Source organism: Cupressus sempervirens, chromosome 11 (genome assembly GCF_028749045.1).
Source record: "Cupressus sempervirens isolate cs-2001-9-10 chromosome 11, ASM2874904v1, whole genome shotgun sequence".
NCBI classification, from domain to species: domain Eukaryota; kingdom Viridiplantae; phylum Streptophyta; class Pinopsida; order Cupressales; family Cupressaceae; genus Cupressus; species Cupressus sempervirens.
In genome coordinates, this window is record NC_143128.1 from 831,572,420 (window position 1) to 831,644,508 (window position 72,089).

The window sequence follows — 72,089 nt, forward strand, 5'->3', positions numbered from 1 at the left end:
TTTACACCATTTGAACTTGTGTATGGAAAAGCCACAATGTTTCCTATTGAATTTGAACACAAAACCCTATGCACCACTTTGGAATTGAACATTAATCTTCCTACAACACAAAAAGAGAGACTTCTCCACTTGAACTCACTAGATGAAATGAGAAAGATGACATTAGAAAGAATGGAGATCATTTAGAAATAGCAAAAGAAATGACATGATGTGCATATCTATAATAAAAAATTCCAAATGAGAGATTGGGCTCTTCTATATGATTCTCATTTCAAAGAGAATCCAAGGAAGTTAGAGACTTGATGGCTAGGGCCTTATGAAATTTATTATGTCTTTGACAATGGAGTAGTCTAGTTGACAACTACTGATCCTATCCACTTCAAATTGCTTTTAAAAGGTCATAGGTTGTGCCTTTATCACAAACCATAGACTAAAGAGGAGTTTCTCTAGTAGTTCCAACTACACAATTTCCCAACTGACACACTTCCTATAGTAGAAGGTGCTAACCTCTTGCCTGCAACTCTTCAATAAAAACTCCTTCAAGCATTCCCATAATAAACACTTTATGTCCACATAAAGTTCAAATTCTTCATTCACCTTCTAATTTCTTATTTTTCAACCCATCTCATTTCTTTCTTCCATCCACCCATCTTCCACATCATCATTTTATAATGTTTTCAATGAAACTATGGGTTCACTAACGTATGTTGTCACTGCTGACCTCTAACTCTTGCCACCTATTGGCACATGCAATGATCAATTAAGTAGGCATAAGCTTTTCAAAATTTTATTCATTTATAGAACATAGATTTCATTGGTTATATCTATTATTGCCTTAAATGAATATTATTATGGTGTTATGCTAATCCCATACCCCATGCCAATTATGACAAGTGAGGACACTTGTTCATGTTTTGAAAGGGGTTGGGAAAGGTTATTAATTCCCAATGATATACTTATTTATTTATTATAGTTCTTCAAATTTGTACATCCTCTCTAAAACCCAGTTGCCATAGTACACAACTGTAATGTGTTGTGCTCTTATTCTTGAATAATTCCTTACTATTAGGCTATGACATGACCCATATTCAATTTTGATGTGATAAAAATTCATTTTTGGGAAGATGTTCACATATCTATGATTTATTTTCATTAAACCCATATTATTATTACTCATGACATATTGTTCATGACGAAAATTAGTAGAAAAGAATGTGAAATGTGAAAAGGTCTATGATTTTCAAAAAAAAAAAAATCCTGAATTTATAGAAGGGAAGAAGATAATAGTACAAGTAGATCAGAGGCTGAAATCAATAAAGCATAAATGGGAGTACAATTGCAGCAATGGGAATCAGTGAAACATAGTGTTTTACTTTTAGATGTGCAGGTAGTGAGAAGATTTAATGCATGTGGCTGGTTAGGGTATTTTCTAAAACTAACAAAGTTTGATGATGAAGTATGTAGGAGTTGCGAATCCATCTCTATAAATTTTCCAAGATCACCTACAGTGCAAATAGCTTGCTGAAGAGAAACCTAAGGAGCAAGAGCTTGAAGCAAAAACCGTACAAGAAAATATTTCACAATAGGAAATTAGAATTGCTATGTGAATGGATGAATTTACAATGTGAGAGAGACCACTTATAAAGACCTCAAGGAAGCTTGTAGGACAACATTGGAAGGTAGTAGAAGATAAGGTTGACAACTAAGCACAGTTCCACAAAAAGGTGGAACATGCTAGAAGGGAACAAACTCTTGTGTTGTCAACAACTAACTACTACAACTATTAAATATATGAATTTACCTATGTAAGCTTAAGTAATAGAATTAATAATTAATAATAAATTAATTATTTACTCTAACACCCCCCATTAAGTGAAACTTAGGGGAATGCCTTAAGCTCACAAAACTAAGAGAAAATGCAAAAAATGGGTCCCGACAACAAGGCCATGTTAGGTCATGTACAATGCAAGAGATGCAACCTTTGAAAATGGAGAAAGAGGGAAAACCACGTGGGAAAAAACCTCCTCCAAAAAGAAGTAAAAACAACATGCTAAAAAAAAATGAAGTGATGAAAGGAAGGCCTCAACCAATCCCCCCAAGGACAACTTTCATAACCCCAAGTATAGATCATAGCTGAAGATAGCGTGGCAATGAAAAAGGTTTATTGAAGATGTATACAACCTATCCAATGGTAGGAATGTACTCCAATGCAATAACACCATCTTGGATCAACTAACGGATGAAATGCATATGCAACTCAATGTGTTTGGTACATTGATGCTCCACTAGGTTGTGAGAAATGTGGATGGCACTCTAATTATCGCACCACAAAATAGTGGGATGATCGAGAGGAAAGTCAAAATTAGTCATCAACTAACAAAGCCATAAAGCCTCCTAACTAGCAAGAACTACGGCCCTATACTTAGCCTCTATAGATGAAAGTACTTGAGCATGTTGCTTCTTGCACAACCATGTAATATGACCTAAGCCAAGGAAAAACTCAAAGCCAGAAGTAGACTTTCGATCATTGAAATCACTAGTCCAATCTGAGTTAGTGTAGCCAAAAATTTGTGGAGCCCCCATAGTGTAATGAATGTCATACATGAGTGTGCCTTGAATGTAGTATAGAATATGCCTGGCAGCTTTCCAATGACTCTCATGAGGGTCCTGAGAAAACCAAGAGACAATGTCAATCACAAAGGAAAGATCATGGTGAGTGTGTGTCAAGTATAATAAACTACCAACCAACTGCCAATACAAAGTAGCATCTATTGAAGGTGAAGGGCGGGAGGTAGACAAAGTGATACCCAACTAAAATGGTGTAGGAGTAGGCTTGCAATCAAGCATGTGAAAGTGATGAAGCATGTCAAGAGCATACTTTTTCTAATACACAAAAATCCCAGTAGGAGATTGATCAATCTGAAGACCAATAAAGTAGTGATCAGTCATCTTGAACTAGTCCATAAATGCATGCTTAACATCCTAGACCATAGATGATGAGCTACCTATAAGGATAAGATCATCAACATACTAAAAAAGAATAAAAATGTCATCTCCAAGATGTTGTATGTACATTATGGGATCTGAATGGCAATGAGTGAAGCTTGTAGATAGCAGAAATGAGTCCATCTTGGAATACCAAGCTTGAGGAGCTTGCTTGAGACCATACAATGAATGTTGAAGCTTAAAAACCAAGGTGGGATCCTACACAAAACTTGGAGGCTATTCCATATAAATCTCCTCAGTAATGTCACCATGCAGGAAGGCACTCTTCACATCCATCTAATAAACTGGCCATCCTTGTGAAGCTATGAGGGATAAGACAAGGTAGATAGAATTCATCTTGGTGATAGGGGAAAAAGTCTTGCAATAATCAACACCCTCAACCTTTGAAAAACCCTTCACAACAAGATGAGCCTTATGCTTATCAATAGAACCATTAGCAGCATACTTAGTATGATAAATCCACTTGCATCACACTAACTTTCTCCCCTTGGGAAGAGGACAAAGATCCCATGTGTGATTCTTCATCAAAGAAGAATATTCCTCCTCCATTGCACTGTCCCATTCAAAATGTCATGTTGCTTTTGAAAATGTTAAAGAATCAGCACTAATAGCATGACTGAGAAGATTGGAACCTATAGTATGATAATGGGTGTGATGGGAAGTGGATGAGTCACCAGCTAGAGATCCTGCAACCTCAACTATAGCTTGAGCCCATTTAGGCATTTAGGGAGGATCCTATGGTAGAGGTCAATAAGGATCACCATGATCATCATCCTCATCATCTATGGAAAAATTTGGAAAAGAAGAGGGAGTAGTGGGAGTTGAAGGAGGTGTTGGAGGTGAGGAATGAATTGTAGGAGGGCTCTCATCAAACTGGACATCCTGTTGCAATAGGACCTCTCTGGAATTAGGATCAAATAACTTGTAAGCCTTTACATCCTTGCAGTAGCCAACAAAAATCAGTGGTTGACTCTTTCATTCCATTGCTTTCCTCTGAGCATTAGGTACAAATGCATATGTTGTACTCCCAAAAACTCTGAATGATGATACATCAAGCTTGACATGGGATCAAGCCTCCTCAGGAGTCTTATGTTGAAGTGCCTTATGAGGCATTTGGAATGTAGTTGGCACAATTGACTACTTCTACCCAAAAACATGAATCCATGGACCTAGATTGAATCATGTAATTTTCCATCTCCCAAAGTGTTATGTTCTTCCTCTTGGCCACACCATTCTACTAAGGAGTGTAGGGCACTAAAAGCTAATACTGAAGACCATGCTCAAAACAAAAATCTCTGAAAACCTAGTTCACATACTCCCCCTCATTGTTTGTGCATATCTACCAAATAGAAAGCCTAGACTACTTCTCTACAAATGCCTTGAAAACTCAAAATGAGACAAAGACATTAGACTTGTACTTAAGAAAGTACACCCACGTGCATCTAGAGAAGTCATCAATAAATGTAGGCATGTATCTAGCACCTGAAAAAGAAGGAGTAAGAAATGACATGAGGTCACTATGAATCAACTCCAAAGGTGCTAAAGCATGAGTGGCTCATCCATGTGGAAAAGAATTCCTATGTTGCTTGCAAAGTGTACATCCTTGACAAACACCATCTAGATAGGAAATCTGGGGAAGCCCAAGAACAAGTGCTTGTGTGCTTATCTACTAAAGATATCTATAATTGACATGCCAAAGTCTACTTATTGAATTTACATGTGCAACTAAGCATGAACCTGTGTCATCAAAAGACTCGAATCCATCAAAATTGTAGAGACAAGATGTAGAGTCAACACTCCCAATAGCTACAATCATCTCAAGATTATGTAAGTCCCATATAACTACATCATGTTGTGAGAACTCAACTGTCTTACCAAAGCTAGAGTGGCAAATCTAATAGATAGACAAGAGGTTCGTCAAAATGTCAGGGACACAAAGCACATGCTGAAGATAGCCCCTAGCTAGATCAATAGAACCAGAACCCAAAACTAAAATTTGAGAAGAGTTCCCAATAGTAATCTGTGTGGTAGCACAAGGACCAAGTGAAGTGAGCAACTTAGGAGTGTTTGTGATATGGTGAGAGGTACCAGAATCAAGAATCCATGTAGGTCCTAAAGTCATAGCTCGAGCAAAAAGAGCATGACCTTTCCCTACATGGGGATGAAGACTAACACTAATACATTAGGGGTTAATTTGCGACATCAATTTGTGATGGCAAGAAAATGTAATGTGTTTTTGATTTTTTTTTTCAATTTTAGCCCGATGTCATTGCAATTGCGATGGAAATGTCACAATTGCGATGCCATCAGGATATAAGAGAAAAAAAACCGAAAAAACTCATTTGAAAGAAATCAACACAGGGTTCTTCGAAAAGGAAAGGCATGCGGGAGACTTCAACGACATTGAGAGGGGCATTGAGGTGCTAACTCGAGGCATTGAGAGGGGCAAAGACCTGCATTGGCTAACTTGATGCATTGAGAGGGGCAGAGACCTGCATTGACCTACTATATTCTATGGGGATCTCTGCGGTGAAAGGGCCAAGGGCAACATTCAGAGGAGGAGGATGGAAAGGTGCAAAACAAACAAACCCATTACTCTTAAAATCCTTTTTTCTCCAATCATTATTATTATATATATGAAGTAGAAAATGAGAGGAGACACAACCATACCAGATGTAAATTATCTCTTAGCTGCAAAAAATGCGATGGGCTCAAGTTATTTGCAATTTATCTTCCCATGTCCCGCAGATGGTCATGCATTCTCATTATAATTGTTAATGTTTCTCATGAATGCCCTTTCATTTCTTGAACAAGACACTTTTTTTTAAGTGTTTCCATTGCATGTCGAGAGCTCCATGCTGATTCCTCCCATACTTCCATGGCAGTGTGCTTGGATTTGTCAACAAAAAAACATGCAAAATCCATGAAAATTTGTTGTTCCTCATAGTCCAATGCATCAAAGCTTATTTTATGGCTTTGGTGTATGTCTCAAGGCAATGTCTTGGTAACTTTATTCAATTCTAACCTCCAATAATTCTAATCTCTGCCATGAAAATGACTGCCAAGAACTTGAAGTGACAGAGGTAATCCTCTGCATACATTCAGGAAGGAATTAACTAGATTCTCATTACCCTCAGTTGGACGGGATTGTCCAAAGGAATGCCAACAGAATAGCTCTCTAGCATTGTCTATATCCACCCCTTTTAGATTATAAGCAACACTAATTTCTACATTTATAAGCACCCCCACATCATGAGTTGTAACTATTACAAGGCTATAAACCAACTTCTTTACAATTTCTATTATAAGTAGAGCATCTAACTGCTATAGGTGATCAATATCATCTAGAACGATTAGGAAACTTAGCCTATTGCTCCTGTCTAGGCAATTCACTATATGAGTTTTTCCTTCCTCTGTAGATTGAAAATGGAATGGATCTGTTTGGAATAGATCTTTGATGAATTTTATTTGTAAAGAAGAAAAACTTATATTTCCATAGGCTTCCCTCACATCGAACAGAAAACATGCTCGCTCATATTGGGAGCATTTTTGGTTAAACAACTCTTTGGCCAGAGTTGTTTTGCCAACCCCACCCATTCCAAAAATATCGATGATTTGAACCTTCTCTTTGTTGCCTTCATTCATTTGGCACAACTTGTCAAAATCTTCCACAAGCTGATCAAGGCACACCCTTTCAAAATCTTTCACAAGCATGTGAAGTCCCACTATGTATTTGGTGACATGCAAAGATCTTTTTGTTTCAACTTCTCTTTGGACAGTTGACACTATATTTTGGCTGTCACTAATACTTTATGAAAAAAAATATCTTGATAAGAAAAAAATTTGGCTTGCTAAAATATAGTATTTTTTTATATGAAAAAATGTCCAATAGCCAAGCATAATGGAAACATAGAGATCTGTGGATGGAAAGTATATTCAGTCACCATGATATTATTGCATCTGCAGTGTATCTATAGTAATAATCCAGATTTATTAAAGGAACAATTCAGGGTATCATTAAATCACAACAGCGAGGAAGTATCTATATTGGGTGTGGTCTAAGATGAATCTTTACTGGAAAGTATTGCCTTTGATAGAGTCAAAGTGTCTAATCAAATATTATGATAATAGCTACAATGAAAATTAGACAATCATTTTACATTTAAACCATAACCATATTAATGCAAACAACTGCAGTTCATATGTTTCAACATATTCAACCTAGTAAATAAGGGAAATAAATAACAACAATTTCACCAAAATCTCAATGCACCAAATATTGGAGATAAATAGACATGACTTTGAGTAGCCAAAAATGGACACTGAGTTGTTATGTTGTCAGATGGAGCAATGAGGTCCCAAGTTGAACGCGGGCATGAAGGTGCTTCCATGAAAATTAGGAATCCATATGGCTTACCCCTACAAACTAAGCTTGCCACATTGTTCACATGTACAAATCCATTGATCACATGTATTTCCATTCTTATTATTTTTAAGCTTGGTCATGCTACCCTCCAGTAAACACAAACCTCCATACCTACTTTTGAGAAAATTTCTTTTACTAAGCATCTCTATTTTATTCATAAATAAATGAATGTTGTAATTTGGTATACTAGTTAATAAGAGGAAATAGTTAGTTCAATTCAATCCCCCATTAAATTTGAAACTAAAGGCATAATTATTTAAATCTAGATTGACTTTTACAAAATAAAAATAAAACTAAAATAAACAAGATTTGAACTATAATAATATACTAATTTGTGACATTCTAGAGTTACTCCCACACATGAAATGTAAGCTTTGTGATGAATGACTATACTAGAGCTAAAAAAAACATGGGTCATCCACCGCTCTCTTCCAAATCCACTAGTACCACTGCACACTCCTGATTCACTCTCTAGAAGAAATTGATATTAAAAAAACTTTTTGCAAATAATTCCAATCCATAAATTGCAAACGGATAGAATATAAATTCACATAATCATAATATAGCTTAATGGGTTAACACTACTATCTCCAACATAAGCAACAATAGCAAAATGCATGATTGCATCAAATGCATTATTTTCAAATATGTTATCAACTTGACTTTTCTATTAAAGGCTCTCATGCTAAATTGTAACAAATGGTGAGCTCAATAAACAATAATCTCTTAAATTCAAATGAATTAACATCATTTCTCAATTTAAATACAACCATTTTCTCACCCAAGTCAACATTTATGAAATGCAGTTGGTTAGAGTTCAAAAATCATTATCATAACACACGTACAACTCCTATATTTCCCAAGATAAATTGTCCTACAATTTAGTAAAGATTAAATTAACTCCTCCACCATCCTTGACTTCATTGAAAGGTAGAAGAGGATTTGTTACATAAATTTCAAATTATGCAGGGGAACATAATTTAGTTTAGGATCTTCAAATTACCAAAAAAAAATTGTTGCTTGGCTTGTTTGATGAGGGGCACTAACTATAGTATTCCTTCGTATCATCATGCTTAAAACAGACACGTACATTGTTTTCCATTTGAGGCTATATCTAAATTATGGGAGGAAAAATATTAGTATCTAAATGGGGAGATTAGAAAGCTGACCAAAATTTGTCAGTCTATTTGTAATTTATCTTAATTTTTCGACTGTGTTCAAGAATTTTTTTTTTGTTCTTGCAATTTCAGGTATGGATTTTATGATGAATGTCTAAGATAATATGGAAATGCAAATGTATGGAAGTATTTTACAGATCTCTTTGATTACTTGCCATTGACAGCCCTCATTGAAAGCCAGGTAAAGAAAAAGATATTATACACTATTTTGTTGGTACCCTGTACAACACAACAAACTTGTTCTTACTATAAGAAAATTTTCTTTTCTTTTGTTTCATTGTAGATCTTCTGCTTGCACAAAGGTCTCTCCCCATCATTGGACACACTTGATAACATATGAGCTTTGGATTGCATACAAGAAGTGCATCTATACACATAAGTATAATGTTCTATGCTGCATAGATTTGAAAAGAAGATCACAACCATAACATTCAGTTCTATGCATGATAGTGTCTTAGATCTGGTTCTATGTAGTGTTCTCTATTAGAAGAATTTTCTGTCCTAGTTACTAAATAGTTTCTATTTGAAAGTATTTTGGTTGTACTGGCTATGTAGTGCCCCACCAAGGAACCCTTGGAACTAAGGTAAAACATGCAAGGGATTTTGTTAAAGTAATTGCATCAATACACACTTAAATTAGGACAACAATGCTAACAACATGAACAAAAATGAACAAAAAATCACTATCATTTTGTGCTTGTGAACAAACAATTGTAAACACCAGCATCTACATGTGAAAATCTGTGATCTCACTTGTTAATTTTTAGAAGATCCTCCTATACATTCATCATACCCTTGATGGTGTGTTAAATTTTGTGCAATGATGATGAAATCACTGGAAAAAAGAAGCTGAAATAGTGGCCTAGAGATGATATGTAAATCTTTGGGTCATGCAATAATAAATGCGGCATGGATGAGCATCGATTTTTCTTTGACTTCATGCCAACCACATAAAGGACAATTTTCTTGGAGCCTTCAAATTGAATCTAGTAGTTGTAGGGTCAAATCAAACTATCAATGAAGCTCTAAGTTGTTTAAGAGGATAGGTGGGACTTGTGGTGAAAAATGTCACAATTCTGGGTACATTGGTGCATTTGGGAACTTTTTGCATGCTGAAATGAAGACTTGAGGGATTTTGGAGTGCATTCATACCTTTGTGGGTGAACATAATACAGACATCAACACCAATCAATATAATCAAATGAAACTCAGATGCAATCGATGAATAATGCAGATGTTGAAGTTCTAAACCATCCAAATATCCCTAATAATTGTTGGACCTAATTTATTGCCAGCCACTATAGTGTTCAGCATTTAAGGTTTGATTCTTCACAAATGGCCATTCACATCAATGCATTTAAAAAAATATATCACACCTCCAAGAGTCTACCTTCGATAAAATGTGACTGAAATGTTTCTCCAAATGTAAAGTTATCAACTTGCATAAATGTTGAACATTGGAAGTATGGGGACAATATAATAGATCGCACCTTAATTCCTTGCCCCATGTAGAAAAATCTAATAATGGACCCTTCTACCGTCTCTTGTCTCTTGTATTCTGAGTTCCATGGAAAATCAGTTTCATACATATCATTGAAGGAAAAGAGCTTCTAGAAGTCTTTTCAATGCCTACTCTAAGGACCATGCTCAACACGTTGAATAGTCTCAAACTCTAAGAAATCAACATCCCCTTTACCATTGTTAACATTTATGCCACCAACTATGAAAAGAACATTGTTGGAATCTCTTCAAGTATGCTAAAACCATCACATGCCTAAATAGTTCTAAAATTTTTTGGAAAAAAGGAAGTTGTCAAGTGAAGAATCTAAATGGTGAATCAGTGGTAGATATTATGGATTCCTCTAAACATGGTTAAATCCCTCCTATCAAAGGAAAATATTCTTGGACCAGTAAAGATCTGGCAAGCAACTCATTGCCAAAAGACTTGACAGATTTGTGCTTGCTGAAAATCTCACCTTCTTCCCAAACCTGTTCTCTAAAACAAAATACACGGATCACCATTGTTGAAGATGCAGAACAAGCTTTGGTGATGATGAAAGAACAATATTGAGGAGGCCGTAGAGCATGGATTGGAGAAAATATAATATAAGGATACAAATAAGAGATTAAGTCAGAAATAAACGATGGACCCCTAAATCAGGTTCATTACAATTGCTAAAGCAATTGCATCATTATGCACTTAAATTATGACAACAATGCTAACAACATGAACAAAAATGAACAAAAAATCACTATCACTTTGTGCTTGTGCATTACAACCAAGGACCCGTAAATTGTTCCCACATTCCATTGTTTTGCCTCACACAAATGGCCTATTCTCATACCAGTAGGGATGAAGGTGCCAATTACCAGTTGGAGGCACTGATTAATGTATGTGTTGAAATATTGGTGGAGACATTAATATTGTTGAAATATTGAATTATTATGCATACTATCCTCACAAGTCACCCACAGCCTAGAGAAACTACCCACGACATGCTCGTAGATTCAATCGTACAGCTACCCTCACAAGTCATCATAGCCTTGTGAAAGTCAGCATACTTTTGAGATGGAAATAGAGACCCACTTCTTTTTCTGTTGCCCCTCCTACCATGAGATCAAACAGAGATTTCATTGTCTTTTTAGACACTGTACATCCCTACCGACCTTCTTTAGATACATCAATCAACATTGTCTAGCACTTTACCTCTGAGAGACTACTCATCTTCATGATCACATCTTACAGTTGCTCTAAATTTTGGCACATTTAGAGTCCCTTTTACCATGCCAAGGGGAGAATCTTCATGTGTGACTATGTAAATCCTCATTTTTTCGCCATTCTAAATCCTAAAAACCAATTTGATGCATGCACTCAATGATCAATTTTTAGATCTTACCCACTACTTATGTTCAAACAATATACTAATTAAGAGAATGTTAGAGATTCATGATTAAATATTGCTATTAATGTCAAAAGTATGAGCCAGATCACAAGTGTCAGCATCAATGTCAAAATGAGGACTAGAAGAGATGCAATTCCTATATTACAACTAAGTATAATTAATGATGGAGGATTCATGTTAAGTTTTTCAAGGGGTGATCTATTGAAACATATGTACCAGCATAGTATGGCAACATATTATGCAATTCTTCATATAGATCAAATTCACCAAAGGAACTATTAACACACAGTCAAATATTGGAAAGAGAGAAACTTAAGGAAGAAGATTGTGAACTTCCATTTTGGTATGGAAAAAATGGCAGCATGAAATTACATGCTCAATGAATATGGGAGTTCAATTTGTCATTTGATTTTAATTCAATCAATTCTAAAAATTCAAGTGGACTCTTCCACAAATACACAGAAATATGAATCTCTACCTGCAAGAAATATTGACAAGACCAAAACAACTATAAGATATCCATAACGATTGCTCAAATATGTAGATGGATGTGAAGCGGTGAGCAAAAGGTAGTAGTTCCCACATCATCATTAGAAATAACTACACTTGGAGAGTATTACATAAAAGACTTTAAACACTCTAGTTTTTAGAGATTAAAATATATACATGTTGTGTGTAGCTGTACATACCTTTACGCAATGATTGGAGAAGGAATAGTGACTATCAAACATAGTGGGATAAATTTGAAGATTATTATGAGAACCCCTGAATTACTACAGCAGAAATACCCAGGCATCTGACTGAATATGCACAGGGACATAGTTGGTATTGATTAGTGCTAATGATTAGAATATTACTCTTCAGAAATATCGTATGAATCTATGCATCACTTCATATTGATAATAGAAGGTCATCGTGTATAATGAATGTATATATAAACTTTGAGGAAGAATCTGTTGGAAGGCTACAATACAATAACATGACTCCATTGGCCAACATGCCAAGAGGGTGGATCTCAATAAGATCTCACATTACCAAGAAATATCCCAATATATTAATATACCAAATCACAATATCCAAAACATCACATGGATCCCCTTTTACAAGTAAAGGCAATGTGCAACAAGCATACCATTATTAACAGAAAATGGTCTTTGACATTAGTGCTTGGACCCCTTAGACAAGACAATAAATTGATGATCATTATATGGTGAATATCCTTCAAATAAAAGCTGTGAATGTATCCAAGGATAGTGAATTTCCTTGCAAACACTCTAAATACCTTTAACAAAAAGGTGAAATTATCTCTCTTTCTGCCCCTCATCATATGAGTCATGCTCTCTAATATTTATCATAGTTTTGATCTTCTTCTTCACTGAAATTAATTGTGATCATGATGTTTTAATGTCATTAAATCTACTCATATCATTGTTGATAGCTCTTCTATAACCTCTGATTATGATGCTCCTCTAGAAAATGGTAAATGTACATCTTGTCATGTCCTATCATCTTGGAGTTTCTATAATAGTCCATCTCACTGTCTCATCGTCACTGTTATGGATTCCATTTGATGACATATCTATTTTGTTATTTTCAACATTTACCATTTTTTTTGATCTATGCTCACTGAAGATACATATAAAAGTGTGTAAAAGTCTTAGATGATACTCATCAATGGAAAGTTAAAGCAATGTAAAGTTCTTCTTTTCCTGCAACACATATAATAGCAATGTAAACTTATCTTGAAACTTCTTCTTTTCCTGCAACACATATAACATCAATTTTAAGTGCTTGCAAGGTATATACTTATGAATAAATATTACATCCTAATTTAAATGTATGAAAACAATTTTCATTCCTTTTAAGCTTCATTCATCTCGAGGTGCAATTCAAAAACTCAAGAATAGTGGCTTTTGTTCTTCAGGATACCTTTAGGGGAAGAGTATGTGAATGCCCCCTCGTGTTTGGAGTCTAGTTTAGAGGAGATGGCTATTTACACTACTAAGGTTTGTTGAATCTAATTTTGAATAATATTGCTTGCTATTGTTGAATCTAATATAATGTATATTTTAACTAGACTTGTAGCTTATATGTTTTGAAATTGTTGTTAGGCCTTGTAGTTTGTATAATTTGATTGTTGGAGAGCTTCTATAGCTAAGCAAGAAGGTTGTTGCATGAGTTATAGCCATGTGCATAGGTATGAAAATTGTATTTTTTTATTCTAATGTATATTTTAACTAGACTTTTAGCTTATATATTTTGAAATTGCTTTTAGTGGCTTAATGTTGTAAGGTCTCTTGAAATAAGACCTTCAGGCAGTTGGTCAAAGTTTTACAAATAATATTAGGAATAAAGTCAAAGAAAGTATTTTTAAAATATTAAAGTATTTAGCTAGGTCTAAGAAGATTTGTGTACTTTCAACAATTTTTCTTAGTTTGTGAAAGTTGTAGACTGAAGTTTTCATAGCCCAATTTTTGCTTCCTGCAAAGAATGATCATGTCAGATAATATAAGTGAAGAACAAAATAGGGAGACAATCGCTAGATTATGGTCTAACTTGAAAAGAAAAGGTGATGGAAAATGTTATTGTCCTTGCAATATTTGTAAGGGCTTAAATCATAGAAGATTGTTAATCAAAACAGTTAAGAGACATTGTAGGGAGAATGGTCACATTGAAGGGGGGCATGACTATCATCCATTGGTAAGTCGTTCATTATATAATTTTAACAATTTATATACATATGAAAGCACTTGATGATGAGTTGATGATCATGGTTTATTTACGTTAATTAATTTTATATAGGTTGATCTTCCCAGAGAAGTACATGATATGAACCACAACAATTCAAAGAATATGGTTTTCAAAGTGGAGGAACATGGAGGTGCAAATATCCAAGGTGAAGATAATGATCCCATGGAAGATGACGATCATGCACCAGAAAACACAATTGAAGAGGATGGTATAAATACATTGATCCATGACATATCTAGTCCAAGTGTATCTGATCATGATGATGATGATAGCCTCGATGTACCTCTACTTCAAAAGGCATATGAGCCCCTATACAAAGACTCCCAAACAACTCTTCTCTCTATTGTATTGTTGTTGTTGAACTTGAAGGTTATGAATGGTTTATCCAACATAACAATGTCACATATGTTAAGGTATTTCATATATGTCTTTATAGTTAACAAAGGGTGAATAATGTACCACTAATATTGTTTATATTAACAACTTATATTTTTTGCTGTAGATTGATAGGTGAGTTTCTATTACCATCATCAAATATTCTACCTCAGTCATATTGAGAATTAACTACTGTTATGAAAGATATTGGAATGGATTATGAAGCAATACATGATTGTCCCAATGATCATATTATATATTATAAAGAAAATGAATTTGCAACACAATGCCCTGTATGTCATACGAGTAGATATTGAATAGATCGACTAACAAAAAAGGTGCCTCAAAAGGTTCTTCGTTACATCCCCATTATTCCAAAAATGTGACAATTATTCAGGTGTAGTAGCTTGGTTCAATTTATGGATTATCATGCACACAATAGAAGTTGAGATGACATTATTTGAATCCCTGCAAATGGTTTGACATTTATGCACATAGAGGAAAAGTGGCAACACTTCAAAGAAGAACCTTGTAATCTCAGGCTTTCATTGGCAGTGGACGGTGTCCATCCATTTGGAGAGATGAGATCTATTTACTCGGTGTGGCCTATTTTTGTTATCAATAATAACATTCCTCTGTGGATGTCAATAAAGAGGGGGCACATTATGTTGGCAATAATTGTTCTAGGTATCTTATCATTTGATAGTTATTAATTTACATGTACTTACAAATCTTGCAATAAAACAGTCACAATAATTATGTAATGTTACTGTTCATTCAAGTAGGTAAATATCAAGTAAAAGATATGAATGTATATATTGAGCCTCTTATTGTTGAGTTGGTGGGGTTATGGAATAGTGTCACTATGTATGACGTGTCTAGACCAATAGGACAAAGACAATTTCAATTCCATGTAATACTTGCATGGACAATACATGATGCCCCAGGGCTAACACATTTTTTTGGTATGTTATAGTGAATTCAAGTTGCGCACAATAATTTTAATTATAAAAATCAACATATTTAATAATCCAATTATATCATTATCTTGTAGGTCTTCAAACAAAGGGAAAATTTGCATGTCCAATTTGTGGTCCAAAAATGAAATCTCGTCATTCAAAAAGTTTAGGAAAGTAGGTGTTTGATGAGTGTAGACACTTCCTCCATAGGAATCATAAGTATCGAAGTACAGAAAAACATCTTTTCAATGGGAAAGAAGAGACTACATCAAAGCCACGAAGAATGACACCTCACCTATGGAAGTTGGAATATAATAGAATTAATCGTCGAGGTAATGTCATTCCACCTAATGGTTTATCTTTCTAATTTATATATTTCTATTGTGATTTTTGTTTACTAATTGTGTAATTGATGATCATGAAGGTCGTCACGACAATACTGACAACCTTCCAAAGGGACTAAAAAGATATCCCAAACAATTTAGTAGGTTGCCCTACTACGAGCACTTACAAATTGTGCATTTGTTTGATACTATGCATATTGGAAAGAATATAACAGAGACATTGTAGAAAATATTGGATGGAAGGCGTGACAAAGAAAAAATTGTTAAAATTTGTAATGACATACATGAATCCAATCATGCATTGAAGAATTTCATTCACTCAAATAGCAATAGAGATCATATTAATATAAGTGCCCTTCCATGGTTATTAATGGAGCAGCAAGGTGATGCCATAAAAGAAGTCATACTAAAAATTTGATTTCCCACAGGATTTGTTGTGAACATAAACAATCTCATATCAAAAAAAAGTAAATTTGGGCCAAGGCTCAAAATGCATGATTGGCATACTTTCGTCAAGGTAAGTTATGTTCTTCTATATTTACAATATATTCATAAACTATGTGTACTATTTGTTATGTTATGTTAGAAAACAATGAAATGATTGGTTTATAATTACTATAGTACATGCTTCCTCTATCTCTCCTAGAGCCCTTCAACAATAACATCAAACAAGTGATATACGATCTTGGAAAATATATGAGGTAAGCAGTAATATCTGTTCAATTTGTTGTATATATTTATTATATACGCGATTTGTTTTTCTTGCTATGTAACCTATTGTATATTATTTTGTAAAGTCTCATATCTATAATTTTTTGTGACTTGAATCTCTTAATGTAGGTGGTTGTCATCTAAAGAAATCCATAAAGAAGATATAAACTATTGGAAGAGAAGAATTCCTCATTTACTATGTGAAATGCAAAAGTGTCTACCTCCAACTTTTTTCAATGCACAGGAACACTACCTCATACACCTAGTTGAGGAGATTGAATTGTGTGGACCTATACACACTAGGTCAATGTAGATGGTTGAGAGGAATTTGAAATCTTTGAAGGCTTTGGTTTGACAAAGAGCACATCCTAAGGGTTCTATGGTAGAGGGATATATGGTATACCAAACTATGGTGTACATTATTGAATATCTTCCTAAGTTTGCATCAAATATCCATGTAGATCACATTTGGGATCTCCAGCCTTTTAAAAAATTAGAAGGGGAGTACTTGATGGGGAAAGGTACATTGAGGAAAGTGAGAGGTAATAAATTATAAGATGTTATTGTAATAAATTATATCTTAATATTCAAAATAAATCAGTTGTAAGTTGTCTATTTTTTTTTGTGCAGGTGCTGGAGAGTGGGATGCACTACATTTGTATATCGCAAACAATCTTGATTGGATGATGGTATGGATTGAACGATGTCAACATTTTGGTGACACATTAACATGGGAAGGTGTATCTTCATTGGTTAAAGAAGCTCATTGTAATGGAGATTCCAATGTTATGCAAAGGGAAATAGATTTAGCACATAGTTCAAGAGATTTGTAGGTACATACAAATTTATTAATCACTCGTATGTTTATCAACTCATGATACAATAATTTTGACATGTTTCACATATTATTGCAGGTTAAACACCACAAGGCTATGTTCTGTAATGGTCAAAAATTTCACGTCAAAGTGTTGGATGACACAAAGAAAACTTGTGATTTAGGAATAACTGTAGTCTTTCAAGTGACTAATATTTCATCTAGAAATGACTTACATCGTCAAGAGTCTAAAAATCGATACCATGGCATTTTGGATGAGATACTTAAATGTGACTTTAGCTCCTTCAAATTAGTACTCTTTGTTGTCAAATGGTATAGGCTATGACTTAATCCAAATGATCCTGATAGAACTATTATTGAACATGATATTGGATTTACAATGTTTAATACAAGGTCGTTTGAGCCAATTGGGGATGAGCCTTATGTTCTTCCAAGCCAATGTGAGCAGGCATTTTACTTAGAGGTTCCACATAAACTGGGTTGGTCATTTGTTGTTAGACATGAACAGAGAGGAAGGCCAATAAAGTATAATGCGATGGAAGAAGAAGATATCGAAGAAATAGAAGATGATGTAGATGGTGATCATGATCGATAGTTATTGGATGATGTTCCTGACACAAATTTTCATGAAGAAGAAGAAGAAGATGATGATGATGATGATGCTACTGATGATGATGATTAAGATGATGTTGATGTTAATGATGATGTTGATGATGATGACGATGACAACGATGACAACGATGACGACGATGATGGCAAGGATGATGATGATGGAATTTAGAGGTATGCCATCAATCCTTAATCTATTTAATATTCATTTCTTGATAGAAATATATTTGTCTTATATATATGGTTACATAGTTTATTCATTATCTATTTAAAAGCTACAAGTTTCAACTACAAATAGAATACTGCTAATCTAAATTTAATATTAATCTAAATTAATTAAATAAAACTATTTAAAAAACATATTAATGCGTGAATGTATTGAGCCTTATTTTCTTTCAAGTCAAAAGCATTTGTAAGTGTTTAGTTTAGAAAAGGGAATTGGTGCAGGAGCACCTAGGAAATATGCCAAGTTTCCTAAATCATTTTTGGCTTGTAGTGGTCTTGGCTAGACCACATGAATAATGGCTATGGGATAAAGCCCCAAGTGTGTGAGTTGTGTTTGTAAATAGGTTTTTGTTGTGTTTGAGTTTCCAAGTTGCTTCTATGTTGGCAAAATTGCTTAAATTGCTTATTAGAGCCTAGAATGGTCAAACACTGACCAAGACCCCAGGAGGATGGGAAACATGGAAAATATGTTAAAAGTTGTAATTACATGGAAATAGGTTCATTTAACCATGTTTGAGATCATGGAGCCATTAAATGCACAATAGTGCAAAAGTTGCACTTGGCAACTTTGCAACTTTGCAAAGTTGCTTGACAACATTGACAAAAAGTGCTAAAACTTTATAAGGGCTTCAAGAATCAGTTGGAAACCTATGAGATCTGTTGATTCACGTGGGTAAGAGGTATTTAAGACCAATCCAAGTTATTTTGAGGGTTGGCATATGCTTTTGTACGAATTTTGGCATTGGAATGAAGAGCAAACTGAGCATTTTGATGACAGTTTTCTGATTTCACCCTTCATCCACACCTTTAATGGATTGATAGGGTTGCTTTTTTCATGTGATTTTATAGTGTATGGAATCTAGATGCTTTGGTAAAGATTAGGATTTTTTTTGATCAGTTTCATTACTAGTTTGAAAAATCTTTTTAAAGTTGCCAGTTCGCTGGTCTGTACACAGCAATCAGCAAAGAAATCTCTATAACTTGAATTCCAATGGTGGAACCATGATGGCCTTTTGGAATCAAGTACTAGACTGTATAAAAAATGTAAATATGTATTTTTGTCTTGTTTTTCAGAGGTTTGTTGTTTTTTCCAAGAGGCCCTAGGCGAGTTTGCATACCCGGCTAGGCAATGAAATCAACAAATAAGTGTTTGAAAGGGGCATAGAATGGGGTGTTGGGTGCAATACAAATTCATGGAAGGAAAGAGTGGTGAGTGAAGGAAGTTAATTCCAGGAGTTCAGTCATTTAGAGTCCATTTGAGTGGTGGAAGGAAGAACTCTCTATATTCCTGTTCATACAAACAAGAAACCCTTGTAAATAGACATATTTTTGGAAATCCCTTGTACGGATGACCTAGGTGTTGCAGACCTAAAAAATCTTCAAGGGGAGCCAAAAGGGTATCCAAATCATAAATTTTTTTGAGTACTTCTTAAGGGTTTGAGGAGATATAAGCCAAAAATCAGTTTTGGAGGCCTAATTTTGTTATTAGTCTTGGTAGCCCTCTTAACTATGCAATCTTCAAATCGATTGGAAACCCAATACTCCAATTCAATTAGTGATCCTAAAAACTATTGAATGAGACCTAATACAAGCCTTGGAATTCAATATAGACAAGAATGCACTCTTGGAAGCCAGTTGTCAAGAACGGTGCAATGAGAGCACTAGGGAGACCCCATGGTGAAATAGAGTTTTGAGTTGATTGGTGAGGATTAGTGTAATAAGGGAATAGAGAGAAGATTTCCTTGGAGTAGGGTATAAGATAAATACCCTAAGAGGCTAGGAGAAAGCCTAAAGTGAGTTCTAGTAGTTGAGGCTAGAACCTTGTTCAAGATCCTCCCCATCAGGAATATAAGTGCTTACCCAATTTTTTGGTTAATAATTCTACCTCTATAGGTGATGTAGAGACCTTAGGTGGACTTTCAATCATTAATAACAAGGGGGACTTCCATAGTGTTCTCACAACACCAAACAAGCATCTTCATAAGATCTCTCTCCTTGATCCAAGTCAACTCCATAACCTATCGGAGTGCACACCAAATCCTTATGCCACCTTAGGTTCTGCATCTTTGGAATAATCCCATGAATGTCCCTCAATCCATCCAATGGATTCATCCAAGCAATCTAATCAACAAACTATCAAATGCTCACAATGCCTCAATAGGCACCAAAATTGACTTCACCTTAACTAGGTGTTTCCTCCACCTCCACACACATCAAACAACTTCAAATAGCATGTCCCCAAGGTGACTAAGCCCTCAACTCATCGGCTGATACAAAAACCCAATTTTAGCCCTTCACTAGGCCTACTTCCCTAGTAGGCTTACAATTTGAGCCTAATTTAAGTGTTTTATTGTGTACCTTTTAATGTTTTTAATTTTAATGTGATACTAATGATGGATTTGATTATGATTATGATGTGATTATGCTCACGATAATTGAATTACATTTGCAAGAAACTGAACCCCTTTTAGGAGCATCTCGCATAGTCTCATGGATCGACAGGTATAAGTCACTACTCCTTGGAGATAGTCTATTTAATATACTTATCAGTAGTAAGATTGATTTCTTCTAAGATCGCTCCCATTTGTAGGTACCAGCGAATAGGTATTTGTCAGAACTGTCTTCCTTGAGTGAGGGAAATATAGGAATAGAAGAGGAAAGTGAGACATGCAGTTTATCTAGAACAGGGAGTTAACTAGAGGTCAAAGGACTAGAAGGAAATTCAATAAATACATGAAATTTTTGCTTTCTCAAGGGGGGTCATGTTCTTATGATGATGAGATGGAAGGTGACATCGAGGTGCTCTTGAGGTACCAACATCTATAGAAACATTGGGTACCCAAGGAACTTCCTCCAATAAACACTGATTTTTGTGTTAACAAGAGGATATATCGCATAGCACCATCATCACTACATGGTTTGGGCCTATTTTCTATGGATGGCATAAAGGTGTCTTACAACAAAGTTTTTGAATTGATGGAGTATGTTGGACCATGTTACGATTACAAAAGTTGGATGCATATTGTTCAATATAAAAAAAGTATGTGTAGGTATGCCCTCTCAGAAAATTATATACAACAGCAAGATAATAATCAAAGTAAAAGTGTGGCTATATACATTGATGGAAGGCCAAAAGCAACAAGGAATATTTTAGGTTTTATAAATAGTACATGACCTAGGTTAACTATAAAGCAACCCAATTGCATATTTGAGGCGCGCAAGGGAAATCATGTATTCATCTGTGCGATAAAATCAATATGTGCAGGGGAAGAGCTTCTTATTGATTACAATTTGAACTGCATAGATACAAATGAGGCTACTATCATGGGGGTGGTACATACTATTAAACCAACTTCTAATCAATGACTCCAACATACCATTTAGTCAATAAATTTTTGGCTAACATTTTTATACTTGATCTTTGACACAGGGGCACAATATGGAGCAACTGCCCGGAGGGGATGCTGGCAATGTTCCTGGCTCATCTACACACGATCAGGTAAAACTCATTGTAATTGTGCAAACTAGATAGAAGCAAAATGTTATTTTTTTAATGTTGTTTTCTTCATTGTTTTGGAGTAGTTTTGATAATACTAATACTATTGTTGTTACAAAGGGCCAGTGGTCAGAGGGAGGGAATGGAACCTGCGGTCCCTGATCAGTAGCCCCCCCTAAGGAGGACCCTTTTTATATTGATTTAGTAGACACTGATGACCCGATCGGTTTGACTAAAAAGTTGCTAAAGAAAATTGGCAGAGAAATTTTACGTTTGGCAACCATAAAGCCTACTACTCAGGAAATAAGAGAAAGGGGATCTGAATTAATGCACACCTCTAAAACCTTAAAAGTAAGTATTAATGAAATTTTTAATTATAACAAGAGTTCAATAATGGTTTTTATGTTATGCTCTTTTATGGCATTAATTAAAATATGGATGTGTTGTCTTTACAGAGTTTTTTGCGTGATTTTGAGCCTTGTTCCCATGATGAGGGTGCTGCAGGTGGTTCAAGTAGATCGTATGTTCCATTCCCCACTTCTGTTTTCCACTGGATATATATAGGAATGATCATAATCATTGACAATACGTGCTCGAACAATCCTTTTTTTTAATGCTCTAACAATCTTGTCCGTGCTAGTTCAAACATTCTATACTTATGCATACTCTAACAATTTTATTCTTCAACTTCACATCAATTGAATCCTATGATGATGCCGCCTCCATCCAGGACAACCACAAATCTCTTTCTGACTACTGAGTCAGCAACATGCAGCTTATAGGCATTGACTGTTGCACCATTTGTTGTTACACAAATCCCTATTTTTCTCTCTTATCACAGCAACAAACATTTTTTTTTTTTACAACTTTTTAACATCAATTATCATTTGTTCTTTTATACTTCATGACAAAGACTTATGAAACTTATGAAACTTTTTGCAATAGGAGTTGTAGCATCATTTCCTAGATGTTCCTATGTTCCTAGTACGGGAACGGTGAAGGATGTCATATTGATCATTAGTGATGATAAAGGCATTCCATTAAAAGTAGCCAAAGTTCCAGGTACTTTAAAGTTACTATTATTCTATAGTGATATAATAATAATTTAGTTTTTGATCACTCTTCATCGACTAATGATCCCATGATTATTTTGTAGGGAATGATGTTTTTTGCAGAAAACTTGGTGATGAGTGTTTGTGAATATTCAGGCCCACCCTACGTACCTAGTGGAACATCATATCCTAACTAAAACCCCAAACCACTATTTTGATTTCATATCATTGCTATAATAGTTTTCCTTTTCATCCATTTCTTGAACTATATTAAAGGTAGCTTCACTTTATTTATGAGTCTAACATGTTTTTTTTTACTTAAAAGGTGGAATAACCAACGCAAACTATTGAAGGATGATCTTATAGAGAGCATGACCCAACTCTTTGGACCTCGTGCATTTGAGAGAAACAAGCTCCTTGAAAAGGATAGTTTATGTTTGAAGTATATTAGGGACCAGTACAAAAAAAAATTATGGGATAACCCCAGGTAGGAGTGTCCGCCCTATGTTCTTGAGGCTGAGTGACAGGCTCTAATTTTGGATGGAAAGTATAAAGCTGACAAGAAAAATAATATTACACCAGTGGAGAGTACAACAAGGTATGTGATACTATTGAGAATCTAATTATGTACTAATTAACCTCTATATTTATACTATCTAACATATTTCAAACTTTTCATAGATTTCCTGACACATCAAAGGCAACAAAGGCAAGACTAGAAAAGCACGGGACACACAAGCTCAGCTCTGGTGGTTTTTTGAAACTTCAAGCAAGAGTTGTAAGTATTAGTAAATGAAAAATTGTATCAAATTTTTTATATAATGTGATGGGAAATGCTAGGATAGACTAGCTTGTCTATGCTCCTGATCCTCAATTTGGATCTCAGTGTTCCTCCACACCAATATATGATATAGAGTAACACACTTTAGAAGCACTGGTGTAACATAAAACTCCTACGCTTAGTTTTCCACTTCCACCAAGAGATTTCTCTTATCTCCTAGTATCCTATGCTTCTATAGGATCTCCTAATAGGATTAGATCATTAACTAAATCCTATTCACTCTTTACTACAAGAGTCACACCTTGAAAACTCCACCTTGGATGATCCACACCTTAATTTTGGTTCTCTTTCTCACTTTCACTTAGATGGATCTAAGTGCCAAATCCACTAAAACATCACAAATTTCAAACTTCATTGTGGGGACTTCTTCACATTGAATTCATTCAGATTCCATCCCATTTTACTGATTTGGGAAGGTTCTTGGCTCTTAGGTTTATCATATTCAAGATTTCATCCAAACCCTTAACACATAACATGAAAAAATCTTCAAAATGACTATAGAACACGTCTCAACCACTGTATCAACACGTTTTAGGCTTCAAGTATCATTTTTCCTTCAAAAACTGAAATATCACTTCAAAAATAGAGTTTTCCAGCCACTTAATTAACTCAAACATTTTACAATATGCAACCAATGCTTGGAGATTCAAGACATCACTCCATTAGGTGTCTTCTCCACCATTCTAGGGCCTATTTGGTCAAAAATAACCTCCTACAACCAAAGGAATCCAAGGCTATCCATGTTGCATGGAATATTTGCAATAAGTGCAAAATGTTGTTATGACAACATTCTTACAACACTTGGCAACTTCGATAGATGCCTTAATCCTATATTATAGGCTTCTTATCCTCACATATTTTGAGGATCCAAGATCATTCATGATCATCATATTAATTTAATAACCATTAACAATTCTTAGGCCTAAGAACTAATCTGCTATTACAATGTTTGCTCCTTTAATTCATGGACCCCACTCATCACATAAGGCTGCATACTAGTTACTTCTCCCTTGTACCATTCAAGGCCTCATACACCCAACCTTGACACCAAGTGTTTTGGAAAACTCCAACCCTCTAACATAAATGGAAACCAAAACAAACATCAACACAACCCAAAACAAATTAGGTCTAAGGAAAACTTGTTGTTACCAGTGACAGGGTAGATTGCAGCACTTGACCTTTATTCTACACACCCAACCAAGAGTGAAATTGGATCCTCTAGGACTCCCAAAGACCAAAGAAAATTTAGAACAACTCCAACATGACCAAAATAAGGTGTAACAAGGGTTGGAAACCCTACTAACTATTTACCATTTCTTTTTGATATTTTAGCTACCCTCCATTGGTTGATGAAACCATGCAAGTAAAATTCACCATACCATGCAAAAATGTAGGGCTTAGAGTTCAAGAGATGCCTCATAGAAAAGGATAAGAGAAAATGCTTCCAACAAGGTTATAGAGCCGTGGTTGAATGGCTACGAGCTGAAATTAGTGTGGAAGGTTCTAATAATGATGCATCTGAACCACAAGAAAATAAGCTAAATGAAATTTATTTCAAATTGAATACTTTACCAATTAGTCTATTTGGTGTTAAGTTCCAATATAAAGTGAGTATATCTGTTTTAAGCAAGCAATGATAAAAATGCATAGGATGTTGGAATGCAGCCTGACAATCCTTCTACACAATCTATGGATGCCAAAGGTTCACATGATGTGCATCCCAGTGGTGGAGGTATACATTTGCTATTAAATTTTTTATATGTAATTGCAATTGGTGTTTGGATTAACATAACATTTTGTATAGCAGTTGTAGAGGATCGAGGGGTCGATGTTCATGACCATGTTGACGTTGAGTCCAGACAAAATGATGTGGTCAAATCAGGTAAAGAGTGCCACAGTTATGTTATTTAAAATAATTAAATACTTGTAACAATTATAATAAATTATTTTTAATTTATTTCTTTTATTTGTTATTACAGAGGACCCCACTTTGCAACAACATAGGAATTTGAGATCATCAAGAATAGAGAACAGAACAACTGATGAGGGGGGAATTGATGATGACATTGATGCTCCTCTTAGAGCTTACATAGAAAAAAGAAAAAGGAAAAAAAAAGAAATGATTGTCATCTACATACCTTAATTGATAATGACTGAATTTTATGTCTCAATGAATTTAATTATGTGCTAATGAATGTTCATGAACTATGTGTTAATGCAGAATATTGATGAATGTTGCATGTTAACGAATCTAATGTGTTAATGAATGTTATCATGTGATATTGATTGAATGTTACATTTTATTAATGGTTGAAAGAATGAATGAATGTTAGATGTTAACGGGGAATGTAGAGTGATGTTAGGGGGAGGGGGGTGGGGCCAAATGAGCTTCCACCTTCATGTGGTTGGCCCTATTTAGTAGAGAATATTAAACTATTCTTGAAACAAAGTGAAGCTCAATAAGATACTAAATATTTCTCTATTTTTTCCTATGTTTAGACTGTTGTCCTATGCATCTAAGGCTTCATGCTTTGAAAAGCTAGACAAAGCTTACAGCTAATTGAGTATAAAGATGCCTTGAACAAATAATATACCAATTTTCAATGGAACCAAAGAAATATCAGCCAGGCCATGGGTTCATAAATAAGAATCTTTCTTGGCACTCAAGCCTACAGAAGAAAAGGCAATACAATTTTCTACCATGCTCTTGATGTTGAAGTCACACCTCCTTCTGAGAAATACAATAAGAACTTCAAGAATCAAAAATTAGATGATGAATTAGATGTGAAGGCTCCTAATCAGCCTAAAGTCACATCTCCTAAGTTAGGAAAAGAATTAAGTAATGAGTTAAGAAGAATGAATCTTTGTTTTCATTGCAAATAAAATTGGAAACCAGACATAGGTCTCTTGGTAAGGGTAAGGCATACCTTATTGACGTGAATTCTGATGCGGGCAGTGATGAGGATAAATGGGTGGTTTTATTGGCTTCATTGTCATGGAAAACCTTTGGTCATTGAGTTTCTCCTAGATTCCAAGTGAATTTAGACATTCCTATTATTTGATGGTAAATATATGTAGACATACCAGATAATAAGTCAAGTTACTTCAATTCATATGTATCTACAAATGACCTTTTTGATGAAATGATTGCTCCTCTAAATGTCTCTTCACTTATTGAGAAGTGGTGGCAAGCCCATGATTTGTGAGAGGACTAGACAAAAGGAATTTCTGTGCCAATTTGGAGAACTTCTTGGAAGCTCTCAAGGATGAATGATATCTTAAAGATGTCTATGATGATTGCTACATTCAATGGTGCAACTGCAATAAGAACATTACTAGTTGACCTATGTGTGAAGTTGGGCGCATTTGAGTTAGAGCAGTTGGTAGTTCTGAAATGTTCTAGCTGCTTATTCCCATTCATTTGATTAAAATTAAAGCTATGCTATAGATTATCATTGAGGAGTCAACACTTTTGGGCAAACAAGAAAAATTTACTCATGCCAAATATTGGTAAGTGGTGTAAAAAGTACAAATCTAACTGCCACTCCAATGCATAGTGCTATGTACAAAAGATCGATTTTTGCATATGTAGAAGCAAAGGGTTTCCATGAGCTAGAGGTGGAGAATTTAAATCCTAAAGCTACTTGTCTCCATACAACAACCACAACATTTAAACTGAGAAAGAGGAAAAACTGAAGCCTCACTTGAAAAAGGAAGAACAAGAAAAAACCAAGTTAGGAAGTGAATGGGAGGAAGATTTTTAGAATCTAACCTTAATAGACCACCAAAAATAGTGGTAACAAGATACAAGGAGAGAAAATAGTTTTTGACACTTGGAAGGAATAGAAGTAGTTAATTTTTTGAGTCCTCCTTCTGTCACAAATGAAATGAGTACATGGATTGATGATGATTATGAGATTGTTCTTACTGCATCTCAACGTCATACATTGAGGATGACATAGTAGGGATTGAATCTAGGGGTCATCATTTAGATTATGTGAAGCTGCTTGGAGATAAGGATGTTGATCAAAATTATCCTTCACCTTTTAAAAAGTACATGACATTAACTAGCATGTCAGTGTTTGTGCATGAGAAGAGTAATATTTCTAATGTCAGTCAATCAAAAAATACATTGTGTGTCAAATCTAATCACCTCGAGGAAGATAGACAAAGAGATGTGATAGTGAAGGATAGGAACAAGTAGGTGAGAAATTTTTTTGATGAAACTATGGTAAGCGAAGAACTAGGGAAATTAAGGGATTGTGCTGAAGATGTTGAAATATCTCTATGATATCTAGGCATGCCAAGATGCTAGCTTCACAAGAAAGAGAGAAGTTGCAAAAAATTAAATAGGAGAGATTGTTTAGACTAAGTATTGTAATTCAAATATTGCTTCAAGAACTTCACTCACATTTACCTTGTCAAAAATCTCAACATATAGCATTGAAATCCTTTAAGGATGAGGTAACAAGATAGTAAGCAAGAATAGATCAATAGCTCTATATCGTAGGACCTTGGATTGATATAAGCAAAAAAATGATAAGTTGATAGATGTTCATGAAAACATAAAAATTAGAAAATCAAGGTGTAGGAACAAAACACTTCAAGGAACCAAAAGACAAAGGAAGAAATGATAAAGTGGACAACCTAGCTAAGACCTATGACCTGAAACATTGTCCAGAGAAAACAGACAAGGAAAGTTTGGAAGAAGAGAGATTTGACTTCAGAAACAAGGATAACTCTCAGCTTGTTAATAATCCCTTATTTGAGGTTAGAGCTAATGTTTGGTGTTCCCTTATATGACTCCTAAGGGTCTGTGACTAAATCCTTATATTTTAAATCACAATAAAATTCTTTCTATTATTTCTTATACTCAATTCTTTATTTTACCACAAATAAATGTTAGGTATTAATAACAATATTTTTTCAGGGTAGATATATTAATGCAATTGTGCATGTATCTTGATGTTATGTACAAGTAATATCACCCATGCTTCTGATATATTCTTTAATTCACTACTAGAGAGATGCAACTGATCTTTGGTAAAGAATATAGATGAACAATATGCAAATGTCCTTTTAAGTAGTTCTGATATCTTCAATCAAACTTTTATAACCAAAAACACTTCCAATAATGATGGAAATGACTTTGTGAAAATTCCCAATCCAATCAATATCAAAGACTAAACAAGGATTATATATATTGAAGTTGGAAGTATAGTGATAGTCAACTAAATGACCTAATGTCATAGATCTTGATGATCTAATGTTGATTACCGATCTGCAATAAGTATCATTAGAATTTCTGTAGAGAAATTTGCAAGACCAAGTAATCACTGTTACAAATTTATCATAATGTAAAAGTGATATGTACCATACTAGTCTGAAGTTATTCACTGTATTTGATATCTACCTTATTGAAATGTGATATGATTGATTTTTTTTGGTTCGTAAAGACGTTGGATATTTATTTGATCTCTGTCTGATATAATATCTTTGTAATGGTGATGACCCAATGATGGGTGATTTGTACTGTTGTAATTTCTGATGTAACTCTTATTACTTATGTGATATATATGTCACTATTTCTAATCTTAATCATTGTACTCATGGGATCTGGCTTTCTGATGTCTAGTGGATTACTACCACTTATGTCTGTATAGAATATAAAGTAATCTTTTATCCGAATAATGTCCTTGGACTGGTTATTGATGCCTTTTTAATATCATTTGAAGAATTGCAACTCTTCATTTCATCTTTTAGTATTTGGCTCCTCTGTCATTATTGCATGCTTTTGGATAACTAATCTATGATTAGCATTTGTGATCAGCATGATATAATTTTTAGAGAAAACACTTACATTTTAGTATCAAGCTTGTTTTCTGAATGAATGGAGAAAAACTAGTGACATATCCATTTCGGCTTTGTGTTTTTTACTGTTAGTATTTGATTATAAGAACATAACTATACATCCTTGTGAATTGGAGTTTTAGCAAATATTTAATATTATTTGGATTTCTTTCTTATTGTAGCAAAGGTTATGGAAGCCCTGAACATTCCAAGAGGTGTCCAGCGTGTGCTTTTTTGAACACTTAATACTGATAGGTATTTTAAGTTTTAATAATATGGATTTGTATAATTCTAATTTTAATACAATCTTATTGCAGGTTGATAGATTTTCTTAACAAGTTTTCAAAGTGTTTTCTATAAAGTCATTGTTCACTCCAGTTTGATCATCCTGACTTTTAGCTGTAGGTGCCTTGCCTTTGGTCAAGCATAAAGCTTTACTTAGGCCCATGTAATATGGTGGGTAATTTGTTGGGTTTCTCCTTACCAATGAAAACTTTGATGTGACCCTTACTATATGCTTTTTCCATGCATAACATGAATAAAAAAATAGCAATACTATATTGATGTGCAATGGGTACACTGAAGAGGTAGAAAACAAATAGAAAAAATACATTGTTCTAGGTTTTGCATGTATTTATGTAATACATGATTACTAGGCACCATTACGAATATCTTCCTTATTTGTCCAATGAGAAAGGACTCTAATTGGAAAATTTAGGAGCATATCTCATGATTTTTGTCTTCCTCTTGCTACCTCTCCCTATCTCCATCTCTGCTTTAGCTCTCTCTACTTATTTTATAACCTATTTATCCCTCTATCCCTATCACCCTCTTTCTATATCTTCTTATATCTTTCTCTCTCATTCACCATCTATATATCTCTTTATCGTCCCTTCTCCTTATTCCTCCATATCTCTTTATCTGTTCCTCTCTATCTTTCCCACTTTATCTCCCTAAACATCTCAACTTTTAGAGAAGCAAAAAGCTTCTGCTAGTCAGGATCAAGTGAAGCAAAAGGTACTATATATTGAGAGCATGTGGGAACAAGTAGAAGAAATGGAGAAGGTTGCTAGTGGTACCAGTGGTGTCCTCAAGGAAATGTAGTAGAAGCTTGAAGATATGGAACAAGAAACATCAAGACAAAGACAACATGCAACAGAAAATGAGCAGGAGCTCTGCAAAGTTAGGCATGATTTTGAAGTTCTAAGGTCTAGTATTGATAATTTAGTTGGTGCATGAGAGTCTCTCTTGTCCTCTAAGAAGCGAATCCAAGAAATGGAGAAAATTTTGGAAGGGTAAGCTTGCTCATCATCTGTTATATATGTTTTATTTGGGCACCCTATCATGCTTTTTGAAACTGACTTTTGACTGATCTAAATTTACTAGGTACAGGTTTTCATTGAATGTTCTCATTTTTAAATAAATCTTAATGTTTTCTTATTGTATTTCATTCGTCGTCATCATTTTATCAAATGTCAAATAAGCTATATCTTTGTAGGGTAGACATCATGCAATACAGATCAGAATGTGTAGTAGGAATTTAGAATTTAATGATATGTACAGGCCATCAACCATTTCTAAATATCATGTTATTGCTTTCTATTTTAATATAAAATGGTATGTTCAAAAGAAATAGAATTATAGTGAGGATCACTACTCTTGATTGATTTAAAGCAGTGTTTACAATGAATATGGTCCATATAGTTTTTTAGTCACGAAAGTTAGCCACATTTTTTAGATATCAAAATATGTAAATATAGGTCATAGAAATATTAATTTATTAAAAGAACACTAAGCATTCATTTTTACATGTGAAACAACATTTATTTTCTCTAGATTTTCATTACCCAGATTTATCAAAAGTTCCAAGTCAAAAAAATTCATGGAGGGGAAATAGACTTTGTTGATTATTTATTGATGAAATTCAGGCATGATTGAGTGAATGTTGTAAGTCTATCCATCAACACCAGAATATGAGATATTGATCTTCTACAGAATGAGATGCATGATGTAGAATTACATTTTTATACATTTTCTAAACAATTATTTACTCAGATGGAAGGTTAATTTCATTTCTCAGGTTGAACTAACATATTTTTGTTTTTATAATTTCAGTTTTATGCATGTACTTATTAAAATTTGTAATATCTACTAGTTTTATAATAAATTTTTCACATGTGAATGATATTCTAGTTTCTCTGTCTATTGATCAATCACAGGAGGGAAATTTTAAGTACACTCTTTATGGTGTTCTTGTTCATGATGGCTGGAGCACACATTCTAGTCATTATTTCTGCTTTTTTGAGTCACTTAAACCTTTCAAAATTATTTTTATGTTGGGAACTCTAGGTAATAGTCTTAGAAAAGTATATTATTCATTAATAATTGCTTCAACTTGGCTTGTAGGTGAAGTGCACACAATGTTCTTATTGCTCAAATAAATTTGATCCTTTCTTAGATTTGAGCCTAGAGATCATTCGAGTAGATTCCTTGTTGAAAGCATTATCCCATTACATGACAGTGGAGCAATTAGATGGGGGTGTGAAAAGAGATCAATGTGAACGATGCAAAGTAAAAGTGAAGGCTCTAGAACAACTCAAAATTGATAAAGCACCATATGTTCTTGCAATTCATCTCAAGTGCTTAAGTGTAGTTGGATCTAGAGGAAAAATTGACAAAAAAGTAGACTTTAGTTGTACATTGGATCTCAAACCATTTGTTAGTATTTCACATGTAAGTAGCCCTTACAATATTATTCGCTAGTGGATCACATTTTTAGTGGAATCTAATAATATAGTTTTTGTAATATCTACTAGTTTTATAATAAAATTTGCACATTTGAATGATATTCTAGTTTCTCTATCTATTGATCAATCACAGGAGGGCAATTTTAAGTACACTCTTTATGGTGTTCTTGTTCATGATGGATGGAGCACACATTCTAGTCATTATTTCTACTTTTTTGAGTCACTTAAACCTTTTAAAATTATTTTTATGCTAGGAACTCTAGGTTATAGTCTTAGAAAAGTATTTTATTCATTAACAATTGCTTCAACCTGGCTTGTAGGTGAAGTGCACACAATGTTCTTATTGCTCAAATAAATTTGATCCTTTCTTAGATTTGAGTCTAGAGATCATTCGAGCAGATTCCTTGTTGAAAGCATTATCCCATTACACGGTAGTGGAGCAGTTAGATGGGGGTGTGAAAAGAGATTAATGTGAACGATACAAAGTAAAAGTGAAGGCTCTAAAACAACTCAAAATTGATAAATCACCACATGTTCTTTCAATTCATCTCAAGCGCTTCAGTGTAGTTGGATCTGGAGGAAAAATTGACAAAAAAGTAGACTTTGGTTGTACGTTGGATCTCAAACCATTTATTAGCAGTTCACATGTAAGTAGCCCTTACAATATTATTTGCTAGTGGATCACATTTCCAATGGAATCTAATAATATAGTTTTTGTAATATCTACTAGTTTTATAATAAATTTTCCACATTTGAATGATATTCTAGTTTCTCTGTTTATTGATCAATCACAGGAGGGCAATTTTAAGTACACTCTTTATGGTGTTCTTGTTCATGATGGTTGGAGCACACATTCTGGTCATTATTTCTACTTTATTCATTCATCCACAAACATTTGACATGCTTTAGATGATAATCAGGTATACATTTGCTACAGTTGTGAAGACATGTTTAATTTTGTGGAGCAAGCTCATTATAATTTGTGTATAATAGAATACACAAAAGAACTACAATTTTATGTAGAACCTTTTCTTTATATGGTAACACTAATTATACTAAAGTTTCTTAGACTGATTGAAGTTATTCTTATGACATTTTGTACTCTAGGTCTATTCAATTAGTGAGAAAAGTGTGCTTTCCTAGAAAGCTTACATGCTATCCTATATACGAGATAAGAAAACTAGCATTCATATAGCAGGTGGGTCTGAATCTCAGTATAATGGCTCTAAACTAAAGAAGAGGGTGTCATTAAACATTGGACATCCAAAGGAAAACCACTTACAAGATTCATATGCCCCCAGGTGACTAAAAACATGCATTCTTTCCAAACGACAGCAATCTCTTTTAGTGTTGCAGGTGTAAACAAGATATCCCAATAGGTAGAAAATTTATCAAATGTCAATTTCATTTCAGAAAGTCTAGAAAAGAACACAAGTTCTGGCCAGTCATGCAGTAAATCTAGATCATTAGCAGATCATGATGCTACATTATAGATGGTGCCTCCAAGAACCAATGGTATTCAAACAAATAATGTCTTCTATTCAAGTCATACCATAAGTAATGGATGCACATCGAATGGGTCTAGTAATAATATTAAGAAGCAGGAATCTGAAATAAAGGGAACTGATTCTGTGGGTAATTTTAATATTATGGTTGTTAGACATTCTTGGAACTGTGATGTGAGCAATGATAATGAGAATTATATTGGTAGAAATTCTGAAGCTTATTCAAAAATTAATGGTAACAGATCATGAGAATGTCAAACATTCTACAAATGGCTTGACAGGTATTATTACTCGGCAAAATGATTCCAATGGTAAACTTGTAGTTGGTGAGCATCTAGATAATGGTAGTGTGGTCCACAATTCTATAGATAATGAGAGTGGGGCTGCTAAGCTCCTATCCTTGGAAGATGGTTCCTTATTTCAGGTGCTTATTTTTTGTATTAATGCTACAGCGTATATGTTTGTTTTTGAGAAAATTGCTTTTAGTCCTAATGAATCTTTATATGTTCCTTTTGGTAGGGAGGCAAAAATGGTACTTTTCTCTATAAGGGAAGTGAAATGAATGGCTCATGCATAAAATCTATGCATCCACATAGGTTGCAGAAATATAGTCAAGAAACTAAATGTATTTCTCTGAAGGTGCAACAGGCTGAATATGCTTGCGATGGGGTCACTGTGGCAGTGACGGCAGTTGGCATCACTGCCATAGTAGCCCTGCCCTAGTGCTAGCCATGGACATCGCAATTGTGACATCCACCTAACCATTGTGACAGAGCATGCATCGTAGACATAGCGTCTTTGTCACAATTCTTACATGGATGTCGCAATTGCGACGCCAATGCAAGAATTGTGACAGCTCGCAACATCAACACCAAAGCTACCCCGCCGCATGGTGCCTTCGCATCCCCATCACAATTTGTTGAGGACATCACAATTGTGATGTCCAAGGAAGTAATGGGATGACTACCACCACAGCGACCCTGTGGCCAAATGCTGATGCGACCCCGTCACAATGTGTGGGGTAGACATCACAATTGCAATATACACTGCATTCATTTCAGTGAGATTCATGCTGGAATAAAGTGGTTAAATTACGATGGACAAGCATTGAAATTGTGACATCAGAGGATAGATGTCGTAATTTGCATCTAAAAAACAATAACATCTATTACTATCGTAGTGGTGACACATTACCGTCGTAATTATGACACTTAGCTATCGCAAATCGATGCCAAATGTATTAGTGTAAGGGACTAAAATATGATGCTCCTTCATGGCTTCCTCTAAAGCCTCCAAATGTTTCCAACACCTAGAAATAAGATGTCCATCCTTGCCACAAAAATTGCAGGTCTCACTAGATTTCTTCTTGGTCTTGGAGGTAGAATTAGCAAACTTTGAAGAATCTTTACCCTTGGAATGTTTTATTGGAGGATTAGTTGGAGGCTTAGGATCATATTTTGATATGTCTTTCTTTGATTTTCCTTTCTTGTTTGATTTTCCCTTAGAATTTTGAGCAACCAATGCTTGGTTGGAAGAGCCAGAGGCATCCACCTATTAGATCTTTGCATGTTCCCTAGTCCACCGATCACAAAATGTCTCAAATGTAGGCATCCTATGTCTGTCACCAAGGGCATCCATGGTGGAGTAGAAAGTAGAAGAAAATTTTTGATATTGTCCCTTCAGCTTTGAGAGTATCAAAAATATGCACTCATCATCTGTTTTGTTCTTCCCACACCCTTGTAAAACTACATGCAAAGATTTGAACTTCATCAGAAAGTCCTCAATGGTGGGAAAGTTGGTTGGTGATAAAGAAGTCAACTTTGCATCCAATTGAAGTGCCAAAAACTCATTCACTTGACCAAACAAGGTCTAAAATTTTTGTCAATAAGCCCATGGAGTAGTCAAACCATCTAACTAAAATAGCAGACTATCTAAAATGTTGAGTAAAATCAATTCCATGGCATCATCCATTTTGTTCCTATGTTACAGAACCTCAAAAGGGTGCATCAAAATAGGTTGGTGATCATCCAAACAAGACCATAGACCTCTTGAAATGAGAAGCGTAGTCATTTGTGCCTTCCAGGTGTGGTAGTTGTGTGGGGTGAGATGGGTCACAAATGGATCCACCATTGAGAGAAAGAAAAGATAGAAGTAGAAGGGTCTTATTTGAAATAAATTACAGAAAAGGAAAATACACCCCCCCCCCCCCCTCCCACACAAATGATAATATCCCTTGAATACCACAAAAAAACAACTATGGAAAGAAAAAACTAGGAAAAGAACCCAGATTGTTGATGCAAAGAAGAAACAAAAGCCTCTAATTTGATGCCAAAAATAGGAGCTCAAATAAAAAAGGTATCTAATGAAACTAGCACCATTGTCTCTAACTTTGAGTTAGCTTTCTAGTGCTTCTTTTGGATCAGAAAAAGACCTCTGTATGCTCAAGTTATAGCCAAAAAACTAACTACTGCTCCAAAAAGACCACCTTGCTGGAAAATTACAGTCACCGTGTTAAATTTGACACCCATATGGTTGTCATTAGGCCATCGCCAAAAACAAATCTGGTGGTCAGATTGCTAATGTTAGTAGTTCAATTGATGATGTCACCTCATCAAAAAATGATGTCAGCATAGGGTCTGACAGTGATGATGGCAGTAGCTGGTAAGATGACATGTCAGTCCAAAAAAGTGATGTCAATTCTTTTATAGTGGTTGGAAAGTGATGTCGGTAGTCGTTAGCACACTATAGTGGTGACAGAGAAATAACCGCTAGCAACGGTGGTGCCTAGGAGGAGAACCTGGGGGCACCGCTATCCGAGGCAGAGTGGAGGTTGCGGGTTGGTAGAGTTGTGTCCATGGAGGAGCTAGGGTTGTCAACGGGAAACACGTCCCTTATGAGTGGAGTGCTAGCTGGGCACTAGTGGAGCATAGGCTGCCCCACAATGGCACATGAGCACTGCTATGGTGGCAGCTTTTTTTTAATTAATTTTTTAATTTTTTTTGCTCTGTGTGTTCGTATGACTGTACGACTACAACCAGGTGGGCCTAAATTTTTTTCCAAAATGTCCTATAGCCAAATATGAAAATTTTTATATGAATCCTAATTGCAAATGGCCTTCTAGATCCAATGGTAGTATTCATTTGACTCCAAAGTGCTCTAAAAAATTTCTCTACCCCTGGATTGAAGAAAAATGCACAAACAAACTAGGGTTTGTGACTCCAAATCACGGCTTCAAAAAATCCTTCAAACAAGAAGTAGTAGGGAGGCTCTGATACTATGTAGGAGTTGAGAATCCAACTTTGGAAATGTGCCAAGATCACCTATGATGCAAATAGCTTGCTGAAGAGAAACCTAAGGAGCAAGAGCTTGAAGCAAAAGCTGCACAATAAAATATTTCACAATAGGAAATTAGAATTACTATGTGAATGGATGAATTTACAATGAGAGAGAGACCACTTATAAAGGCCTCAAGGAATCTTGTAGAACAAGCTTGGAAGGTGCTAGAAGATAAGGTTGAAAACCAAGCACAATTTTACAAAAAGGTGGAACATGCTAGAAGGGAACAAACTCATGTGTTGTCAACAACTAACTACTACAACTATTAAATATATGCATTTACCTAAGTAAGCTTAAGTAATAAAATAAATAATTAATAATTATTTATTTATTTACTCTAACAAAGTAGCCACTGAATTTATACATACATTTGAGAAAGGAGAAGCAATGGTATGGGGGTTGACAGTTGTTGCCATAGAAGAATGGATAGTAGAAGTAACTGGGTCACCAACAGTGGGAGAACACTACCCTAATGCACATGACGCAAGGTCAACTAGGGCCCAATTTTTCATACCAACTGGTCCTCTATTGAATATAACCAAGTAGGGTTGCAATAGAACATCTCTTCTACCACCATACAATGAGTTGGCCATACACATTATCAAGTATTTTACCTATGAAGGAAGATTTTCATATTTGCATGCACATCATTTTAAGTTGCTTAGTTATATAAGTCATAACTTTCCAATGAATGTTCCCAATTTCTTGTACAATATGTTATGTATTAGTGCTAAGGAAACCCAAAAAGGGAAGGAAAACTCTATTACTCACCATGCCCTAATCAAATTTCTTATAGAGAGATCTCTTAGGGATGTCTCTCCCATGTCATGGGCCAAATTTGTCTAGTGTAAAACCTTTCAACCTTAGGCTACCCCTAACGAGTAGCCTAGCGGAGAAAATGTAGTCCCCATTGATGCAACTACTACACAAAGCACCCAAAATATTGAAATTGTAATTGTGTAAGAAAATGTATTTTTACCCACTCAAAAGAGCAATGTACCTACCTCTACCCAAGAAAAGAGGAAATGGAACATACAAGAAGAAACCTCAACTCTGGTAACAGAAAAATAAAACCCCTTTGTTAAAATAACAAAGAGAAAAAGGTATGTTCCTACAACAACCACTCCTACAACATCTACTCTAGTCATGCCTAAACCAAAGAAAACTTGTAAAATGGTAAAAGCTAAAGAGGTTCCTATGCATAGAAGCCTCGTATGCAAGGTTGAGTATCCCCAGTTTTTGCTAAAAACCCAAATACCCCAATTTCAAAGTCTCATATAGAATCAATAGTTGAAAATATTTTGGATGACTCTCCTATACAATTGGAACTCCAAAATGTGGAAACACATGAAAATGAGCCTATCAATGAGATACCATAAGAGAATCAGGAAATGTGTAAATCAAACCTTGTTGTTGTTCCAGAAAAAGTTCCTAGCAATGATCAACCCACCATGCTCCCAGTCCCTATATATTCTAATGTTTCTCTTATACCTTATAAATCCTCTTGGTACACCCAACATTTCCAACAAGTTTCTAAATAAAAAAAGACAAAATCTAAGGCTCAAGAATTTCCTTCATCTACAATTCAATCAATATTGTTTGATCTATACAATCATTTCATTTTTCAAAAAGCCTTGTGGAGGAAAGAAAGAGACTAAATGTAGAAGGCAATATTTGATAGAGATGAGGAAATTGAATCATTGAAAGAGCAATTTAAGAAACAAAAACAACATATGAATAAAGCTTTAAAGCTAGTTAACCAAGTAATGGCATGTAGACCACCAGCAAGGGTGTATGCCATTTGTTTGAAGGAATAGTTTCTATTATTTCAATTAATGATGACAATGAGAGATATTGATTGTGAATTTAAAAATGCTCAAGATTGTTATAATTTGTACCAAAATTTTCCTTCATGGAAAAAGAATTTGTGGTGTGAACTCTATTTGCATAATTTCATAATTCCACATGAGATAGAGTGGAACCCTCTACTTTACATAGGGGATGTTCACCTAGAGCTTGAATGTCTTGGATGCATAATGAGAAAAATTATGACAGGTAGTTGGATACCTATAGAGAACTTGAGAAATTTGAACCATTACCACTACGTGCTGAATCCCATAAGCCTTATAACCTTTTGAGAGATTGGTTCAAATTAACTTGTGGGAGACCAAAACTAGAAATTAGGGCAAAAGTGTTTGCAGAAGGGGAAAAGGTTTACAGAGAATACCAAACACTTCCAAATTTTACATAGCAAAGAGAAATTGCAGGGCTTAGAATTCAATAGAATCAATTGCTAAAATCTTTTTAAAAGATTGAACCACATAGCCCTATCAATTATGAGGTAATAGTTAATAGGGTGGCTAAATATATGCAACTAGGAAGACAAATTCAAAAAGAGCTATGGATGCCATTAACTAATTTTCAGCCTCCTACCCTTCTTTGGCCTCTATATAAAAATAATAATACTAGAGTAGAGCAAATGGTTGAAGAACACTTGGGTGAACATTGGAGATGCACCAGAGGATATTTCTATACTTTTAGAAGTGAGAAGTAGGGGAAGACTACAGTGGGAGATTTCACAGCCATGGCAAAGAAGTACAATGCTTGATGACAAGCATCAAAATTATTAGGGGGCAGGTGATGAGGCTAATTATTGCCTCTATTTTATGATAATTTTAAAATACTTTATTTTAACATTTCCAAGACATTTGTGAACTTATGTTTAGCTAAACCTATGATTAAGTTCAGATAGAACCATTAACCTATGGGTAGATAGTATGTCATATTTTGCCAATATTATATATATAATGCAATATTTCATATAACCATTAGAATGTGTGTTCTAATATTTGGATTTAATTTGATTATGCTTGTTTGCAAATATTTTTGCATCATAACTAACTTGATAGGGAAGAAGCTGGAGATGGTCGACAATATTCAAGAAGGAACATTAAAGTCTAGTCACGATGGAAGACCATAACGGTATCAGAAGACATGATCGCTACAAAGAAGGAGCCATTATTTCATGAATGTAGGGACAAAAAGTTTCTATATTTCCTCTATGTTTGCTATTGTGTTGACTTTGTTATTTAGACTTTATTGTTTGTACCATGAATTGTTATGTTTCCTTCTTTTTCTCTGGTAGATTTGTAATCAAATTTTTTTTTTGGTTTAGAATAAGTGTCAATCATCTATTTATAGGGATTGGATCGATAGTTTTGGAAGTTGGAAAAATGTTTATGAAAAGAAACTGTTGACTCTCATGGTGAATTATTTCTACAGTTTTTATGTATTGTTCTTATGTAAGGAATTTTGGAACATAATGAAATAATATTTGGTTTACATTCTGTGTTAGTAGATTAGCAAAAGCTAACCAACGGGGCCCACTTGGGAGGTGGACTAGACTAGAGTAGTGTAGATTTACTTCCAGCATTTTTTTCAAGTAGAAATTGTAAGTTTCTTCCTACAACATCATACTTATAAGTGTTCCTACATCATTTTGTGAGACCAGTTATAGTGAATGGTCTGAGTTGGAATATAGGTTAGCATTTAATTGCATTTCCAACATTTACTTCGGTGAAGAGTTAAATGTGTTAGTTTCCTACAACACTAGTGTAGGTTCCTTCCTTGCATAAGTGTAATGACTCTTTAAGAAGCCTAGTGCACATATTGTGCCAAAAATTTCAATTATATGTCCCTAGGTTGAAAAATTAAATGCACCTCATGGTAGGGTGAATAATCCTTAGATTGAATATACTATTCCTAAGTAAGGCCTTGAGCGTGATTATCACACACCTATTATGAGGCAAACCATCAAACATGATGTGATCAGAGGCTTGGAATATGATAAGGAGAAGGAAACAAAGAGATTCTATAGTCTCAAAGAAATGTTGTTAAAAAAGATCATTATTTTTCAGAGGTAATTGGAGAAATGTTTTGCAACAAAGACTTCCTATGAAAAATTTGCCTATATTGACTTAAGTGCAGTTGAAGTGGCATCTTATGCACTATGTGCACTAATTAGTATTTTAGATGTAGCAAAGGAGAACTGGAAGAAGGAAGTGGGAGGACTAAAACTTGTATATGCAGATTACTTTTCTAGAATATCAAGTTGATCAATAGCAAGCCTCCCAGTTTTTGTTAATATATTTTTGGCACCTTTTCCATTGATGTCAAAGGGGGAGTAATATGTAAAGGAAAATTGTATAGCTGTAACTTTTATATTGTATATGTAAGGGGGATTAAAATTATGTATCAATGTAAAGGAGTGATAAGGAATGTAATGATCCATCAAAACATGAATAAAATTGTTATGTTTTGAAGGCAATTTTGTGTAGTTACTTTTTTTTTGTGTTTTTGACTATGTATGACATCACTTTGGGACTTTGTGAATTTTTCCAAATTTTCCCATCAATGCCAAAAGGAGATATTGTTGGAAATATGGTCAAATAGGTGAATTGAATGTTATCATTTATGACAAAATACGTTCAGCATTTCATTTATGCATTTAGAGATAGAAAAGTGTTAGACTATTTATGGCAGCACAAAGAGAAGATGTGATGTGTATGAAATAATAATTGAGAGCTAGATTATGTGTAGCTAAGGAAAGTTATAAGACATTTTCATGATTACGTATACTAGTGCCCAGATGTGTACAGATAGTATAGTGTGAGATATGATTGAAATACTAGTACAAGTATTTGACATAGTAGAACAAGCATAAAAGAGAATCGGATTGTAAGACTTGAGGAATTATTTTGGTAACAAAATAATTACTAAGTCATGATGAGCCACCTATGTGGATATTATTCCATTAGTTATTTCATATTATGTCAAGCGTGTGAAGACATGAAGGCTAATTGAACAAAGAATTATGAATACAAGATGTATAAGTAAAGATCTTATATTATAAAGATAAGTGTGCAACATTTGATGAACTATGTGACATTTCTAAGATCTATGCAATATTTTTGATTGATGATATGTGAATTAAATATGATGTATGATCAAAGAAAGTGCAGAATAAAAAAGACAGAAAGTATTGAATGTATATCTATTCTTGTGAATAACTTAATTGTATAATTGTATGTTAGGGAAGTGGGCTCTTCTTACATACATTTTATTTGATCTACCAACTCCTAACAAGGTTGAAGAAACTCCTAATAGGTTTGAGGCTTCTAACAAGGACTTGAGACACTATATGTACTTCATAGACTCCTAACATGGTCAATATCCTCAACAAGATCCTATTGTCTACTTAATCATCTAGTGGGTATCATCCCCACCAAGATTTTCTCTTGGCTAGGGTTTTCCTAGTTAAAAAAGAATAGTGTTATGAGTTCTCTATGTGCATGGTTATATTTACTATTCAACATTATTGGTTTACTTTCATATGCAAGTTATAAAGTAATTAGCAATATTTATTTGTGGGAAAAATTTTGTAGAATATTGATTCACCCTCCCCCCGCCTCTTAGTATTATCTATTTCTAAAAAATTTCTATTAAAATGATTCATCACCCGATCCTTTAGTTAGAACCTTGCTGCTTGATGTTAGATATCCTGTTTACTAGTTATCTCTTGATCCTCCTGATCATATCTTTCTTCTCTATCCTTTCACTATTTATCTATATTATTCACAAATGGATTCTGCATTGCAGTTCCAAAACTTAGCCATCATTTTCGCCTTGAATTTCTCTCTATGCTCTTAATATTCCTCTCCTTATGCATTTCATGCTTCTCTTTGCAACTTCTTCATATACATACTCATAAATACTCTCCCTTAGGGTTTACCTCTTTAAGTAGGCATTAAGGAGATGGGCAAGGTTAAAATCAATGGTTGTGGTTGATCCTTATTGCCACCTTACTCTTCCTTTTATCTAATTGGCTACATGTAATGCATAGGGATTCATAATATGATTGGATCCTTATTTCTTAATATAAAAAATTTGTGTTCATGTTGCCCAAAAATGGTTTACATAGAATTTTGTGCCATAAAAAACATCTATGTAAAAGATTGGTAACTAATTATCAATAGACTCTGATGCTCAACTTTCACTATGCTCTATGTACTGATACTTGACTTCTTAATGGCTCAAAATTCATTCTTGCTCGACACCTAAACCACTCAGCACACTTTTTTCTTGGATCCTTCTATTTTCTTAACACCTAAGTGACTTGACATACACTAACTACTCAACGCATACTAGTGCTTAGTACTAACTGTCATATTACTCAACATGCATTCTCTAGAAGCTTATGCTCGGCATATACTATGCACTCATCTTGCACTATTCTTTTCTAGATAATGACTAAGTGTTTTGTCACTACTTTTTCAAAACCACAATGAGATTAAAACTATCATTACAATACAAAGCTTTAATAAAATATTTAATCCAAATCCATTTTTATTGAAAATTTGCATCCCTTGGATTTGAAAGAGTAATTAAGTCTTCAAGGCCCCTTCGATCTCCCTTTTGATTCTCTTGACAAGTACTTTAATAATTTTGATAAATAAACCCCTTTTTCACATTCTTGAAGAGCTCTCAATATTTGCCTCTTGATTTTAGATATCAAAATTTTTCTTAGGAGGAAAATATTAGAACTTTATTAACAATTATTCAAAACTTTACTTTAAATATGTAAATAAAATAAAATCCTTATGAAAATAATTTAATGATCATTTCAATTATTTGTATCACTTTATAGTTTTGAACCTTATATTCAAATCTAGATGAGGAAAACAACAATGATTAAATTTAAAGCATACTTTCACCTCATTGTTATCTCAGAGCAAAGAAATTCTTACCTCCCCAATTGATTTCTCATCAACATAGCAACCATTCTAGTGAAAGCATGAAACATGCTATACCGATCCCTAATGACATTAGGTTTAGAGTTTTTAGAGATTCATAGGAACAAATTTTGACAAACTTGATTCATTCATTTTGTATGCCATAAATTTATCATCTCTTATGTCACTGCTTCTAATGAGATGACCAAAATAGTGGTTTTGTTTATGCTTTGTAGATGCAACCTCCATATCAATAATGCATTAGCTCAATTGGGCTAGTAGAGTGTATGTGTTCATCCATTAATCTAAGAGTAGAATATGGTATCTTATTGGATCCCCTAGGAAATCTTGACCCCTCCTAATTATTTATGTTTACACATTTCAATATGGAGTTCTCCTCCTTATTTGGATAACTTGGGGGAATTTTTTAGAAAATTTGTAGGCATCGAGCACTAATATCATGTATATTTATGGTCAGTTCAATCATGGTTTTATATTTGCATTTTATACAAGTCTCATATCAATGTGCATGAGGTTCATACTCACAAGGCATATATTCCATGTCATGAGTTAAGTGTTTACCAACCTTTTCGTTGGTTATTTTGTTTTGTTACACATCATCCTTCTTCACAATCAAATCCACAATGACACTCGACTCAAACTATCATGGAATATAAATATAATCTCATGTATATTATTAGTCCTTAGCTTAATACATCAAACACTTTGGTCATTTTCCATGAAAATAGAAAGCCTATCTCTGATGAAATAGATTGCATCTATATAGTAGAGGGTCTCGCTTGTGCTTCAAAATTTATTCTTATGCTTCCTGCATAATTTGTTTTACTATATTAGGAGATTCATCTTGGAGCTCTCCCAAGGTAACAATAATCTATTATTCCATGTCAAATATATAAGATGTAAAAAATAATGCTCTTAAATTAATATTTTCATTTAAACATATACTTCAAATAAAATTTAGATAGATTTCATTAGATGAATCAATAAATATGCTCCTCCAAAGAAATGTTGAATATAAGAACCTGATTGAGAAGAACATATTTCTTTAATTCAATTTCTCTCAATCTCATATCCCAATCATTTATGCATATAAGAACACTAGGGAAAATAATTTAATGTATTATTAAATAAATATTTATAATTATGCATGCATCAAATTATATGTTATTGTCATGCCCAAACTAAGAGGGCAAAAACACACACAACTTTTTTTCTTTTTTTTAAAATAACTAATAATTAAACATGCTCTAATTTTGATATGATTGAGATAGAAGTTTTAGTACAAGTTCTCTACATTATGTCTTAAGATTATAACATGAGAACGATCACATCGTTAAGATTTTGAAAACTTTTGTTACAAGATTGATATCGATAATTTATGATATTACATTAATTTACAATGATATGCGATCAAAATTACTTAAATAACAATGTACTTGAGTTCAGAATTAAAATTACTTGCTTTAATGAATCAATCAAACCTACATTAAAACTTATTTAAATAGCCAATTAATCGATAATTTTAAACTATTCCATGGTTAAGGCAGTTAGAGTTTATTTAAATTAAAACTAATTAAATTAGTATTTATAAAATTAACTCCTAACTAAGTAACTAAAAATTATTAACAATTGCAACAAAAGTCCTTAAGCAAAACATAAAATATCTTTAAACTTTATTAAATCAACTAATTATACTATAATGATTTAAGGTTTCATTTTAAACTAACTATATAACTAATTGGTTATAAGTCAACTTCACACGTAATACTCACTTAAGACTTGATTTGGTTAAACAAATTTACTCTTAAACAAATTTAGACTAAAACAACATAATTAAACAACCATCTAAAAAATACTAAACTATCTAAATTTATACTAAATTATATTCTAAATTCTAACTACATTTAAACTGAAAAAACAATTAAATCATACACTACTAACTAAGCCTACCTATTTACTAGCATCTAACCACTAACCCTCCTGCCCTAAGATCTTACCTACACCCTAGCCCCTAACATCCACTTGGCTACAAGTCAAGTGGATGTGACCCCTCCCTACTCCTCTCCCTAGGCCCCACGCAATCCCAAACCTGCACATCAAGGAGAAGGTACGTAGGGGGGGACAAAGACTAAAGTTTTAAAACAAGAAATAACTTTTTAACAACAAAACCATCCCAAACTAAACCAACGTCCAATTACAATGTCATATCATTACATATCTTTCTCCACCCCACTTGCCACGCATCCCAAGGTAAGGAAAATGCAGCCCAAGTGGTGGCACGTGAACAGAGGAGAGCAAAGGAGGGTTAAGGAAATGAAGGTGACCATGTAAATTTCCTTTCTCAACATTAATGCCACCCTCTCCCAAACTGGCCGCTAGGAAAGAAGAGAGATGGGGATGGGACAAGGTGGCAGGATGGCGTCACCCACCCATCCCATCCACTATGACATGAGGCAGACACTAAAGACCTTTTTAAGGCAAGCTTAAACTGACGTGCAAGGCCAAGGAGAGCAATAAGTTCATAAAGTTTTATAGGTGAAGAAAAGATATTAGATATTGACTATATTTAAAAATATACATATTTATATATTCAAAATTATGCACCCATGAGATTTACATAATATTTATTTTATTTCTTTATTCATTTAGGAAGGAATTTGAGCAAGAATATGCTCTGTGGTTTTGGAAGCAATGAATTTTCTCTCCATGTATTTTCCAGAGAGTTTTTACTCCTGGGAGTGCATATATTTTTTTTGAAGCATAATTTTAACAAGGCATGGTCATGCTATTTTATGCATTTCATTTATGTTACTAAGGGTTTGAATAATTCTACTATTAACATTCTTCCTTAATACAAGTATTCCAATGCAAAGGGGTATATTACGAATAGTCTCTCCATCTCTAGTTTAAACATGTATGTTTTATATTGGTTCTTCAAGGACATGGTAAGATTTCTAAGTTCTTATTATTATTATTATTGATTTCAAGAATACAACCTCTCAGTCCAATTGATCATATTTGAAGAACTTAGAAGGTGAATGATACTATACACATAATTAAAAACAAAAAGGTGGTGGATTATCCTCATTCGAATTTGATTATAACCACCATGAAATTTATCAAGAAATGAATTATCTTTGATTTCGTAATATAGGGTTTGCTCTTGATTGAACTCATCATAATACTTATACATCATGATTGAAACTCACTATATCAATTCAACTCTTCATTATCGTAATTAAAACTTGAACATTCATAAATCAAGACATTATCTATGATTCTATTCTCCCATCTATATATATACAAATTTATTTATTCTATTTTGATGAGCACTCATACAACTGAACATTATGAACAAATATTATGAGAACCAAATACACTCATCCATTACTTTATTGGCTAACCTGATTCAAAGCTCAGCCGAAAAAGAATCAGGAAGAAAACCTAGCTTCGTTGCCATATACAATAAGATTTAAAAATAGAATTTCCAATAGGATTTCAATCCCAATTACAACAATTTTATCCAATTTTCTTCATGATCATAATCAAGAATTTTGTAATGTTTTCTGAATCTCATTTCAAGAGCCATGGAGGAAACCAATAACTGATCAGGTGACAACCAAGCAGAACCAAAAGAACATCAAGCATGCATAATCATACATGGTTTACACAATAGGATTCACAATGAATCAAGACTAGGGAGAGGTGGATTCTTCCAACTAGAGAAGTCAAGCACAACACCAATTCAGATGCCCAATCGGGGCCAATAACCAAGAACTTCCATTCTTCCATTGAACTTGCCATACTCATACCAGGTTTGTGCTGATGGGTAGGGGCCCATAACACCCTACCCTTTATCCCTCTTCTCATCTTGAGAAGAGACTCTACACAGGTTGGAGTCCAACTAAGCAGACCTCTCCCAAAATTGGTCACTTCTGCCCTCTCCTAGGGTGAGTAATACCAAAACACCCATGCAAGGAAAACTCAAAATTTTAAACATAACAAGAAAGGAAAACAACCAAAATGACATGGTTTACAAATCTTCCCAACATACCCACAACCATAAAACAGTGAAACAACAACAAAGTAACAAGAACATGAAACAAAACATAAAAACTGAATAAGGGAGATGGGAGTTTCCTACCTTCACAAAGAGGTAATGGCAATGAACTAGTTTGAGTAGAGTATCCCTCCTTCCTTCAAGCTTCAAGAAATCTTCTCTAATTGTAGAGATTGGGCAACCCCCCAACTAGTCCAAGGAAGGCCTCTAAATAAGCCTCCAACTCAACCACCCAAAAGGAGCAATAACTATCTCCATCTACTAGCAAATCTAGAAACTCCTAACTCAACCTACACCATGGTTAAACCCTAAAAGGAGGTGGGGTAAGACAACTCATGACAACCACTTGCAATTTTCGCACAAAGGCAAAAAGGGGACTTTTGAGTGACCTCAAAAGTCAAAACAAGGGGCTTAGGGGTTGGAAAAGACCCCTAACCCATACCCATACCCTTTGGTTAGAATAAAAACATGTTTTAAAGCCTTAGGGAAGAGGTTAGAGTCAAATAAAATCTTAGAGATAAAATAGGTCTATCTAACAACTCTAACTAGCATACCGAAGCACATAACATTTTACGAGTATCAAGCGACACTGAAAGAACATAATTACGAACAATAGGGTTTCCAAATTTTAGCACATGGAGATCAGTTTTGTTCCTTCGTAGGGTTTCTCGGCTAAATATCTGCACACTCATTACACACATTAGTAGTCCTGTAAAATCACATGTATATGAATGCATATGTATCAAAAATTTTCATAAATTAAAACATACATCAATAAGAGTTTCTTCATCCTACATAATTCTTAACCATTTGAAATATCTTAAATCAAATCTCAATTTTACTGATTTCGTCAACATACATATACATGATCATTAAATGACAATCATCAAATATATCTGGAAATAACATCACACAACATGAAATAATAAAATATGTTCTAAGCATCAGATAATGTCTCGACATCTCGAGTCACAGATAACAAAATAAGAGTAATATATCACTATGCTACGATGGGTCGGGGCGAGGCCTCACAGTTATTTAAGCTATCAAAATATTGCAACTTTTATAGATCATATGAGGTCATACATAAAAGAAACTTTAGATAAACTCAGCATAAGATCATATACCCTCAAGATTTCATTATAATGCCCATGAATATATGATTATTCTCATCTCATCTTATGATCACATTGTTTGAATAATCGACATAAAAGAGTTATAGAAGAGGTTGAAACATAAAGGAATTAGGGTTCTAAGAGTACATACATTAGAGATTTTTCATTTTGCAATATGTAGTTACCTAGTTTTTGACCATCAACCCTTTGAGAATTGGAGATGAGAGGGCATACTCGATCCAAATTTTATGAAAAAAATTATTTCTAACCAAGGATTGGAACTCCAAATTTGAAAAAATTTAGGGTTCCACCAGTGGCTCTTTCTAGGGACATATGCTTCCTATGAGCATAGTGAGATCCCAACTATCTCTAGAGAAGTAGACCAAAGATTGATACCTAATCTAGTGCAGAACAAAAATGGGAGGCCCTAGACACCCCAAGAGGAAATTCCTAGTTTTTCCTCTATCAAAAACCTTATTTTGATTATGTAAAAGAAAAAATCTAAAAAAATTATCTTCAATATCTATCACTTCACTCATTAACTAATTTCTAGGGTTTAAACTCCTTTGTGAAGTAAAATGCCTATACCTAAAAAGTAATTTATTCAAAAAACTAAAATTCTTATAATAAATCATTGTATCATTCATTTGAATGTTCCCAAGAACTTTATAGAATCATTATCAATGATATTGAAAATTTTCATTTCTATTCTTTGAAATCCTAGGAACAAATATTTCTTTTTTATATTAATTTTCTTTTCCATTTCACATATTATATATGAGAAAACATTAGAGTTGAAAGTATCAAAAATATTTTCAAAGGGATTTTTAAGAATACTTACCTCAATTTTTCATTGATAACACATACCTGGGTTGAGGATGCCATCAATTTGTAATCCTTCATGAATGCAACCTCCCTAGAAGCTTTCTTATGATCCATCATATAAAGTATCATCTAGTTTGTCATAATGCATATCTTTATTGAAAGTATCCTCCTGATAGCCACCATTTTCGTCATAAAAAAGAATCATATTTTCATCGCTACAATCTATTGGCATTCTTTCATGTTCACCTACTATATGTAATTATATTTTGTCTCCACATTCTGGATGCATTTCTATTTCAAAAAATGGATTAAAAAATGATTCATACTTCAAAAACATATTTTCACATTCCTTTGGAGCTTCCTCATAATCAAATGTTTTATGCACTTGAGGCTCATTTTCTACTTCACAAATACCTCCTTAATATGCATTAATCCATCAATTTGTTTATGATGGATTGAGAAAAAATTTGGACAATTTTCCTGAACATGTTTCTGATATTGAATATCTAACAAATCTGAAATTTCTTTTGTACTGAGAAGATTTTCTTCTTGATCATGAATTTTATCCATTACCATACAAGTCTCATTGTGGATGAATTCTTCTTTAAATTAATTTGAAACTTCCTCTTCAGTTGGAATTTCATTTTGAACATCATTATGTTTTTGCTTGGTTTTTGAACATTCTTCTAATTAGTGAAAGAGAAGATTCAAATTAGGGTCTTTTGTTGAGATTTCTAATTCACAATTTTTTTTAAAAAAATTATTGAGTGGAGGCATGATGTTTGATGGTATCTCTAGATAGATAATTTCCATCCTTACAAACAAATGGGCTACAAATTCTCCTTCATATCTTTCCAAATTGATAAATTCATCTAAGGGAGACATATAAGGTTCTTCTTCCATAATGCAATTTTGATTTTCATCCTATTCATTATAGTACATATTATCTTCTTCCTTACCTGCATTATGAAATTCATCTAGAAACCATTACTTGTTTTCCTCTCATGATGAGATACTTCTTGTTGGCAATATTTCAAATCCTTCCCTCACAAAATCTTCCAAGGTTCTAATAAAAATCCTCATTGCATGACTTTCCAAATCCACTTTGTATGCATGTAAGAATCTATATAAAGCATTCAAATGATTGAGAGCACATTCACTGGCATACCCATAGAATTTGGTTGCAATAAGTGAGAGTCTTAAATATAAACCATTAGGATCATATTTGAATCTTCCCAAATCTAGTGGTCTATCTCCACTTGGAAGATTTTGTTTCCTTTTCTTTGGTCGAAACATTTTTCTAATACAATACCTGTTCTTTCCAAAAATGAGAAAAATAACATTACTCAGAGTCACTCCCTCAATAAAGTCACTAATGATCTAGACACCCTCTTCATTGAAGTACCAATAAAAGTACAATAGAGCAACCACCTCCAAATCAAGGAAATAAATCAATCCAAGAATCTAAGTTATTCTCCATCCATAAAGCTACCAACTAAAGATTGTATTGAATAGAGTTGCTACATCTTTCAAGAAATATATAAATTTGTTTATCTTTTGGGTTCTTACTTCTAGTAGAATACACTTCTAAACAAACTGTTGTAACTACTTTTTGATCTTGGTTTGCAAAATCTAAAATTCTAGGTAACTTCACAACACCTATTGTGAGCAACTTTCCCCAATAGAGTCACTAATTTTTTGGTGCCCAAATTAGTAGATTAGGTTTCCTATGGAATGATGATCCAATTATTGGAAATACTAATAGAAATTTTCTAACTAATAGGTTCCACTCCAAATTAATGTGAATCTCTACAATTCTACCTTTGCAGAACCCAAGGTTGGTAGGCCTATACCTCACACCCTAGAGGCTTTTTAGAGAAGATAACTTGGGGGACTTGGCTATTTAGTAAATTGATTATGAAATTGATAAATTCTTGTAGGTGTAATATATAAATGTGTAATGAATTTGAAAACCTTTTTCACTTGGATGTATGTCCTTTCTACAATTAGCATGAACATTTAAAATAATAATCAATAAACTAGTGCCTTAACTGATGGATTTTTTATCATTATTCTATCAATCACTCACAATGTTTAAAGTAACCCTCAGAGACAAGAAATAAATCCCTTTGAGATTATTTTTTATCACTTTAATAATGTATTAACTATTGAATGCTTAAATAAATTTTAGTACTAAGTCTTACTAAATTGAAGCCCTCTAAAGATCCCAATAAGAGAGTAATGAAGATTTATTTATCAATACAATATTACTATTTTACAAATACTAAAATAACTTATTGCATTCAATCAACTAAACAATCAATTAAAGAAAACTTGAAGTGTTATTTGAGGAAACAAAATGTATGAGACAAATATGATATCACCAAAAGATCAATCAAGCACATGAATCCTTGTATTAAATTTGAAATGTTTTCACCATAAATACACGTGTTGCTAGTGCATACAGATAACACAATCTGAAGTAGACAATGGGAACGACCTTCTCTATAAAAATGTATATACATATATATATGGTAATGATTATCATATTCTTGGTATCCTTTATAGAAATTCAAAGAATTCATACAAGATTGAGATCATTGTGATGCTTCCTAACAAAAACCTAAATGCAACTAAACACCTATCATTACAATACAAAGCTTTAACAAAATATTTAATCTAAAATCTATTTCTATTGAAAAGTCACATCCTTTGGATTTGAAAGAGTAATTAAGTCTGCAATGCCCCTTTGATCTCCCTTTTGATTCTCTTGATAAGTACTTTAATAATTTTGATGAATAAACCCTTTTTTCACATTCTCGAAGAGTTCTTAATATTTATGTCTCAATTTTAGATATCAAAATTTGTATTAGGAAGAAAATATTAGAACTTCATAAACATTATTCAAAACTTTACTTTAAATATGTAAAGAAAATAAAATCTTTATGAAAAAAATGTAAATATCATTTCAATGATTTGTATCACTCTATAGTTTTGAACCTTATATTCAAATATAGATGAGGAAAACAACAATAATTAAATTTAAGGCATACTTTTACCTCATCATTATCTTAGAGGATAGAAATACTTACCTCCCCACTTTATTTCTCATTGACATAGCAACCATTGCTAAGAAAAAATGAAACATGCTATACTGATCCCCAACTGCATTAAGTTTAGGATTTTTAGATATTCATAGGACTAAATTTTGACAAACTTGATTCACTCATTTTTTATGCCACAAATTTATGATCTCTTATATTTTTACTTCTAATGAGATGGCCAAATTGGTTTTGTTTATGCTTCATGGGTGTGATCTCCATATTAGTAATCCATTAGCTTGATTGGGCTACTAGAGTGTATACATTGATCCATTAATCTAAAAGTAGAATATGGCATCTAATTGGATCCCCTAGGAAATCTTGACCCTTCCCAGTTATTCATGTTTACACTTTGCAATATGGAGCACTCCTCCTTATTTGGATAACTTGGGAGAATTTGTTTGAATATTTTTAGGCATCAAGCACCAATATCATACATATTTATGGGTGGTTCAATCATGGATTTATATTTGTATTTGATATAGGTCTATATTAGTGTGTGTGAGGTTTGTACTCACAAGGCATGTATTCCATGTCATGAGTTAAGCATTTACCAACTTTTTCATTGGTTTTTGGGTATCATCACACATCACCCTTCTTCACAATCAAATCCACAGCCACGCTCAACTCAAAACCATTGTGAAATAAAAAGATAATCTCATGTATATTCTTAGTCTTGAGCTTAACACATCAAAAACTTTGGTAATTTTCCAATGAAAACACAAAGCCCATATTTGATGTAATGGACTACAACTATATAGTAGAGGGTCTTGCTTGTTCTTCTAGATTTATTCTTATGCTTCCTACATCAAAAAATTTTCTATATCAAGAGATTCATCTTGGAGCTCTCCTGAGGTAGTGATAATCTATTATTCCCCATATCAAATATATAAGGTGTAAAAAATAATTCTCTTAAATTAATATTTGCATTTAAACATATACTTCAAATGAAAATTAGATAGATTTTATCAAATGAATCAAAAAATATGATCCTCCAAAGAAATGTTAAATATAAGAACTCTATTGAAAAGAACATATTTCTTTAATTCAATTTCTCTCAATCTCTTATAACCCAATCATTTATGCACATAAGAACACCAGGGAAATCATTTAATGTATTATTAAATAAATATTTAAAATTGTATAGATATCAAATTATATGTTATTTAAGCCATCAAAATATTGCAACTTTTATAGATCATATGAGTTCATACATAAAAGAAACTTTAGAGAAACTCAACATAAGATCATATACCCTTGAGATTTCATTATGATACCAATGAATGATCATTCTCATCTCATCTTATAATCACATTGTGTGAATAATTGACATAAAAGAGTTATAGAGAAGATTCAAAAAGAAAAGAATTAGGGTTCTAAGAGCACATACCTAAGAAATTTTACATTTTACAATATGTACTTACCTAGTTTTCGACCATCGATCCTTTAAGAATTGGAGATGAGAGAGCATACTCGATGTAGATTTTATGAAATTTTTTTCTTTTTGACCAAGGCTTGGAACTCCAAATTTGCAAAAATTTAGGGTTCCACCACTATCTTTTATCACTGTCCATCTTCGCATATCATAATTTTATCTCTATTAGGAGATACAATCCAACCATCAAAAATTACTTCTCAAGAACTTTGTCTCTATACTACTCTCTATAAATCAATCATATCTTTTACATATCTTCAACTCTTTGCTTGTACCTTTGTCCATGTCATCAAGACACACTATAGAATACTTCCTCAACTCACTTGACTTGATAATAAATTATCTATCTATACAACCTCGTTCTCTATCTTCTACTCTACTAATCTTCATAGAAATATTGTTATGTTGACATCAATAAAAAACACAGTCATGAATGAAACATGTCAATCATGCTAACAATCTCCTACATGATTTGGAAATGCTTATGATACTCTCCAAATGGAATACCATAATAATTCATGCTTAACATAGAGATGGCATCAATGAGACATCATTATATATGACTACTCCAATGCTCAACAACACTTATTGGCTCCCTAACACATGGAATTCGAAGGATCCTTAATACATCCTCTACTGTGATGGTGGCCTTATTAGTTAGAAAATGGAAGGTGTTATTCTCTCTATATCTCTGCTTAGATAGGGCTTTCAAAAGACCATAGTTTTCCTAGATATGTGGCAACTGATGTAGCTCTCCAAATCCCATATCTCTAAGCATAACTCTCTCTGCAAGATCTAGCTAGGGCACAATTCTCAATGCCATAACTTCAGGTGCCATAATGGATAGTTTTTGGAATACCTCATACAAACATGTAAACATATCAATACATATTAGATGAGAATCAGAGTGAAACTAAAAATTTCACTACTCACCTATAAGAACAATCAACTAAGTCCTGGCAGTGCAAAATAACAAAATTTTGAAGTTTGCTTCAAGAATTGGTTAAACAAGTATCATATGATACTTTCTCCTATACCAATATGATACTTTCTATTGGTATGATACTTTATCCAGGATTGCACAGTTAATGGGTAGTCATTATATGACACTACATCTAACTATGGGATAATACTTTATAAAAGCCATAAATATCGTATGATATTTTACACTGTAGTTATATGATACTTTATAAGTATCATATGATAATTTCCCCTGGTCTACCAAAAACATGAGAAAATATGCTAAAATTCTCAAAAGACTTAGAATAGAATCATATTTTTGTTACTTATCATGGCAATGTATTGTTGGGATTGGCTATGTAGGTGGCTGAGCTCAAATCAGTGTCTCTAGACTAGAACTCTTTTTTGTGGCATTGCTCTCTCTCTCTCTCTCTCTCTCTCTCTCTCTCTCTCTCTCTCTCTCTCTCTCTCTCTCTCTCTCTCTCTCTCTCTCTAGACTCTAAAGATCAAATAAAAAAATTGATTTTAAAATGACCCCTTGGGCCCCTTATATACTCTTCTAACCTATAATTAAACTCATCATATTTATGTAAATATTATTAACTTACCTAATTTCAACATCTTGGATCCATTTTCAAAATCAAAGTTGAAATCATGGCTCCTCTTGTACATCAAAATTGTATTTTAAAACTATTTCTTCTTCAATGCAATTAGTTGACCCTTGTTAGGATGAATGATGATGATATTCCTATGGGGGAGTATATGAGCATTTTTTGGAGACATGATGCAAAGCTTATGTGTTTCATTCATGATAATTTTTGCCATTGATGTCAACATACTGGTTATTCTATGAAGACTAAAAGAGTTACAAAGGTATAATCATTTGGCAAAGTTTGAGGATCGAAGATCATCTTATGCACACTTGGGATTTTGTAGTACAATATGTCTAGATGATAAAGTTAAGAGCATGTATAGAAATATGAAGACTAGACAAAGTTATGAAGACTTTAGTGAAGGAAACTTTTAGATAGCATTTTTGGAAAGTAGGCACTATTGTTTTGATTCTGTCTTCTGACAGAGATTGAATTATCTTAAGTGGAATGAGATAGAGGTTGAAGACATGTTAGATATGTCTTCGTTTAGAGAGTATAATCTGGAGATCATCAAGTAAAAATTTATGATGGCTATGAGCTAAGAGTTTGTGTATAATATTGGTTGAAGTATAGACTTGTAATGCAATATGTATTGTAATAACTTAAGGTGGTCCTATATTATTATTTTAAACTAGGAAAGCCTCAAGGCTAAGTCAATAATTTTTTTAGGATTTGGTATAAAGGAAAGATCATTTCCTTGTGGTAGAGTGTGAATTACAAGTGATCATATCTTGGTAATATCTATTGTGTGAGTTTAGTATGGAAAGTTGTGAAGATTAAAGTAGAGGTTGGTGCAGTTGAGGCACAATGAGCTTACAAGGAACTATATTTGGCAAGACACATTTTTGGTTGGACAATTATTATTTTACATTGTATTATTTAGAAGGAATAGTACATGGGCTATTTGGACAGTGGGTTTAGTGGTCTTCCTTTCAACTCCCTAATAGAGATTCAAAGTCTCCTAATAGGGACTATTATATTGATTGTATTTCATTGACTCCTAATAGGGTCTATCCTCTAACAAGGAACTTTTATATTAGTACATTATTTTGTGGGTACCATCCCAACTGGGTTTTTCCGTTTGATCAAGGTTTTCCCTAGTTAACATATCTGGTGTTACTATTCATGGTTAACTTTCTATGGCTATGGTTTTTGCATGTACTATTTACATGTTTTATAGGTAATAAAGATATTAAGAGTTGTTTTAACAAATTCTCATGAGATTTGGAATGCTTTACAAATTACATTTGAGGGTGATAAACATGCTAAGAAGGCTAAAATATAGAGTTGTATATGTTTGTTTTAAGATACTAAGATGCTGGAATATGAAACTATAAATATTTTTCTAGAATATCATAGATTATCATAGAAATAAAGAATTATGTAGGAGAAAAGTCAAAATATGAAGTTGTATGGAAAATATTGATGACCTTGACACTTGCTTACAAACAGACAATGTAGATGATTGAACATGTTATTATTTGCATGTCTAACTTTACAAGAGAGACTCTTCTTGTGCAAGATTCTAGGAATCTAAAACATGGATGAATTAAGTGAAGAATTTCCTAGAGTGGAGATTACTTTCAGTGTATAGAGAGATGGAACTACGTTGACAAGAAGTGCTAGTACAAGTAGAGACCTCACTAGTAGCAACCAAACAAGAGATGAAGAAGACAATAAGATTGAAAAAGAACTTTGCCCTGCTTATGAAGAGAGAATTGAAAGGTAAAAAAATTATTATGTGTTGGACATGTAAAGAACTTGGTCATTATTCCTCTAAATGTCCTAAAAGAGAAAAGAAGTTTAAGAAAAATCCCTACAAGTCAACAAAACCTAAGGATTGCTTTAATGTTAATGAGGATGGTGAACTTGATTTTGAAATGGTAGAATTCTTGACTAAAAGTGATGATGAGGATGATGAAATAGGACTTGTTTCTATTCAAGAATAAATCCTAGGAAAAAGAAGAATTTTGAGAAGAAAAACTATTAGTATCAAAGTTAGAACATAATATTTTGAGTGTTGGATAACTTGTTGATAAGGGATATTCGTTTTGGTTCCCAAGGAATACTTGCATTATCAAGGACAAGGATGACACATTGATTGGTACTGGTACAAGAACAAGAGGTAATATATTTTAGTTTAATCATATTGAAATGACATGTTTAGTTGCTAAGGTGGATTATAGTTGGCTATGGCATAAGATATTTTTTTTTATCAACTTTGATAGAATTGTGAAGGTTAGTACTACATTTCACTTAGAGACTTACCTAAGGTTGTGAAATCTAATAACATGATGTGTAAAGAATATGTGATGATAGAATAGAAGAAAAGTTATTTTCTGAGAAAAAAAACAACTATTTCAAAAAAAATTGGAGATTGTGCACACATATTTGACTAGTCATACAAAGACTATAGCATTCTATGGTGAAAGGTATTTTATAATTCATTTTGATGATTTCACTAGAATGATGTGAGTTGCATTTCTTAGAGAAAAAATAGAAGATCTTGAAAAATTCAAGATATTTAAGAGTAGAGTTGTGAATGATTTTTTTAAAGATTAAATGTGTGATATCTAATAGAGAAGGATAATTTATCTCAAATGAGTTTAACAAATTTTGTGAAGATAATGGTATAAAGGGACAAATTTTAGCCCCTAAGACACCTGAGTATAATGGGATAGCAAAAAGGAGAAACATATCAAGGACTAAAGAAGAAAGAGAAATGGTGTTAGAAAATAATTTATCACATATCTTTTGGAGAGAAGCAATAAATACAATAGTATACACTACGAATAGAGTGTAGATCAAACAAGGCACTGGTTAGACCCTTATGAACTTTGGTTTAGATATGCACCGATTGTGAAGTATTTAAGAATCTTTGGAATTAAATGCTATATTGAGAGAGATGATGACATGAGAAAGTTTGATTCTAGAAGTGATGAAGGAATGTTTCCTAGGTATTCACTAAAAAGAAAACCATATAGATGTTTTAATTAGAGATCAAAGACTAATGTTGAGAGTGCTAATGTGAGATTTGATAAAAAATTTAGAATTAAAGAAAGTATACTTGATTATAATCTTGATGAGGAAACTAATCCTAGAACTAATAGGAAAAATATTGAGTAGGAATTGTTTCATGAAACTGATATTGAATTAAGAGAAGAACTAAGAGAAGAGAACCAAGAGCATAAATTAGAATTGAACAAGTGGCACTTAATAGAATTGTGATTAATTTCTCAAGTTGAACCTAAGAATGTTGATGAAGCTTGTAAGGATGATTATTGGTCGATAAAAGCTATGAAAGAAGAAATAGATCAAATTGAAAAGAACAAGACTCTGGCATTGGTTTCTAGACCTGAATATAAGAATGCTATTGGAACTAAATGGGTATTTAGAAACAAGATGAATGAACAAGGTGAAGCTATGAGAAATAAAGAAATATTGGTATGTAAAGAATATTTACAACAAGAAGGTCCGTTGATTATGAAAAAAATTTTGCACATTTTGCTAGACTAGAGGTAGTAAGAATATTTTTGGCATATGCAACTAACAAGAAGTTTAAAGTTTATTAGATGGATGTCAAATCAGATTTTCTAAATGGATAACTAAAAGAAGAGATATGCATTGAACAACTTGATGGAATTCTTTTGACAGATAAAGAATATATGGTTTGCATATTGAAAAAGGAATTGTATGGATTGAAACAATAACCTAGAGTTTGGTATGCAAGACTAGATAAACACTTGAATTTTTTTGGATTTGTGAAAGGTAATACTAATAGTGATTTGTATCTAAGAAATAACGATAACAGATTACTAATTGTTGTAGTATTTACTAAAAAGAAAACCATATAGATGTTTTAATTAGAGATCAAAGACTAATGTTGAGAGTGTTGAAGTTAGAGTTGATGAAAAGTTTAGAATTAAAGAAAGGATACTTGATTATAATTCTAATGAGGAAACTAATCCTAGAAAGAATAGGAAAAATATTAAGCAAGAATTGTTTCATGAAACTGATACTGAATCAAGAGAAGAACTGAGAGAAGAGAACCAAGAGCATAAATTAGAATTGAACAAGTGACACCTAATAGGAATGTGGAAAAGAATAATCCTCTTGAACATATCATTGGGAGCAAAAACAAAGGAGTTATAACAAGGAACAAGGTACATGAAGAATTGTGTTTAATTTCTCAAGTTGAACCTAAGAATGTTGATGAAATTTGTAAGGATTATTATTGAATAAAAGCTATGAAAGAGGAAATAGATCAAATTGAAAAGAACAAGACTCTAGCATTGGTTTCTGGACTTAAATATAAGAATTTTATTGGAACTAAATGCTTATTCATAAACAAGATAAATGAACAAGGTGAAGTTGTGAGAAATAAAGAAAGATTGATATGTAAAGGATATTTACAACAAGAAGGGATTGATTATGAAAAAACTTATGCACATGTTCCTAGACTAGAGGTAGTAATCTGAATGTTTTTGGCATATGTAGCTAACAAAAAATTTAAATTTTATTAGATGGATGTCAAATTAGATTTTCTAAATGGATAACTAAAAGAAGAGATATGCATTGAACAACTTGATGGTTTTCTTTTCACAGATAAAGAATATATGGTTTGCATATTGAAAAAGGAATTGTATGGATTGAAACAAGAACCCAAAGTTTGGTATGCAAGATTGGATAAACACTTGACAAATTTGGGGTTTTCCAAAGGTAATACTAATAGTCATTTGTATCTAAGAAATAATGATAATAGATTACTGATTGTTGAAAGTGGATGTTGAAAGGCATTGAGGTAGAATTCATTGAACCTGTTATCATACATTATGATAACACAAGTACTATACGTATGTCAAAGAATCTAGAATTACATTCAAAGAAAAAGCATATATCTGTTAAATGCCACTTGTTGAGAGAAGTTGTAGAAAAATAGACTAGATTGGAATATGTTAGCACAAAGGAACATATAGCAGATATATTTACAAAACCTTTGGCTAAGGACACATTTGAGTATTTGAGAGGTATTCTTGGGGTTATGCTACAACCTTCTTCAATGTAGTTTATGGAAAGATTGCATCAATCCAACTAGTAATAGAGCACTATTTCTTTATCTAGACTGGATGCTTGATGCTTCCTCTATGGGGGAGTATCTATGTTTAAGTTGAGTCATTAAGGACTCTTGGTATTGGTATTCTATAGTGTCTTTTGATACTAGAATTTGAAAAAATTATTTTGGAAATGATTGAACTTAGAGATTTGACATAATAATACATTTTTCATTGATTTTAATGGGGTAGATGATATATATATATATATATATATATATATATATATATATATATATATATATATATATATATATATATATATATATATATATATATATATATATATATATATATATATATATATATATATATATATATATATATATATATATATATATATATATATATATATATATATATATATATATATATATGAAAAACATGAGCGATATGTATTGTGTATTTATGAGAGAGATGTCTATTCAATTGATGAATAGGATTTTTTGATTGATGGTGAGAATTCGATGATTGATGAAGAGGATTTATGAAAAATGCTTATGCATGTTGGTTACTTGATGAAATTCATGAGCAACATGAATGAGGAAGTAAAGGCATATGAGGAAGAAGTATGTTTGGTATTATTGGAACTTAGATGTTTTTCATCTATGTTATCATCAATGCCAAAGGGAGAAATTGTTAGCATAAATGTTGATGATATTACTATGGGGGATTATATTACCATTTTTGTAGATAGGATTCAAATCTTATGTGTTGCATTCATGACAGTACTTGTAATTGATGTCAACTTATTGGTTATTTGATGGAGATTGTTATAATTATAGAGGTAGAATCATTTGGCATAGTTTGAGAATTAAAGATCAGATTATGTGCACTTGGGATTATGTGCTACAATATGTCTAGATGCTGAAATTAATAGCATGTACATAATTATGAAGACTAGACAGAGTTATGAATATTTTAGTGAAGGCAACTTTCAGATAGCATTTCTAGAAAATGGAAACTATTGTTTTGATTCTATCTTCTCATAGAGATGTAATTGTCTTGAGAAGAATAAGATAGAGATTGAAGACATGTTACACATGCCTTGGTTTAGAGAGCATAATATGAAGATTATCAAGTGAAAAGTTATCATGATTATGAGCTAACAGTTTGTGAATAATCTTGGTTAAAGTGTAAAATTTTAATGTTACATGTATTGTAATATCTTAAGGTGGTCCTATATTATTATTTTAAATTGTGAAAGCCTCAAGGCTGATTGAATAATCTTTTTTAGGACTTGGCATAAATGAAAAATCATTTCCTTGTGGTAGAGTGTGAATTACAAGAAATCATATCTTTGTAATATATATTGTGTGAGCTTGGTATGCAAAATTGTGAAGATTAGAGTAGATATTGGTGCAGTTGAGGCACACTAAGATTATAATGATCTATAATTGAAAAGAAAAGCTTTTGGTTTGACAATTGTTGTTTCACCTTGTATTATTCAAAAGGAATAGTACACATGCTATTTGGATAGTGGGTTTAGTGGTCACCCTTTCAACTCCTAACAAGTTTGAAATCTCCTAACAAAGATTCAAAGTATCCTAACAAGGAATCATATGTACTAATTTTATTTTATTGACTCCCAACTGTTAGAGTAACTATTTATTTACTCTTATTAATTAAATCATCTTGATTTAAATAATTAAGTCATGTATTACTCTAGTCTACTTGAGCTTACTCTTAGGTACATATAATTAATATTTTATATTAATTATAATGTGCAAAACAATTTTTCTTTCCCTTTAGGGTTTCTTTCATCTTTAAGGTTGAAATTTTGTACTTTTTGTTTTTCAAAACTTGGAATACAATTTTTCTCTCACAATATTGAGATTTTCCCAGCTCTTCTTTTTCCTTTTCTAGTTTCTCTTCATCACAAGTTATTTGCATGCAAGTGTTCTTGGCAATCTATAAAGTTTGTTTTCACAACTTCTACATGGTATCAAAGCATCCCTATTGCTTCCTGGTTTGAAGATTTTGAAGTTGTGATTCAAGGATAGAAACCCTTACTTTTTTGAGGTTTTTTCTTCAATTGAGAGGAGGCACATTTTTTAGTGCACTTTGGGAAAAAATGGATGCTTCCATCATGCTTAGAAGGCCCAATACGGTAAAAAATCATATAATTTTTTTATTTTTGGACACTGTAGCTTCTTGAAAAAAATTCAAATGGACACATTTTTTGAAAAAAATAAAAATAAGTCAAAAAAGGCATGTTTTGGGTTGCTCCATTGAGTGGCCACCTTGGTGTCACCCTACCATCACCAGAGCACTACCCGCACTTGGCCAACATTATACCAACGGTACGGCTTGAGCCCCACTGCCATCGATGAGCTGCCCTCCAACCACCTCTGCTAGCACAGTGTCATCGATGCTCAACCAACTCATCACTCCTATCAATGGAGATCTGCCACCCACCATTTCCAACATTGATATAGCATTCCAACTACTAATGTCACCTTTTGTGATAGGTGATGTCACCTTTTCCATCCAATGACATCATTTTTTGGTTGCCCACATCATCATTTTGGTGTATGATTTTGGCAGTTGCTGATGTCACCTTTTTAGCTGTTGAAAATGCTTTTTTGATTGCTAACATCATTTCTAGCAACATGCATTTGACAGCCATACAACCATCAATTTTTTTTCCATGACTATATTTTTCTAGTGAGCTCAATTTTTGGAGCAATTCATTTTTTGGCCATAACTTGAGCATACGAAGGTCTTTTTTTCAATTCAAAAGAAGTGCCAAAAATGTAGTTCCAAGATAGAGATGATGATATAGGTTTCATTTTGTTTTGGGTCTATTTAAGCTCCCATTTTTGGCATTGAAGTAGAGGCTTCAATTTCCTCCCTCTCTACATCTTGTGTCCAAGTTTTTTTCTCAATTTTTGTACTTCCAATAGTTTTTTCTTTAGTTTTTGAGGGATATATTTATACATTATGGGGGGAGTATTTTCTTTTCTATAATTTACTTTAGAATTGACCCTTTTTCTTCCGTCTTCTTCTCCTAATGTCGAATCCCTCTATGACCTAACTAACACCCCACAACTATCACAATTGGAAAGTACACATGACTTGACTTCTTATGCCATATGGCTTATGGTCATGTTTGGATGAGAATCAACCTATCTTGTAGCACCTTTTTGAGGTTCTTTAACATAGGAACAAAATGCATGAAACCATGGGATTGATTGCACTGAACATCTTTGATAGTCTACTATTTCACTTGGATGGTTTGACCACTCCTCGTGATATTTGGACCAAGTTTTACAACTTGTTTGACATAGTGAATGAGTGTCAGGCACTATAGCTTGATGGAAAGTTGACTTCTTTGACACCTCCCAGCTTCCCCACCATTGAGGACTTCTTGATGAAGTTCAAATCTTTGCACACAATAATGCAAGGATATGGGAAAAATAAAATAGATGATGAGTGTATTTTTTTGATACTCTCAAAGCTACAAGGATAGTATAATATCTTTTCTTCCACTTTCTACTCCACTATGGATGCCTTAGGTAATAGATATTATATGCCTTCTTTTGAGACATTTTGTGATAGGTTGACATGAGAACAGGTAAAGATCCAATAGGTGGATGCCTCTGGCTCTTCTAGCCAAGCATTAGCTGCTTAGACTTCTCAGGAGAAACCAAAACAGAAAGCCAAACTAAAGAAAGATACACAAAAAACTAATTCCATGCCTCTAGCTAACCCTTCCAAGGGTAAATCTACTTCAGAGTCTACTGAGTCTACCTCCAAGACTAAGAAGAAATTAGCTAAGACCTACAATTTTTGTGGAAAGGATGGACATCCTATTTCTAGGTATTGGAAATGTTTGGAGACTTTAGAGGAAGCCATGTAGGAGCATCACATTTTAGCTCCTAAGTCTTCATTCCCCTATAGGGAAAGGTTGCACTCTTACTACATGAGCTATGACTTCTGGGCCTACCTAGATTCTTGATTTTAGAGCCTCTTGCCATATGACAAACACTCAGCAGTTGGTCAACTCACTTGCTCCTTGTGCTACTTCATAGATTTTTGTTGGGAACTCATCACATCTTTTAGTCATGGGTTCTCTTTAGGATGTTCTTTTTGTCCCTGACATCTCAATGAACCTATTGTCTATTTATCAGATTTGCCACTTTGGCTCTGGTAAGATAGTTGAGTTCTCACCATATGATGTGGTTATTTGGGATTTACTTGATTCTGAGTTGATTGTGACTACTAGGAGTGTTGAATCTGCACCTCACCTCTACAAATTTGAAGGATTTAAGTCTTCTGATGACACAGGTTCCTATCTTGTAGCACATGCAGATTTAGTAAGAAAAATTTGGCATGAGCATTTAGGCCATGTCAATTATATATATCTTTAGCAGATGAGCACGTAGACACTTGCTCTTAGGCTTCCCTAGATTTCTTGCACAAATGGTGTTTGTCAGGGTTATACACTTGGCAAATAACATAGGGATCATTTTCCACATGGATGAGTCACTCGTGCTTTGGCACCATTGGAGTTGATTCATAGTGACCTCATGTCCTTTCCTACTCCTTTTTCTAGTGCTAGATATGTGCTTACTTTCATTGATGACTTCTCCAAATGTACATGGGTGTACTTTTTGAAGTACAAGTCTGATGTCTTTGATTCATTTTGAGTCTTTAAGATATTTGTAGAGAAGTAGTATAGTCTTTCTATTCGGCAGATATGCACCAATAATGGGGGAGTATTTGAACCAACATTTTAGGGATTTTTTCTTTGAACATGGTCTTCAACATCAATTTTCAGTGCCCTACACCTCTCAATAGAATTGTGTGGTAGAGAGAAAGAACAGAACACTTTGGGAGATGGATAATTGTATGATTTAGTCCAAGTCCATGGATTCATCTTTTTGGGTAGAAGCAGTCAATTGTACCAAGTATATTTAGAATTGGATGCCTCACAAAGCTATTTGACATGACTATTGAGGAGGCTTGGTCTCATGTCAAGTCTAATGTATCTTCATTTTGAGTTTTTGGTAGTGAAACATGGACATTTGTACCAGATTCTCAAAGGGGATCAATGGAGTAGAAGAGACAACACCTCATTTTTGTTGGCTATTGTGAGAATTTTAAGCCCTACTAGTTGTTTGATCCTGATTCTAGAGAGGTCTTATTTTGACGGGATGTCTCCAGAATCTACTGCACTTACCACTACTCCCTCATCCTTTCTAGTCTCTATTCTAGATGATGAGGATGATGATCTTAGTGATCCCCATTTACCTTTGCCATAGGATCCTCCCTAAATGCCTAAATGAACTTGAGCTAGAGTTAAGGTTGTAGGATCTCTAACTGGTGACCCTTCCACTTCCCATCACACCCAATCTCATACTATGGGTACTAGTCTTCTTAGTCATGCTATTTGTGATTATCCTCAAAAATTTGCAACAGTGACAAGATATTCTAAGTAGGACAGTGCAATGGAGGAAGAGTATTCTTTTTTGATGAAGAATCATACTTGTGATCTTTGTTCCCTTACTAAGGGAAGAAAGTTAGTGTGATGCAAATGGTTGTATCGTACTAAGTTTTTTTTTTAAGGTTCTATTGATAAGCAAAAGGCATGTCTTATTGCGAAGGGTTTTTTGTAGGTTGAGGGTATTGACTACACTTAGACATTTTCCCCTATCACCAAGATGAATTCTATTTGTCTTGTCTTATCCCTTGCAACTTCATAGGGATGGCCCATTTTTTAGATGGATGTGAAGAGTGCACTCTTGCATGGTGATCTTACTAAGGAGATTTACATGGAGCAACCTCAGGGATTTGTGCAAGAATCCTCCTTGGTTTGTAGACTTTGATGCTCATTGTATGGTCTCAAATAGGCCCCTCGGGCTTGGTATGAGAAGATGAACTCCTTTCTACTTTCTACAAGCTTCAAATGATGCCATTCTAATCCTATAGTCTACATTCAATGTCTTGAGGCTGAGGCTTTGATCCTTGTTCTATATGTTGATGACCTTCTTCTCATAAGTAGCTCATCCTGTAAGATTCAGGATGTTCAGGGAGCATTGATGGAATAGTTTGAGATGACTGATCTTGGTCTCTTATACTATTTTCTTGGTCTATAGATTGTTCAATCCTCTATTGGAATCTCTTTTTACCAGCAGAAGTATGCTCTTGACATATTTTGATTCTTTTACATGCTTGATTGTAATCTTGCTCCCACACCTTTTTAGTTAGGTGTTACTTTGTCTAACTCTTGCACTTTTCCTTTAGTGGATCCCACATTGTATTGGTAGTTGGTTGCTAGCTTGTACTTGAGTCACCCTTGTCCTAATATCTCCTTTACAATTGGTCTTGTCTCTCCATTTTCACATGAGCCTCATGAGAGTCATTGGCAAGCTGCCAATATATTTTGAGATATATTTAGGACACCCTTATGTATGGTATTCATTACACATTAGGGAGTCCTCACATTTTTGGCTACACTGACTTAGATTGGGTTGGCAATGTTGATGATCAAAAGTCTACTTATGGCTTCTTTTTTTTGTCTTGGCTTTGGTCCTATCACATGGTTGTGCAAGAAGTAGCATGCTCATGCACTTTCATGTATAGAAGCTAAGAATAGAGTAGTAGTGCTTGCTAGTTAGGAAATTTTATGGCTTCAACAATTGATGACTGAGTTTGGTTTTTCTCCTGATTGTCCCACTATTCTATGGTGCAATAATCAGAGTGCTATTCATATTTCTTGCAATTTGGTGGATCATCAGTGCACTAAAAACATTCAGCTTATATGCATTTCATCCATTAGCTGATCTAGGATGGTGTTCTCTCTTTGGAGTATATTTTCACTGATGCCCAAGTTTTTGACATCTTCACCAAGTCTTTTGCATCGCCTCACTATCTTCAGTTGCATTCTATGCTTGGAGTTATAGAAGTTGTCCTTGGGAAGTCTTGTTGAGGCCTTCCTTCCTTCATGTTTTTCTAGCATGTTTGTTCTATCTCTTTTTGGAGAGGGGTTTTTCCCACTAGGTGTTCTCCTTTGTCTCTAGTTTACAAAGATTTCCTTGTTTTGGGTACCTAATCAGGCCTTGTTGCCAAGACTCATTTTTCCTTCTTTCATAGCTTTGTTAGGTCAGCTTACCTCCTAAGCTTCACTCAAGGGGTGGTGTTAGAGTAACTATTTATTTATTCTTATTAATTAGATCATGTTTATTTAATTAATTAAGTCATGTATTTCTCTAGTCTACTTAAGCTTACTACTAGGTGCATAAAATTAATATTTTATATTAATTATAATGTGAAAACCTAGTTTTCCTTCCCTTTAGGGTTCCATTCACCTTTAAGGTTGAACTTTTTTGCTTTTCATTTTTTATAACTTGGAATACAATTTTTCTCTTACACAATTGAGATTTTCCAAGCTCTACTTTTTCCTTCTCTGGTTTCTCTTCATCATAGGTTATTTGCATCCAAGTTTCTTGGTGATCTATGAAGTTGGTTTTCACAACTTCTACACCAACAAGGTCTATCCTCTAACAATGAACTTTTATATTAGCACATCATTTTTGGGGTACCATCCCCACCGAGATTTTCCCTATGATCAAGGGTTTCCCTAGTTAACATATCTGGTGTTATTGTGCATGGTTACCTTTATATGTCTATGGTTGTTGCATCTATTATTTACATGTTTCAAAGTTAATAAAGATATTGAGAGTTGTTTTAATTGCATAACCAATTCACCCTCCCCCCTCCTCTCAATTATCTTGGTGGACTTTACTTTCTAACAACACTTTGAGATTCAATCTTCAAATCCTTTTGAGGTAATCTTCATGTCTTCATTTATTTATCATTTATATTCTTTTCCACTCTTCTTATTCATTTTCACTTCCTTTCATTTGATCTTTTATCCTATTTTGACCTTATTCTTATGTTTTATTTTTTCTTGGTCAACCTTAGTCAAATTGGGGTATATCTTCATTGCTTGGTAGACATTATTTGGTCCTAATCTCTTCTCTATCAGTTTCCATTACGTTTCATCTTGATTTTATTAAATCTATCTCATTTATGTATATCCTCAACTACATTTCAATTTCAATCCCAAGGGGGCAGCAACACTCTATCATTGTTTTTCATCATTGTCAATTGATTCTAATATAAGCTATTTCTTATGAGCATATGCTTGACCTTTCCATTTTCTCTTGATCTACCTATCTCTCTAGGGAAAATTGTCAACCTTTTCATCTACTCTAGATCTATCTCTCCTCATGTTCACTCCCATTACTTATTGATTGTGCATCCAAGATCATCTATCTATTTGTGCTTCATTCTTCAAAGTCATATTTCTCTACCAACTTGGCTTCTTCATTCTTTAACTTAATGTGTTCCCCGATTGATCACACATTAGTCAAAGAGGAGAAAATGTAACCACCAAAAAATGGTCATCTAGACTATTAGCCCCCTTTCTAGCATTTTTGCTTAGTTTATCTATTGCTTTTTCTTGATCAAATCATCACTTTGTTAATTACTCAATTATAACCTATGGTTTGACCACTTTATCCTAAGTATTTTATTTAATTTAAACAACTTGCTTCCCTATAATTGAATAGAATCCCCAAAGTACCACTTATCCTAAGTGTGCACATAAAAAAAAGTATTCCTATTTTAAAACATAAAATAAAAGGCATTTTGTCTCACATGAGGTACACACCTTCCAAGGTGGGTGGAATCTGTATTCTCATCGACACATCTTTTGGCTCTTAAACATATCCATTGATCTTTCTTAGGTAATATTCATGTACACATGGATCACTCAAGCCTTATTCACCACCCTTTATTTTGTCTCTTATTCTCTACAATCCATTTCTCTTTAAAAGGATAATCTCTCCTCATGCTCTCATCTCTTACACTCTCATGCTATATATTGTTATGTTGCAAGTTTTATTATAGATTTTGGAGAACTTGGAGCACTCACTTTACACTCATCTTTCATTTTCATTCTCTAACTTGCATATAGCTTAGTTTTCTTTAAGCATAGGTTAACTAGGTGGCTCTGTAACTCTTCATACTTGTTAGCTTATTCTTGCATCTCATTCTAGTTTACTTGCATTTGCATTGCACCCATCATGATTCTTGGATATTGGCATCCTTTCCTATACTCTTTGAATATTCCATTCTATGGTGCACCTTGCAAGGTTTTTTTTAGCTAGGTTCATTTGAGAGTCATCATCTCATAGCTCTTTCATGTGATAGATAGGAAGCTCTAAGTTATCATTAAGGGCTCTTAATCTATTGGATCCCTTGGATAGAATTTCTTAGAGAGGTGTGTCCATATTTTTGGCATACAATATAGATGAGGGAGCATTCATTCTTGAGGTTTACTACCCCATATGTAGTGGTACTAGTTAGTGTTGATGAGGATGATAATGAGGATGGAGATAGAGGGATAAGTGATAAGAGACAAGGTGATACTAGTGGGTCCATGGACTAGGCCTCTTCTAGTATCTAGTCTACAACTTGGTCTAGGAGCGTGGGGATAGAAAGGGAAATAGAGGAGGATGAGGTGGAGGAGGGAGGGAGACTATTTAGGAGGAATCATGTGGAGAGATGGTCCGAATTAGAGTAGTGATAGGATCAACATGTACTACCAATAGGAGATGATGGGTTAACATAGAGAGTTGGGGCTCTAGAGGTAGAGCTACAACAAGTACAGACTACCATCAATGTGCAAGACCAACAACTCATACATGAGCAAGATCATATCAAGGATTATTGGTAGGAGAGAGACATAATGTGATAGGATGTAGAATGATACAGTGCTCAAGTGGCATACTATTATGCATCATATAGATCCATAGTATCACTTGTGTATATTCATGTGATGTTGATAGATATACTCATGCTCTTTACTTATGTTTTCATGATGTGATGCATGTTCTCATAGTTGTTAATATATCTTATGTATGTCTTTCTCTTTCATGTGTAATGGACTTATGATTTAAAAAATTATTACTTGGATAGATTAGATGATAGTGAAATTAACTCCTTGCATTGACAAGATAACAAATAGATGAATAAAAGACTAGAGGAGGTGACAAGACATGATTGAGAAGAAATTAAGGATAATATGATCAAGTGTAGTTGATAACACATCCAAAAAAGTGATGAAGGAGACTCTCTCCTCACTCAAGTGCAAAACTAAGCTAGAATAAAACCTTAAAAGAAAAACTAGTATGAAAAGTGCAAGCAGAAAGGGTCAAATAATTAGGTCCTAGTTTTTATCATCAAGTCATATTAAGGACATTGCAAGATTATACAATAATCACTAGTTTTGACTATGAATATATGAATATGATCTATATCAGATAGCATGTGAGAATATAACCTATGCATCAAAAGAATAAAGGTCAAGATGAAAATGAAGTTAGATTCCCTAGGTTTAATATAACAATACTATGCTAACATCCAGTCACAAAATATCAAGATTGCCATAAGTATGATCTTGCAAGAGAAAACACAATGAATAGACAAGGACATATCTTTGAAGGCCTTAAGTTTCAAGTGGATCAAAGAAAGATTCTTAAGACACCTAAGATCTATAAAGTACACCCATAGGAAAAAATCAAAAGAAAACATGTCATGTTCCCCTAATCCTCCAGTCAATGAGATCCTGGAGTAACTAGGGAAGGACACTCAACAAAAATCTCAACAATCAGTACACAAAGAAAATATGTTAGGCAAGTTTCAAACATTTTTAGTTGAAGTATTTGTGTAAAATTCAAGGTACTATCTTCCTAGGACTCGTGTCTACATGTGAGAAATATTGTATCATCGTAGGCTATATAGACAAAGTGTCAAATTGAGGTAAGGTATCTAATAAGTTTTAAGAAATACTTTAT